We start from the raw sequence: 70,731 nt of genomic DNA on the forward strand, positions 1-70,731 counted from the left end.
GGAGACTAACTGCAGAGAGCAGACTCTGCTTCTGTCTTACAGCCACTCAGGGTGTGTGCTCATCAGACCACATGTCTCTTATTATTAGTCTTTCTTTTTCTCTTCTTTTGTCTTAAGAGCATATTAAATGTTCACAAGTTGTGATTCCTTTGTAATCAAAGTGCCCAAGAGACCCAAAGGGATGAAGAAGTGAAAGCAAGCTCTTGTCTGCCTACAGTGGTCAGGGAAGGCTTCTGGGAGGAGGTGGCACTAGAGACTAAAGGATGAATAGGAGCTGACAGAGTATACAAGGCAAGATGAAATGGGTGAGAAGAGATTGCCTTTGGGGACCATGAAGTCCTTCCAGGTGGTCCTATGAGCTGGGTAGTGTGGGCAATGGATTATCAGAAGCCTATGAGAACTTGACATAAGCACAGCTGTGTGAAATGATTGGCAGGCTGAGTTTGGCGGCCCCAGCTGCAGAAGAGTGCAAAATACAGCACAGTTGCTTTTCCTAAGTTGTTTATGTTCAGAGAAGTAGGAAGGCAGGTTTCTGTTGTTACAGTGTCACCCCGAGAACTGTTGCTCCACCTCCTTGTTTACCACTGGATATAAAAGACTCCCTGAAGCAGGATGTGGTGTTTTCTTTGATGGGGGATGGATTGACTGGTGGGCTGCTTGTGAGAATGATGAGAATGATGCTGCTGATGGGCTGCTTGAGTTATGCTAGATTAGAGGAAACATGGGACCTTGCAAGTCTGAGCACCAAGACTTTAAGAAAGCTAAAGAGAGAACATAGGACAGAGTGAGTCTAGGAAAGAATAGAAAAGAAGCAAGGTTTTAAAGAAAGACTTTAGAAGTAAGGCCTTAAAGAATAGAGAAGAAAAGAAGCAAAGCAAAGAAAAGAATAATAGAGAAAAGAATTAGTGAGGCTCCTGTGCATCTCCATCCGAGCACCCAGTGCACCTGACCCCAGCTTTGTGCACATTTGTTTATTGTTTGTCCTTTCTTCATCTCCAGTCGCCTCCAGTTAGCCCAGTTAGGTTCAGGAGTAACACACAAAAAAAGCTTGCTCCAGGGCTGGAGGTGAGGTGGGCCTTTGAGAGCCTTGCTCAGGAAACTGGGCTCTATCTTGAGTGAATTAGTGTGTTGATTTTGGGACCTCAGAGGACTTCCCAACTCCACGATGCAGCCAGCTGAGGCCCTTTGTGTGTCAGCCTCAGCCTAGCCTGCTTTGTCCTCCAATGTGACCAACCAAGTGCTCACACGATTGCTCTTGCTGTCACATCTGGCTAATGGAATAGGTTTGCCTGTTAGGGGACAGAGACAGGGTTGCCATATGACATGCAGGATACCCAGGCCCCGTTACATTTGAATCCCAGATAACAAGTAATTTTTTTTAGTATGAGTATATCCCAAATATTTAATGAGATATACTTCTACTAAAAAAACAGCATTCATTATTTTGTGAATCACATTTAATTGGGTGCCCTATGTTTTTATATATTAAGTCTATCAAATCCTGGTGGAGGGAAGCAAGACACTTCTGAAATAAAATTCAGCCCCCTGTGCACCTGTCAGGGCCCCAGTGAGAAGCGACCTTCAGGAGCGATCCAAGATAAAGGCTGTGCCAAACAACTGTGACCTTGTACTTGTGGGAGCTGGCAGTCATCCCCAGACTCTTGCCTCCAAGTCTGCTGTGAACCTGGAAGGCAGGACCAGAAGTCAGTTAGGAAGGAATGCTGCTAAGAAGAGGAAGGATAAAGAGGAGCCTGCTTGAGTCTGTCACCACCTCCAGCAGGCTGCCTGGCAGCAGGCTGCATGCACACCTGGCCCAGGACAGAGGAGCTGAGAAAGAGGGCTGGGGTGGCTGCAGGAGCCACAGGTGAGTGCTGACCCCATCATGACAGGAACAACAGGGTGGCAGCAGGAGACTGAGCTTCATCCCAGCATCCAGTGTAAGGATTCTGTTGGTGTCTTCACTAAAACCTGCAGCAAAATGCTGTATGTGACCAGGGTAACCCAGAGCCCTATGGGAAAGAAATTCTGAGGAATGCAGCTCTGGTTTTGCCAGGTAGTGCGGTCCTGGCCTGGGGCTGGCAAAGACCATGATTACAAAGTAAGAGCCCTGGGGATAGGGGGCCTGCACCTCAGTCCTGCCCTTGACCAGCCCAGTAACCTGGGTGAATTGCAGTCAGTAGTTAGCCACCTTGTGCCTCAGTTTCTTTGCCTGTAAAATGTATGCAAAACTCATACCATCTTACATTTATAGATGAAAAGAGACAATGAGCCCTACCTGGCGGCTGACACCACCAAAGCAGTTACTTACTAATAATTGCTATTTGTGTCAGTGAGTTTTCTATCCTACTTTGCCATGGAAAAATGGTCATTTGTCCTAAAAGATAAGATCCAGTAGTCTTTCCCTTATCCATGATTTTGCTTTCACAGTCTCTTACCTAAGGACAACCAAGATCTGAAAATATTACCATTTGTCTTTTGTTGCTGTAACAGGGTCTTTCTTTGTAGCCCACACTGGCCTCAAATTCAAGATCCTCCTGCCTCAGCTTCCTGAGTACCGGGATTACAGGCATGCACCACCACACCCAACTTAGTATTTGTCTTGATTCATTCAAGAGAGAGAGATGGCATTCACATAAATGTTACTACAACATATTGTTATAATTGCTCTATTTTATTATTAGTTGCTGCCACTCTCTTCCCGGGCCTCATTTATAAATTAAACTATATCGCAGAAATGTATGAATGGGGAAAGAGCAGAGTATATGTAGGGTTCAGGACTATTGATTGTTTCAGGCATCACTAGGGTTCTTGGAACTGATATCTGGCAGATAAGGAGGGACTGCTGTATTGCACAATCCTGTCTCGATTAACTAACTCACCAGATCAGTCTTGGAAAGATAACATAAACCATCTTCCCAAGCAGCCCCAAACGCCAACATTAAAAAGAGATGCCATATGCATGCTAGTTATGAAGCTCTGAAGTCTTAGCTACCCTCCCCCTTCCCCGGAATAAACTGAACGAAAAAGCCCTAAGCAGGGGATAAAATAAAACCATGCTTCAACCCCATTGCAGATGCTGGGCTACTGATGAAAAGAAAGCACTTTCTTTAAAAAGTCTCACATGAAAGGGAGCCCTGGCAGCAGAGCTGGTGTGGAATGGAAGCCAGAAGGTCGCTGGCCAGCAGGTGGTGGCTACAGCCCAGGGACACAGATGAGATGGGAGATGGGAAGGCCAGGTGGGACCCAGAGGGGTGCAAGGCCGAGGGTCTAGAGGACATTGGATCCTTGGGTTTCTGGTGCCTAGAACAGTGGGAGAAGAGTTCGCCACAGGCCTTTCAGCATTTGAAACCTCGGTTTTGCTTCCATCTCAGTGCGTGGCCTTGTTTTCTGGCTGAACAGAAAGAAAAGCAAATTCTATGTGGTTGGAAGAATAGGGCAAATTGGCCCACTTGAAGGTGTTGGAGGCCTCTTTCTGGCTCCCTTTGGAAAAAGAGGCCCCTCGGCAGTCTTTCTAGCCATTTAGCCTGGTTCTGAGGTTTGTTTGTTTTTTTCCTGAACAACTGGTAATTCCAGATTGCAACAAGAAATCCAAGTGCATTTGAGACTGGTTGGTTTGTGCCAGGGGTAGAGGGGATGGGCAGGGTGTTCCGGGGGCACAGCAGGTAGACAAAGTCCAGGAATGGAAACCAGAACCTCTGAGAGTTGGGCAGAAGTGGAGTGGAGGCAGAATGACAATCTGGAAATGATTTTTTAAAAAGTTCACGTCTCTGACCCACCATTTCACTTCTGGGAATTTCTGTGCATTGATGTTTATGGCAAAAAAAATTGCTTGCAAGTAGTGAAAAAATAGAAACAACCCAAATCTATATCAATAGGGAATTTGTTAATTAAACGACTATGGTGACATCCGTCGGTAGCAACCTGTTTCTTTTTTCCCCCTTCAACTTCTTTTCCCATCAGCTGGTCTGTGGGCTCCCCCACTGAGGCATGCTTCAAACTGGAGGTGGCCTCCCTGGTCCTTGCCACCATCGTCTCTCCCGTGTGCCTGTGACTCCAGAGGCCCCGTGGTCTTCCTCGTCCCCCGACTTGTGCCCCTCCAGTCCATTCCTACTTGTGGCCAGCGTTCCCAGCGCTTCGCGGTTCTCTCAGGATAAAATCCGAGCTCCTCACGGGGCTCACAGGCCCTGCCTGGTGGGCTCCTGGCCTGGCTCGCCCACATCATTCCTAAAATAGTCATCCTCGCCCTCCTGGAGCTTAGCCCTCTTGCATGGAAGATTCCACTCGGCTTTCCCCGTGCCTTCCCCTTCTCTTCCTCCAGGGGGCAGTATAAGCACCACATGGCTGAACTGTCTCCCTTCCCATCCAGTATATCTCCATCACTTTGCCTATCTTACTTTCTTCATGGCATCCAGCACGAGGCGACATGGTTTCCACTGTTTTTGTTCTTGTTTACTCATAGTTACCAACAGAATGGGGAGAGAGGATTTCACCCCTCTCTGGTCACTGAAATGCCCATTCTACGTGTTTGGCAAATGAGAGAATGGAGGCTCTCAGTTGCTTAAAAGAATAAGGCTAACCTAAATGTCTTAGAGAAAAGTGCCCCAAATATATACAATAGATGTGAGCCATGTGTGAAAAACCAAAGTCCATATACTGGGCACAGCTACCAGCTGCCAGTGTTTGAGTGCTCACAATTGTCTGGGCACAGTTCTAACCACTTTGACAATTATTGACTTACATTATTTGATCTTCACAGTAACTTTCTAGGGTTGATATGGTTTGGGGTACCATTCAAAGAGGAGGAGGAGAGAAGTTCAGAAACTTGACCTCAGAGTCAACAACTGAGAAGTGGGAGAGCCAGGAAGTCAGGGAGTCTGACTCCCCAAAAGTCATTCACCAAATGGAGTAGAGTAGTCATCTTGGGTTGTGGGTGAGGAGAGAACAAAAGGCTGAAGTCAGGAAAGGGGAACAGGTGCCAGTTCTATTCTTACTGAGTGACCTTGGGCAAACCACTTCCCTTTTCTGAGTTCACCTGGGAACCACAGGTGGTGGTCCAGAGTTGCTGAGAGGAACCCCTGGATGACGCACCCAAAGTACCCAGCACGAAGAAGCTACCAGTGAAAAATGGCAGCAAGTGTTTGGGGGAGCAGGCCTGGAAGCCATGTCTTTTGAGCCAGGGCCACACAGGTCTCCACAGGCTTGGTGGCTTGGCTGAAGTTAAGAGTCTGCTATGGAACTCTAGGTGCTCCCAGCTGTCACCTACACATTGGAATGAGATACTGGGTGCCCCCCAGGGAATGCACAGGAGGCAGTTTTGAAATAGCTAGCTCCAGGCTCAAGGTGCTAAGAGCAGGCGGATGACTTCAAAGGGCTTTTGCAGCCACTCCTGACAGATGAACCCTTACAACTCCTGCATCAGCAGAACACATGGCTGGGAAGGGAAGTCAAGTGAAGAGGGTAGTTGGGGAATTCGGTGTGTGCTGGGCAGGCAGCAGTTCATTTCTGTAAAGATGCAGGGCACTTCCCTTTACTTTCCTTTGGGTACTTGTCCAAATTTCTTCCCTCCCTCCTTTTCTTTAAAATAAATTTGGATCCTATTATACTGTCCAGGCTGGCCCTGAACTCCTGGACTCAAGTGATCATTACACCTCAGCCTCCCCAGTGTTGGGACTGCAGACGTGCACTTTTCAGGACTCACTTTTCTGTTTTTTCCTGATTATTTGGGGTCAGCTTTCTACTCGAGGAGGGCTTAGATTTGTCTGTTGCTCACCACGTGTCTGAAATTTGACCTAAAGTAGATGCTGAGTAAATATTTCTGTGGTGAATGAATGGGTTTTCCCCTCCTGCGGGTTTCATCATGTTGGAAAGGCCCTGGAATTTAGTTTCACCTCTAGCACTTGTCAGTTGGGTACTCTTGGACTTTGCTTTTAAGAATTAAGCTTAGGGGTCAGTCTGCCTGTATTTGAACCCAGGCTTTGCCTCTTACTACCTTTCGCCTTGGGAGAGTGTCTTTGCTCAGTTCACTCATCTAGGAAAAGGGTACCATAGTGTCTGCTTCATAGATCGGTGTGAGGGATAGAAATGGCTTAACACAGGAAAGTGCTAGCACACAGGAAGGTCAGATAAATATTAACTCACTGTAAAGCTTTTTTTTGCAATGCTGGGGATTGAACTCAGGGACTCAAACCTGCCACTTGAGTGATGACACCAGCCCTTTTTGTTTTAGTTTTATTTTTCATTTAGGGTCTCTCAATTTTTGCCCAGACTAGCCTTTGGCCCCAGACCAAGATCTTCCTACCTCCACCTCCAGAGTAGCTAGGATTACAAGCCTGTGCCACCACACACAGCATATGTTATTATTTCTTTTTAAATCAATTTTGCTAAGATATGACTTACAAATAAAATGCACTCATTTCAAGGATACAGTTTGATGAGTTCTGGTAGAGTAGAGTGATATCCCCATCGAAACACCAACTCAATCTAGGTAAAGAACATTCCCATCTCCTCCAAAGAATCCTCTGCTGCTTCCAGTCCATTCCCTCTCTCTCCCCACAGCACCTGGCCAATGAGCTTTGCTGGTTTTAGAACTTTACGAAAATGGATCAGTTCCCCTCTTGAGCACTGGCCCCTTTAGTGTTTTTTTTTGTGAGTCACCCCTTACTGTGTGTCTCAGTAGTTTGTTCCCTTGGATTGCTGTAAGTCAGGGTAGTACTGATTATTGTCTGTCTCAGTTTCCTCCTCTATAAAATGAGGTTAATAACGTCCAACCTCACCAAAGGTGGTAAAAAATCAAGCAAGCCCATCAATAACACCACTGGACACTACCACCATTTCACACCCAGGAAATGCTCTCCACTGCTCCAGTCCTTCCCCTTAAAGAGGCCATTCATTGCCCATGAGACAGGGAGTCTGGAGCCCGGAGGGTGAAGGGCATCAGGGAGTTGATGGCGGAGAAAGCTTTCAGAATAGAAGCACAGCTGGGAAAGGATGGCCGTGTTTATAAAGCAGATTGTTATTTTTTAATTCTTTGCTGTGTGTCCTTTCCCCTACTTCCCTTTTTTAAGAGTAATTAAAATGCAAGCTGGCACTCCCTGTGAAGAGACAGCTGAAGATTTAATTGCCCCAAGAAAAAATTTGCAGCAAAAGGTCCTGTAATAATGGCAGCTCCCGGCCTGGCTGCTCAAGCGCCTTGGCGTCCTGCACATAATATCAGCGATAATGCGTTAATCTGCATGTGCACGAGGTCCATTTACTGGCACCAAGGGAGATGTGGCAGAACCCGGCCGACAGCTTCAGCCAGGCTGCAGCCTCCTCACCATTAAACTCTCACCCGGCCTCATTCTGTAGATGGGTCTGTGGCCCCATCCACGCGACCGGCTGCCGCACCAGCTGACCCTGCCCCAAGCAGGGTAGCAGGGGCAGAAGGCCTGGGCGGGTGGGGACGACACCTTTCATCATAAGGGCTTGGCTTGTTGTCCTTGAAGTGGGGCCAGGAGGACATGGTTGCTGAGTGGCAGATCTCTGGCAGCCCTCAAAGTTGAGCCATTCACCAGCCGTGCTGGGTTGTGCAGTCTCGGGATAGAGAAAGCCTGCTGCATCTTTCATCCTGTGTTCTAAGTATAGCCCGTTTCCCTAGAAGAAGCACCAAAGGCTCAAACAAGGGTCATTGGTGCCTTGCCTGTTGGAGAGCCCGCAGCACGTTTAAAAGAGTGATTGCTCTGAAACCAAGATCAAGATGAAAGGTGAAGGAACTCAGTGGGAAAAGCCAGGGGGCTGGGATTTGGATCTAGTTCCAAGCCTGCCAGCCAGACTCTCAGCCCTCCTAAAATGCCAAGCACTCTTCCAGGTTTAAGTCCTTCTTTCCTCCCCTTTGCTCTCTTCTCTCCCTCCCTTCCTGTCCATCCATCTTTCCTCTCATCTGACTTCCCATCCATCTACCCATTCATCCATCTATCCACCCATCCACCCACCCGTTACTCTGCCTATCCATCCATCCATCCATCCATCCATCCATCCATCCATCCATCTAGCTATCCATTTATCTATCCATCTTCCCATTTACCTGTTGATCCATCCACTCATCCTCCGTCCTCCGATCCTTCCAACAAATATTCGTTAGATGCCTCCTAACATCCTCTTTACCCTGAGGCAGCTCCCAGGGCAGTGGAAAGAGAGATGTTTATCATGCCACATGAGGTCAATATATAATTACAAATTGTGACATGGGCTCCAAAGAGGGTTTACTGGACACTGTTACTATGAAATGTCTAACAAAGGAACTAGGCTCAGTCTCTGGATTGGAGGCAAGTAGAAAAGTGAGTGTTCCAAGTAGAGGGAACTTGTGCAAAGGCCCTGTGGCTCATGTTAGAAACTGTCAGGAGACTGATGTCATCAGTGTAGGGGTGATGGAAAGAATAATGTAAGATGGGGCTGCAGGGAACCATCTCTGCCTGGCACTGACTGCTCTGTACTGTCTGGCTCATCCTTGCTCATCCTTTAGATCTCAGCTCAGTGATTTCCACTTCCAGAAGCCTTCTCTGCCTCACCCAGGCTGAGCAAGGCCAATATACTGTTTACTAATAAGACAAAGTATCCCAAACTTGAAATAAGGCAAAAGAAGGTAACATTTCCTTTCATTGCCATACTAGGGCATTGTTTTAAAGAGCCACCGAAGGGTCAGTTAATTCTGTGGAGGGAGATACCCGAGTCTATAGATTTTATAAAGCTGTGGTCCATGCTAGTTTGTAGATTTTGTCTAGGAGGGGTGCAAATGGCCTCTGTCTGGCAGAAAAGATAGCTCGAGGTCTGACTTTATCACCCAAAGTACATTAGCCAGTTGTGTCAACCTACACACTTGTTCTCACGTCCCTTTTCAACATTCTTCTAGCTGGCTGGCTTGCCGACGTGCTCATTCTGTGGGTTGGACATCTGTATCCCAGCATCCCTTGTCTCTGCATTGGGACTGCCAGCTGGCCTGGCTTCCTTGGGCCCCATGAGCTCATATGGGTGTGGGCCATCTTTTGTCACCATTGTATTCTCAGAATTGCACAGGGCCGGGTTCCCAGAAGAAGCCTGAGAATAATTATGAACGGAGTCATACCGAGCTCCTCCCTTCACCCCTCTGAGCCTCAGTTTCCTTATCTGTGAAATAGACAGCATAGCACCCATCTGCAAAGGGTATCAAGGCTCTGTGAGATAAAGCACTCAAGTGACCAGGGTCCTGGCTGGACGGCTGTTGTGGTTTGGATATAAAATGCCCCCAAAAGGCTCAAGGGTTGAAGGCTAGGTCCCCAGGTGGTGGACCTGATTACCTCCTAGTGATTAGGTCACGAGGATTCTGACCTCATCAATAGAGATTGTTCTGAACCCAGGATTAGGATGAAAGCCAAAGGAACTCAGTGGGAAAAGCCAGGAGGCTGGAATTTGAATCTAGTTCCAAGTCTGCCAGCCCTCCTAAAATGCCAAGCACTCTTCCAGGTTTGAGTCCTTCTTTCCTCCCCTCTGCTCTCTTCTCTCCCTCCCTCCCTCCCTGTCCATCCATCTTTCCTCTCATCTGACTTCCCACCCATCTACATGTTCATCTATCTATCCACTCATCCACCCACCCATTCATTCTCCTATCCATCCATCCAACCATTCATTCATCCATAATTTGGTGGCATTAATGGGAGGTGGTGGAAGTAGGTCACTGGGATGACCTTGAAAGGGTATATCTTATGCCCAGCCTCCTCCTGTCTCCTTTGCTCCTGGCTGCCGTGAGGTGAGCAGCGCCCTCCTCCATTTGCTCCCGATGCCACGATGTCCTGCCTCACAAAGATCTAGAGCAATGGAGCTGGCTGACCATGGACTGAAATCTCTGAAACTGTGAGCCAAAATAAGTACTTCCCCACTTCCTTAAGTTGTTTTGTCAGGTATTTTGTCACAGCAATGAAAAGTTAACTGATAAATGGTGGCCTTTACCCTATCTTGTCCTAGGTGCTGGATCCCAAAGGTAGAACATGAGGTTCTGGGGATGGGGAGATCAGGGTCTGGTTGGAAGGTCACCAAGACACACAGAGTAGCTCACTGTGGGAGTCAGGGCAGTCAAAAGCTCCTCTTGGTATTTGGTGGGCCAGGAAGACCAGTCTGGCTAGGGTCCACCTATGGTTGGAGAACAGCAGGAAATATCCTCAAACAGGTCAGGGAGGTGTGTAGGGAAGAGGAGTCTGAAAAACAGGCTGGGTTGCTGGGCTTCTGAAAGCCGGCAAGAGGGAGCCATTTGTGGCTAAAGAGGGAGGGAGGGAGTTGATAAAATTATTTCGGCCTAGAGAGGAGAGCTAGCATTGTAGAGCTCCTCTGATAACCGGGCCTTGGGATATAGTGTATAGGTGTGAATGTGTGTGTGATTGTGAGTGCGCATGTGGGTGTGAGTGAATGAGACAGTGACTGTGATTGTGGATGTGAATGTGTGTAGCTGTGAGTGTAATTGTATGAACGTGTGTGCATGTAAGTGTGTTTGTGATTGTGTGTTGAGCACTGCTAGCACCATACTGCTGCTTTACCTCCACTAGACAGTGGAGGTGCAGATGACGGCAATCTCCACTTCACAGGTGATAATACTGAGGCTCAGAGGTGACAGCATTTGCCCAAGGTTGCAGGGCAAGGACTCCTGGGGCAGGAGAGAAGAGGGGCATAGGACGGGGGGGAGGGTGATCAAGGGAGTCAACTGATGGGGTGACAATAGATAGATGGTTTGTCCTTGTAGCTGCCCTTGGACCTTGTGCCCAGTTTGGCACACTGTTTCATGTGCTACTTTTGGTCACCAGGATGCTATCTTTCAAATTAACTCAACAATACTCCTAGGACCCCTCACCTGGGCCAGACCCTGGGCTGGGTTTGGGTACCAAAGATAAGGCATTGACACTGTTTTTAAGAAACTGTTCAGCCTAGGGTGGGCATCAAAAGTTGGAGGAGGTGGGGTGACAGTTGTTCTAAACACTTAGGTGTGACTTGTGCACAGGGAGCCGCACACAAGGATACAGAAGGCCATGCAGCCCTGAGGAAGGGACAGTACATCTGCTCCCCGGTTCCCTCCTGCTCCTCTCTCCAAGGGTAGCCACTGTCTGACTTGTCACTAAGGTTCTTCACACCTGGGACACGTGTTTTTATAAAAAGCCTTTCAATGTCATAATCTTGTGTTCAGAAAACAAACCAAGACCCTGGCCAAGCACAGTGCTATGGTGAAGGGAGGCCTGTGGAACCAGCAATGGCAGGCTAAACCCTGGTAGGCTCCAGGTAACCTTGGCTGGCAAGTAACCAGGCCCAACGCTATGGTAGTTCCATGGTGAGACCACATGGTGTTGCTTAGCTTCCGAGAGTCCAGGGCACCACAACACTTAAAGTCTGTAGCCCCCATCACCCCATCATCCCCTTCCAGTGCCTGATGAGGCCACACCCATGTCAGCATCACTTCCCAGATGGAGGCCTTTGGGCAAGATGCTTAATTTGTGTTTCAATTTTCTTATGAAATCATGTAATCACGGTATTTACGATATAGGTTGAGATGATGGAGAGAACGGTATTAAGTAAGTTAATATTTGTACGGAGTATAGAAAAGGATTGATATGTAGTATGTGCCACACGCTAGAAGATATGGGCTTTCATAGTCAGTGGAGATTTTCCTGATCATCGTATAATGTAGGCATAGGCCTTGGAAAGTGGAGGGCAACCACTTCTGGGCTAGTCCTTGTGGAGGGAGGGGCTCAGAGTTCTCGAGGCACAGGGAAGAACCCTAAGGAGATGCCTGGTAAATGCCAAATGCGTGGCTGATTTCTTGGAAGGCAGGGAAAGAGCCACTTGGTACCCATCAACTTTCGTCTCACCTGCCAGCCTCCAGCCCTGGAGATTTGGGCAGTGGAGAAATGAGGCCCAGGCACTGCATGAAATATATCCCCCAAGTCTCCTTGCCTGGACTTGTAATCTGTCATTCCCTGCCTTCCCAAGAAGTGGAGGCATTCCTCTGTCTGCTCAGCTCGCAAGCATGCCTTAAACACCTCATCCCTGGAAGCTGTACACGTATTTCACAGACTGGGCCCCAAGGGATGGAAGAGCTGAACTCAGGCAAGGGCCAGAAACCTGCAGTGCTCTCAGTCGTTGCCAAGGTCACGGCCTGTGAGGCAGGTGATAGTAGTCTTTTTGGCTTAGGTGACCCCTGATCACATGGACCAGGTCAAGGGCGCAGGAATGATTCTAGTGAACTTATGGCTCCCACTGAAGTCCCAATCAGACCAAGGATTTGCTGTGAGATTGGTCATACTACATGCACTTCTGGAGCCTCAATGTTTCTTTCTGCAACCTGGACACAACCATGGCTATCCAGTAATGATGAGAACTGGAGGGTGTCAGCACAGTGTGGTGGGGACCAGACTCTGGTTTCCAACCCAGGCTGTGGGAAATAACTTGTCTTCTTTTTCCTTCTGTGTCCTCATCTGAAACACGGAGAGAACTCCTATCTGACTTGGCAGATGGGAGGATTAAATGAGTTGATGGTAGAGCACTTGGCACATTATTTGCCAGTTCTCATTAGGCATTGTTAATTTCGCAGCCAGTGCACAATACATGATGTATCAGTTAACACAGCGGTCAGGCATTGGGCACTAAAGTTAGATAGCTGGAGTCTGAGACCTTGGATAAGTGGCACCACCTCTCTGTGACTTGTTATAAAGTAGGGTAACAATGACCTCAAAGAATTATAAGGAGTCAATCAACATAAAGTGTGGACACATAGTAAGTACTAAATATTAATATTATATCATCTATTATTACATCTGATCATTAAGAATCATTAATATTCTAATGGAGGGAGGGGAAGAAATTAACATTTTTGAGCACTTGCCACGGTCTTCTAGCAAGGATATTATAGGACAGGCATTAGATCCTGCATTTGGTAGAGGAGAGTGAGGCTCCGGAGGAAGGGCAGGAAGAAATGGCCACATGCAACACATGGGGCCCGGTGTCCTGTTCCCTTCATTACTCCCCTCAGAAACCCTAGCAGGGAGGCAGATGAGGGGCCAAGTTTCAAGGAGTGGGTTGTCCAAATTCCCACAGCAGAGAGAATCCAAACTCGGTGGCCTGTATGGATTTTCATCCCTGTCTTGCCTTGACTCCCTCTGAGCCAGGGAAACAGAAGCTTTACATCTATAAAACCACAAGAGAGGATGGAGTACCCTGGGCTATGTCCCCTCCCTGCTGCTCCTGAGGACAGGCAGATGGCAGCCTCCAAGGAGGCCCGGAACACAACCCAAAGATAAGAACACACAACACTCAAAGGCATCACTGTTACCCAGAAATCTTTATTACAAAAATATTTTGCAAGCCAAAAAGTTTAAGTTGCAACTATATACAAAATGGGGCCTGTTTCCTTCCCAACAGTCTGAAAATAAACTCCTGAAACCACGCTCCTTCCGCAGGGCTCTTTCAACCTCTTCCTTTTCCTGGGGTTCCGTACATGAACTGTGGGGACCCTCCAGGCTGCCTGGCTGAAGCTAAAGCTATCATCTTCCCTGGCCTCATTCCCTTATTTCCCCCTCCAAAAATGAAAAGAAAATGAAATTAAAATGGCACCAAGAAAACATTCTTTTAAAATCCTGTATGTTGGGGGGTGTGTGCATGCACGTACGTGCGGTCTCTGGTAGGAGAGACGCAGGTGGAGGTTTACACTTTGGAACTGGGAAACAGCCTGAGCAGGTGGCTGGGCCACCATGGCTCCCAGAGCCACAGAGGAGCTCGGGCTTGTTGTGTCAGCACTGTCCACATGGCCTGCTGGCTCGGCCAATTCCTGGATACCATCATATAAAACCTCAAGCTACCCACCCAGAGAAGCCAGGTCCTTGCTGAGCTACTGATGTTCCCCTTTGCACCTGCAGGAAAGGGCACAATGGCTCAGTCTCAGCCTGAGCCAGAAACCCCTCAGGCATCCCATGCCTGAGGAATGTCAGGGACATTCCTGTCTCAGCACTACAAGTTACATGTGAAGACTGAATAAGCAGGGTTACAACATTTGCCTGCCCTAGGCCCAGTCAGGTCCTTGCCCCCAGTTGGAAGGGTAGGAGTCACAGGGTAACTGGGTTACAGACTCTGCCCAACCTCCTGAGACAGAAGGACAGAAGTGGATGTGTCCTGGCTCACAGCTTGGCTGTCTTGGCTGTGTGACCTGTTTTAATCTCTGTAGGGTCTGGGAGCAAAGATGGAAGGTTCCTCTTGCAAGGGTTGGCTCAGAGAGCTAGAAGGGGGGCAGTTGCTAAAGGAGTGGGACAAATGGCTGGCTCAGTGCCCCTCCCCTCCACATGTCCCTAAGTGCTTATGAAAGACAGTGCAAGGGGTGTCACCATCCCTCTCCCTCTCCCTTCTTTATGGAAGAGCATACCGAGGTTGCCTGGGAAACACTGGGCAGGTTTGCACTTACCACAGCAGGGCCACGGAAGGCAGGACCAGCACGTGGCTTGGCCAAGATCAGGGTCAAGTTAGTCCCAGAGAGAAGGCTGATGCTTCCCTAGAGCAGCCAAATATCCTTCTTCCTGTCCTCAGGGATCTGGGACTTGGAGGAACTGTTTCTGCTGTAAGAAATTCCCTCCAGGACAACAAACCGTTAAACCTCAGACTTCACACAACCCACCATGAACTTCAACACATGACGAAGAGCCAAGAGAACGTTGCTGTTGTTTTAAGAAAAAAACAAAACAAAACAAAACACCACAGATCAAGTTTTCTAACACCTCGGCTTCAAGATTGCACAGTTCACATTTCTCAATAATTTACAGGCGTCCATGGGTGCTGCTGAGTTAGTGCTAGCTGGAGGAAGCAAGCTTGGGTCTAGAAAGGAGAGGTGGGGGGTGGCCCAGTAGGACTGATGGTGTCCTAGGAGTCTTGGCTGGCCCAAGGAAGAGGGTCCCCTCCTCCCCTAGGGCTTGTGGCTTGTCAGTTCAGGGAGTGGGGACATCAGGGATGTTGACAGCAACCTCACCCAGTCTTGGGACGCAGTTCTCAGTTTTTTCCAGCTTCTCCATGGATGGGGCAGTTTGATCTAAAAGGGACATTTCCCCAAAGCCCTAGTTGGGTGGAGGTGGTAGCAGGAGGTGGAATTTCCTCTTCACCCTGGAAGATCAGGTTCTGGAACATCAAGGATGTGGCCCAGGGTCTCCAAGACCATGACCCAGACCTGTGCATGATGGTCAGAGGCACAACAGTTCATAGACTTCAGGAGGCTCTGACCAGTTCCCCAGCTGGTTTGGCAACTCCAGCCTCCAGATGTGGAGCAAGGTGGAATGGCAGGGGCCGGGGCTGGCCTGGAAATGCTGGACAGCCAAGGGGAGGGGGTTGGCAGACAAGAGCCACCCTCACTCCTGGTCCCAGGACCTGCACACCCAGCCCTCCAGAAATTGGGCTGGCTGTCCTCATCACGGCCACTCCATGTGGAACAAGACAACTTGTGGGGACAGGCCCTAGAACCGACGCAATCCCATTCACTTCCTCTGGACTTGGACACTGGCATACTCTGAAAAGGATGGTTCAGGCTTGGGGGCTGGCTGCTTGGGGACCCGGTTGAGGTGGACCATGTCCAGGTCGGCATAGGTGAGGGTATCCTCTGGCTTAGGTGGCGGGCCAGTCTGAATGCTGGCATACTCAGTGTGGTTGTTGGGCTCAGCAGCCCGGGGGACAGACTTCTTCTCCTTGGGCAGATTCAGGTCTGCATATGTGATATCATTGATGTCATTTGTGTCCTGGATCTAAAAGAGATGGAGAGAAGGTTGTTCTGTAGCCTTCAGCCCACTCACTCATCAACTGGGTATCAAGTCTGCATGCTTCTGTCCCTTTCAGCCCCCATGGGCTCAGTCCTAATTCAGATCCCTCTTTTCTTGCCAAGATTACCTGCCTCCTGCTTTACTCCTTCCAATCTACCTTCCTCTTCCCACAGCCTGAAGGGTCTTTCTGGAATGCCCATCCACATGATCACTTCACAGCCCTGCTTCAGGTCCCCTCCCTTCTCCCAGCTGGAACCATCTGTACTCCCGTCTCCTTTCCCCAGGTCCATCCCTCTGCCTGGAGTGTCCACCCGTCCTTCTCCTTGTAATGAATCCCAACCCACGCCACACATTCATCACTAAGATGAATCACTGCTTCATCCTAAGATCCCTGTCCTCCACACCCCTGGCCAGGCCCAGGGCTCCTCCTCTGTGCTTCTCAGCTCACACTGCCCTATCATAGTGCCCACCACTGAGGACTGTATTTGTTTCAGGGTCTGAGTAGATATGGTCTCCCAGTGGTTGGGACATTTATTCATTTCAATGAATATTTGCCAGGCATTTGTTATGATGGAGACATCAAGGCTGGAACAGAAGAAACCTGATCCATGTAGAAGGAATGGGTGGACAGATAGACAGATGGATGGATGGATGAATGGATGGATGGATGGCAGGGTGGGTAGGTGGGTGGGTGGATGAGTGAAAGATGGATAGCAATAATTTCAGCCTCACTCTGGGTGAAGCTGGAGCCTGGAAGACAGAGAACAGGGGCTGTGTGAGAATGAGGCCATCAGTCAGTAAAGTGGTAAAGCTTCTGGAGTCAGAGACCTGGGTTTGAATCCTGGTTCTGCCTTCTCCAGCTGAGGGACTTGGAACAATTCATTTAAGTTTTCTGGGCCTCAATTTTGCCAGTTGTAAAGTGGGGATAATAATAGTATCTGTCATATGGCTGCTGTGAGGGTGGAATAAAGAACAGAGCCCAGCAAGGGTACACAGTGAGCACTTGCCTTCAGTGAATGTTAGCAATCACCGTCAGGCATGTAGCAAACCTGAACACCTTCCCTGTGCTCATCTTACCACCTGTGACAGTGCCTTAAAATTCGCCAGCATAAAGTATAAACTTTGCTCCCCTGCGCTCAGCACCTTTGCTATAGAAGCAGGGTGGGGAGATCACACCCCACAACTCCTAGCTGTGTACAACAGTAGCCGCTGATGGTAGTCTTGGGGCTTGGACCCACTCAATCACACAGATCCCTTCACTTAAGCCTGACTACAACCATGCTCAGAACTTCTGATCTCATTTCCCAGGGGAAGGAACTGAGTCCTAGGGACCCCTGATAATTCAGGCAAAGTCACCCAGCTGGAAAAGAACCAAAGTTGGTTGGACCCTAAAGTGGTGGCCTCCCACCCCACAGCTCTTCTCTCGAGTCTGGAAGGCACTCACTGCTGTCTAGGAAGCCCACATCGGCAACACTGGAGACCCCCTGGCCAGGGCAGGTGCCTGTCAGTAACCCTGCCTGCTCCACAAGAGTGGGCTGTGACTTCCTTGCTCACGCTCGGGGTCTGGCACTTAGTGGGTACCCAATTTATCTTTAAATGTGGATTTCTACAGATGTCACTGACCAATTCTCACCATTATCCTTTCCCCAAAAGGTTCCAGAAGGACATCCAGAGGTGAAATGACTGGAGGGAGGTGGGGGGGGGGGCGGGGGAGGCTTCTCTCTGTCATGATTGGAAATTGTTTTGTACTTGCTAATTACCACCCAAACTCATGCCCAGCGCTGCTGGGGCTGCAGGGGGCTGCAGGGGGCTGCAGGGGGCTGCAGCAGGACAGCAGGCCGAGTGCCTCTCACAGTGTGGCCCCTCCAACAGATTATGTCTAAAATGATGTCAACCGCTCGGGAATTATCAAGGACAGCCGGCATCCTGGGTTCACAGCAGGGCGTCTCATTACAAGGCACTGAGGAGCCTGTGCCTCTGAGGTCTGACAGTGTCAGCTGTTGACAGACAGAGCTCTGAAACAGGCTAAATCACATGGTCTATGAAAACTCAGCAGTGCAAGGGAGAAGCTACTAGGTCAAGGGCCAGTGCCCTCGAGAGGGGTAATTAATAATACAGGGTCTTTCCATCAGCAAAGGCCAAAGATGCGCTGGCGGGCTGCGTTGTGTCCAGGGAAGAGGAGGAGGAGGAAGTGAGCTTTGAGTGATGCTCCTGGAGGAGCTGGCTTGAGCAAATGCCCAGAGGCAGGAAGGCACAATCCACACTAAGGAAGTCTGCAGCCAGACTCCCTGGCACTTACATAGGCCACAGTGTGAGTGACACCCCCTGGAGTTGTGCAAAGGGGTAGCAATGAACCCAGGAGGCTGCACCCGCGTCTCCTGGATGGAACAGAGACAAGAAAGACAGAGGACCTGAGGGAAATTAGGAATGTATACATCCTCCTCCTTTAGGGACAGCCTTAATTTAGAACCGGATCTGCAGCTCTGGCTGATGGAAGGAAATCACACCCTGAGTTTCCCAGGAAGGGTGGCTCACCAAAGACTGTACCTGGGTTATTTCTCTGGCATTCTTCTCTGGCTCATGCAACCTAAAAAGGGAAAGAGACGCACAGATAAAAATACCCGCACTATCTCAAGGGCTCATGCAAATTGATAAGAATAACATTTAGGTTCCACTTCCTATACAGGGAGAGGACATGGATAGATGAGTCACAGCAGAATCACAACTGCTTATCAAATGTTTGGACATGGGGACTGATCTCACTAAGGAGGAATTTTCAACAATGTACTGTCTTTTTCTTTTTTTCTTTACCTTTTTTGGCGGGATCTTTGTGAACATTGCTCAAGAATGTATACTGAAGGAAAGGTGAAACAGATGGGGTCTTTCCACTACTGGTGCAAGAGGCAACCAGGGTAAAGCTTTGGGAAACGGGCCAAAATCAAGAGTTTGGCCAGCATCCTCATCTTTTGACTCACAACTGCATTTTGGGGAGAGAGGAATTCTGTATAGATAAGGCTTTGTGTTCAGAGGCACGTGTCACGGGCAAGATAGGGGAAAGAACTTTGTATCCTGTTGCCAAATGGGACCAGTTTAGGAAATTAGGATATATTTATGGGTTATGATTTAAAAGGCTCAGGAGGCTTCTTTATTTTCACTTTTGTTTTGTTTTGTTTTTGTGGTTGGTGCTGGCAATCAAAGCCAAAGCCCCATGCATGATAGGCAAGCGCTCTACCACTGAGCCACACCTCCAGCCCGAGGAGATGTTTTCTTGTGAGTTATAAATGATGACATTATAATGATCAGTGAAAAAGCACATCTCTGTGGGATAATTTCAATGATGAGAAATGTGTGGATAACTCTGGAAGGAAAATGCTAACAGCAGTGGTCTTTGTGGGGGTATTTTTCTTCATTCTCTATGTCATAAATATCTATGCATTCCTGTTAAGAAAAAAGAAGAAAGAAAGATGTCCTGCTTAATCAAAAAAGCTGTTCATGTGCTTGACTCTGTAGTTGAAGGCCATGACTTGGCTCACTGGAGGGTCACGGTCAAGGAGATGAGCAAGGCAGAGCCACCGGTCTGGCAGGAATCGTGTAAATTCTCAAGCCAGCAACTCTGGGCACTTGAGCTCGGACAATGTCAGAAATGTGCAATGGGGCTTGGTGGCGGGGTTATTAATGGAGCTGGCATGAGTGCTTGGCTCAGAGGCAGTTCTGGGACACGACAGGCCTCACATGGCCACGGAGGCAGCTCTCCAGGATTAGGGACATGTCTGGTAGGGGGGTCATGCACATGTATCTCCACCCTGCTGGCTTGTCACCCTTCTGCAGCTCCCCATTGCCCGTCTGGTTCAGGCTCAACTCATCACCATGCTCAGAAGCCCCTGTGGTCTGCCATACCAAATCCCCCAGGCCCATTCACTCCCAGCCCTCAGCTCCTCAGGACCCACCCACCGACCACCTCCTCAGGGCTTCTTGGTGGTTTGCATTTCATGCTTCAGCAACAGCCCTGAATGACCCCATCACCACTTTCTCTGGTTAACTTTGAGCATCCTTCAAGAGTTAACCACAGTGCTGTCTCCTCAGAAGACTCTGCTGACAGTGCTGGGCTGGCAGGGCGGCCCCTCCGTGACAATCTCCAACCTTCCTGCACACTTCCATCTCTGCCACGGTGTTTCACCACACTCTTGGGTACCCAGCAAGTGACTTGGAAGGAACACTGGTCAGGTGGCTCCACAGCTTTTGCACACACATCCTCCTTGCCTCTTCATCTGCCTCATGCCTCTTCAACAGTTCTTTCTGGGGGAAGCCTACACCCCCAAACTCCATTCTCAGGAGATCCAGTTCCTGTTTTGGATCAGTATTTCAGACTGTCACCAATTATTCCCTTTCTCCCCTGCTCTTTCTACCTCAGTGAACGGCACCACTAGTGTTCATCCCGGGCTGAGGCGCTCAGGAGATTGAAGTAGGAGGATCACTGCATAGTGAAAGCAAGGCTCTGCCCCCACTGACTGCTCTGGACTTCCATCTCCCTCCTTCCCTCCCTCTGCTCTTGCTACACTGGCCTTCTCCATGTTCCATAAACATGTCCAAATGCTCCTGCCTCAGGGCCTTGGCACTGGCTGCTCCCTTTGTTTGGTCTACTCCTGCTCCAGATAGCTCCATGCTTGCACTTCTCATCCTTTAGCTGTCTTCTAAGCATCGCCTCCTTAGAGAAGCCTTCCCTAATGGCCCCACACCTCACCTCCTGCTTTGTTCCACCCCTTATCTGCCTTGGTTTTATTTCCTCAGCCCCTGCACTAGTGTTTATTAATCTCTCAATTTATTTGGAAAGCTGCCTCCCCAAGGGACCATGAGCTCCCCGTGGGGAGGGACACTGAAGCCCCAACACCAAATATGGGGCTGGCATGCAGTTGGCCCTATAAATATTTGAACAAATGAATGAACATCTCTCTCAACGCATGCAAAGTGCCAAGAGACCAGGCTTAGCATCTTTTGCGATTCCCTAGCTCAAACCTGGCACTGTGCTGGGCTCAGTCCAGAGGAATAAAAGAAAAGAATCGGGGAAGCCCTAATATTCTAAGAATAAATGCAGTCAGTATCTGACAGATGAACAAATGGCTGACCAAATAAACTCCAGTGCCCAATTAAGAGCGCCGAGATGCTTTTCTCTTGTCTGCACTGAGGAGAACGGCAGACAATGTTCTGCCTGTGTAGCCCTAACCTAGGGAGTTAGGAGAGCTGTCCCTTCGCAGCCCTGCAACCTGCAAGGCCTTTCAGCTCAAAAGCAATGGCCTCCCCTATGCACCCACCCTGAGGGGCCAGGTTGTCCCCCATACTGGCATCCTCGGCAAAGCTTCTGATCCCAGCAAGCCAGGGCCCGAGCTGTGGCTACACGGAAAGCACCACCACTGCTTGCCAGAATGGCTTTGGTTTAGAGAGATGAAAGGAGCGAGTGATCTCATGGCTCCCTGGGTAGGCTCATGTTGAAAAAATATAAAACAGGCAGAAAACGGTCGGCTTCTCTGGGGAAGCAGACACAGGCAGCAGGAGATACCAGGGTAGTGATGGAGAGCGCCAGTGTTAATGTCAGCAATCGCTGGAGTCGTAGCTCCAGCACTTAGGAGCTGAGCCTGGTCGCCTCCACCCTGTAATCGAAACAATTGTAACCTTCTAGAACAGGGGCTCTCGAAGTACAGCTGGGGAGCAGCAGCCCCGGCACACATGTGGAGCCAGGGGCTCCAGCTGCAGCTTGTGTGTGAACAGCCCCCCACCCATATACCTCTCTGCTACACCCTCAAGTCTGGAGACCAGTGTCCTGTGACACAGGGCCAGTAAAGAATCACAGGGTTGTGTAAAAGTCAAATCACAAATGGATAACCTGAGTAAAGGGACAGATGGGTGCATAGGACACAATAAGCACTCAGTAAACAGGAGCTGTGAGTGATGTTGTCATTATGGCTACTGACACTGTACTTGCCTTCCAAAAGTTCACTGTGTAACTGGAGAGGTAAGACAAGTGAAAAATACAGACAAAAAACCAGAATAGAAGAGCTCCTTCCCACTGTGAGGGGGCATTCCAGGGGCTCCATGGGAAGAGCTCAGGAGCACTGTAGTGCTTAGGAATGTCATTCGGTCATCTGTTTGTTGATTCATTGTTCATTCAACAAACCTTGACTGAGCACCTAACCCATTCCAGGAATGGTGCCAACCTGAGGAACTACCAGCTGTGAACATGAGGGTAATGGTGCTGGTGTTCAAAAGAGCTGGGTTATAAAATGGGACACCTGAGCACACCAGGATGTCAATACTGGGCCATAGGAAGCTTGAAAGAAGCCCCTAAACCTGGAGGAGGTCACACTCCAGCTGAGCTCAGAAGGAAGAGTGGAGGTGAACAGATAAAGGAGGTGCCCAATCTAACTACCATGTCACGTAACTCTGGGGGGTTCAGTTCGCAGAGCCCACTGTGTCCCTGATGCTTGGAGCTGTGGAGACCCTGGGTGGTGCACATGGGGTGACACATCTTAGGACAGCCCAGTGTGCAAGGGCTAGGAGGAGAATGAGGACCCTGAATGTGGCAGGAAGGGAAGGGGTCAGGGTGCAGCTCAGACATCCAATGTGAAGACTAGGGGTGGAAAGCCAGCAGGAGCCAGTCCTTAAAGCCCCTGTGAGAGCATCTAGACTTGAGTTTGAAGGCCACAGGGAGCCACTGAGGCGCTTTGAGCGGAGGATGGAGATGTGTCTTGCCCTCTGAAAACAGTGTACCAGGTAAGGGAATATGACAGGCAAAGACAGAGAAAGGGGTCAGGATTCCCTGGAACACAGTGTTGGGCGAGAGAAAGAGGTCAAGAGGTTGGACCAGCCTCAGTCCAGGAGGTTGCCTGTGACGGTAAAAGCAGGAGGCAAGGCCTTACGCCAAGGGCACTCAGCGCCCTTCCTTGCTGGGAAGGACAGGAGCACACAAAGCTCCCCAGAGCCCTGGAGGCAGATGAGACCCTCCTGCTATGTGCAACTGCAGTGCCCAGTGGTTCCCCCATCACTATACTCATCACCCATGGCCCCCCAACGAGGACACAGCTCCCCATGGTCCCCAACCTTGAGGTGTCCTTGACTCTACACCCAACCCATCAGCAAGTCCTCTTGGCTCTATCTTCAAACTACATCCAGAATCTGACCATTTCTCAGCCCTCTGCCCACCCTGGTCAAGGCCACCCTCTTCTGTTTGGACCATTGCAGTAGCCTCCTCCCTGGCTTCTCTGCCTCTACCCTCCTCTCCTGTACACAGAGAGGATGATGCTTTTAAAACAAGCTAGATCACATCCCTCCTGTGGCTCCAGATCCTAAGTTGCTACTCTGCAATTTTGAAAGCTCCAAAGAAAACCAAAAGATTTACACAAGGTAGCAAAACCTGACCACAACCCACAGGAAGCTATGTGCAGTCCTATCAATCACTTGTCATACGAACGTATGTGTTTCCACACAGCACATTCACAGGGTAGACCGAGGGTGCTGTCTGTACTTGCTGGGATGAGTATCAGACACCTTCCTATAAACTGAAAATGTCTTCTTACTAAAAAGCTTGTGGCACATCTGGCTGCGTGGGTTTCAGCTAAGAGCCCAGTACTGGCAGCTCCCTGACCTCATCTCCTGCTCTCCCCGACAGCCACACTGGCCTCCTCTGCTACGTCCCATCCTGGTCACAGTGCTGGAGCTCCAGGTCCCTGCTCATGACCCCTCTTCAGGGGTAGCCACTTCCTTTGCTTAAGAGAGCCCCCTGCTCCATCCCGTGGACCTCCATCCCCTTGCTGTATCACAGCCATCGCCACTGGATAGAACATTCTGGATTGTTTCTTCCACACTCAGTGCCTGCATCCCTCACCATGTCTGAGCCCCACAATGTCCTGACTCATTCTTGTTCATGACTGTATCACCAGCACATAGTAGGGATTTTACAACAAACCACTGTAAACATGAGTCAATAAATCAACATATCCTCTGTTTCACAGTGTCATTGTCGGAGTCCCTGACCAGGCTGTGAGTTTCAGGAGATCCCAAGTCCACCCCAGCACCACCCCGGGGTCTCCAGGGCCATGCTGTGGCAAGGTACTACATAGTCATTGAAGGAAGGAAAGGGTGAGCATACAACTTGGGCCTGGGAGGATGAGCCCAGCTGTGTGTAGGATATCTGTGAGCACAGCAGGCATGGGTGGTTCTGTCATAGTCCATGTGGGATTAGACAAAGACCTCACTGCAGGCAAGAAATCAGTGTGGCTGTGCACTGAAACCCACTCATTTGTGATAATAATTAAAAACAGATCCCGAGGCCAGGCATAGGTGGCTCACACCTGTAATCTTAGCTACTCAGGAGGCAGAGACAGGGGGATGGCAGTTCAAAGCCAACCCAGGCAAATAGTTCACGAGACCCTATCTTGAAAAATCCTATCACCAAAAATGGCTGGCAGAGTGGCTCAAAGTATAGGCCCTAAATTCAAACCCCAGCACTGCAAAAAACAAACAAACAAACAAACAATCAAAAACCCCAAAACCAGATCCCGAGCAAGTAGGTTATGAAAGAAAAATGAGAATATCGATGGGCAAGTGCATGAGTGAGTGTCAGTGCCAGGCTGCGGCTTTGGGGGCTGCCAAGTAACACCTGACCTCGACCTGGCTCAGTGGTACACTTACCTTGTGGAAGAAGTGGACCCCTTGGCTGAAAGAGAAGAGAAAAGCTAGTTATTTAACTAGAAACACACTTTGCTTATGTAACTTTGGGGAAGGGGGCATAAATATTTGTCTCCATAGCTGCAGGGAGAAATTATTGAAACCATATCCTCTGAATCACCGGGAATCCCAAGCCCAGTGGCTGGTCCATTATCTTCCAGGAGGAAGCCAGACCGTCTGGTTTTCCCCCCTTTGAGGAGATGCCAGTGTTCCCAAAGCAGCCTTCAGCCTGAGAGGGGCAGGTTGTCCTGTCTGTGCCTCATTTCCACTCAAGCACAAACTTTAGTGGAAACCCTCCAGCAAGCCCAAGTCCCATTAGGTCCTTCACAGTTAGACAACAGACTCTGGCAGGCCTTTGAGTTGGAGAGCAGGTGTGAACCCCATGCCTGCCAATTCCTCACCTGTTGTGTGAACCTGGGAGGGTCCCTTCCCCTATCTAAGCTTCTACAACTCATGAGTTTGGCCTGGCATGCACTTATTTACACATCACCACTTTCCAAGAAAGAAAGCATCTGTCTGGCTCAGAGGTTTCCAGCCTGTGATATGGGCATCCCACAGAGCAGCCTCCAAGGCTCCGCAGCCGTCTGACTCTCATTTTGCAGTGAAATTGTAATTAAAAAGCAACACGCGCACTCAAATGTGTTCGGCGCCACCTTTGAACAGGCTGGAGGCAGGAGCTCCCAAGCCCAGGTTAAACAGGCCAGGGCCTGGGCGGCAGGGCCTGGATCTGAAGGTGAGGGGGGCAGTGAGAAGAGGGCAGTGGGAAGGCTGCTGCTCAGGACCTCACATCCAAATAGAGGCACATGGGTGTGAGTTATCTCTGAAGTTGTGACGGGACATTCATTGTCCTCACTTCACACCAGAGTCTAGGAAAGTGGCTAGAGTGAAATGGGAATATTCACCCTGAACACTGAGGTGGAAGAGGGGTATGTAGCTTTTGGGGGACAAAGTGTTGCCTCCCCCTAGGGCCCAGGGGTAAGAGGGGTAACTTTTTAGGGCAGAGTGAGACAGTGTGGTGTGCAAAGGGGAGCCCCAACATGATCCCTGGTTTTGAATCCTGGCTCCACCTACCTGCTGTGAGGCTCTGAGCAAGTCTTATAACATTTCTATGCCTCTGTTTCCTCATGTGTGAAATGGGGTAGTAATCCCTTCTCCAAGGTCCATGGTGAGGAGTGAGGGGGCACTGGGATTAGCTGTACAAGTGCTGCTTGTCACTGTCTCTAGGGCCTGTGTTTGGCCTGGAACCTGGGCTCTGCACACAGACTTGCCACTCAGGGATGGGTGCTCTCCCCTCGTCTGCAGCCCTCCAGGCCCCCATCCTTCCTTTGCAGCACTGGGCACTGATGCCTTACCCTGTGGTAATGAGCTCACACATCCAGGAACCAACCATAGCACCAGGAAGCAGGCCTCAGAAAAGAACACTGGAATTTCACCCACAGCCCCACAAATGCTCCATTACCTTTGCTAGGCAAGGGACCTGCCTCCCTGGAAGAGAGGGGAGAGACAGCCCTGCCTATGTGGGTGCCCTAGGAGCTCTGGGAGCCATGTGCAGATGTGATGGTGTCTCTTGCACATTCTGGAGGCAGAACCTGACTCCAACCTCCTGGACAGGATTGTGAGGCTCAGCTTGGCTGGGGTCTCAGAGCAGAGTCCTTCCAGCCAATCCAAGAGGGACAGAAACACAGTGGAGGCAGAGGTGGAGGGGCACAGAAGGGATGTGTGTCTGATGCACAACACACACTGCATGTGTTCAGCTGGGGCCTGGACAGAGAACGGCAGCTTGGCCCAGTTGCAGACTGTGGCTCATAGGGATCACAACCAGCATTTTTAATAGAAAAGAGAGCAGAATATGACCAAAAAGAAAATACCAGAGTTTCTATTTTATATGAAGGGGTGTGTTCAGTTGAGACGTGAAATGTTATTTCTATCGTTCGCAGTAAAAAAAAAAAGGTTTTGGAAATACCAGCTTAAAATTGCCTCCTCTGAGCATGGTGAAGGAAACGTGCAGTGACTAAGACTCTAGAATGTGTCAGACCCACTATTTCACAGCAGTCTTGTAACTATCCTCCAAGACATGTGATCTAAACTCATCTAACGGATGAGGAAACTGAGTCTCATGGAGACTGAGTTGATTGTTAATAGTATGTAACAAGGGTCTGAAATCCTGATTTGCACTGCCTCAGAATCACAGCCACAGTCACACCCATACACAACACATGGACACAAACAAGGAAGAGGTCCTGGCTGTGTATAGATGCCTCCCACTGTGGAGTCAAAGGTTAGGTACCTCACACTGTGAGGGACTTTCCTGGAAAGGCGTATCATGTATCTGGGTTCACGTAGGATACCGACGACAGGAGCCAGCATTTACTGGCCGTGCATTGTGTGCCAGGCTGGACTCACATTCTACATGCCGCCTCCCTCCAGCCCTCCCACTTGCCCTGCCTTGATAGCAGGTGGGAGCACTCACCTGCTCCCGTCTGGCCTGCTGCCCGGGGCTGGCATGGAATCTGCCATGTAAGAGTAAAGCAGAACTCTGCCAGGCAGCTCCTGGGAAAGACTTTCCTACCTGACACCAGTAAGAAGAGTCCCTGAGGCTCCTCTTGCCACCCTAGCAGCCCCCTGCTTCCTGCCTCAGTAATGGTCCTGTGAGGATGTGAGATGTGGGGCAGTGACAGCCAGTTTGCAGCCATGAAGAGAAGGCTGTGGCACGACCCTCCCAACTCCAACATGATGAAGGTATGCCCAGGCCCCAGAACTGCCTCTGGGCTTCCTGTCCCTGGAAGTCACTGATGTCCAAGATATCTAGTGGCCACGCCCTCTAGGAAGAACAGACCTGGGCAAACTCTTGGCAGGAAAAAGGTACTCCACCTACCTTTCTTCTGTCTGATTCTGAGGAGGTAGAGGACTGCCATCAACAGGACCACCAGTAGGGCACACACCACGCCCACCACAATGAAGACACTGTTATTCCAGCTGTTCTTCTCACCTGAAGACCACACAGAAGAGACGCTTCACATGTGCAGATTAAATACAGAGAAAAAACAAAAGCCCGAAGATCCTTTCTCACTACCCAGGCCGGTATGCTGAGAACACCTGGCTGGGCCTCCTCAGATGTCTGGAGCCACCTGGGCCTCTTGGGTATCTGTACATGCTTGCCCAAGAGGGTCATTCTTTCAGTACAGGCACCGCACTGAGGACCAGGAGGGGAAACACTGCTGTTGGCAGCCCTGGAGGAAGTCCTGCTGTGGGACGAGGGCAGAACTCCTGCTTCTGAGAGCTGAGGAACAGAAACACGTCCTTCCTCATCTGGAGTAAACCCCAGGGCAGCCACAACGCCGGCACAGATCCACCTGAAACTCTGAATCAGCAACCATCAGGCAGGGACTGGGGGGAGATGGTGGGAAGTTGTAGATGTGTGCTGTTGGCTATGAGGCTCTGCAGGCCTCTTGGGGCGAGCCATCCACCTGTGTCCAGGGCCTGGGCAGCAGCCTAGAAGCTGAATCAGATCACCTGGGGCAGAGACAGAGCTCGGGGACCCAGGGCACAGGCAGAAGGTGCTAGACTAGAGTACGGAGAAGTTCTGCACCACAGAAACATGGGTTCAAGACAGCTCCCCTAACAAGATGCGTGATCTTGCACACAAACCATCCTCGCTTCCGGCTAATAGTGATCTCTACCTCACTGGACAGCTCTGAGGGTCATCTAACTAACCAACTGCCCAACAACTCTCAGCCTTGCTGAAAGTACTTATCAAGTGCCTACTGTGTGCCCTGAAGCTCCAGTGCTGAACAAGACAGTCTGGGCCCTACCAGCTGAGACTCAGAGCTGATGGGTGGTGACGGTCATCTCCTCTGACACAGCCATGAGCCAGCAGAAGCTCAGGGAGGGGCACTGACTGGTCCAGGGTCACATGGCAAGTCAGTGACAGAGTTGCAGTGGAAATCCACACATGCTGTCTCCCACTATAGTGCATCCTCCTACAAAAACTAGATGTTGATAAAATCAAGGGACACCTGACATGGCCCTGGGGCTTTCCTGGAGCTTCCATGAAGGAGGCATGAATCCATTCAAAGTTCTGCTATGTATAAAACATTCAGCCATGGTGGTGACTGGTGCCGGGACATTCCAGTGTAGGGCCACCAAGGCACAGGTATTTCCAAGATAAATGAAATCTGGATTGACAACACATGGAAGGGGGCTGAGAAAACACTGCCCTGACATCCTTGAACTGTTGCAGGATAGTGGAAGCATGACCTCTGTCCTAAACCAGTGTGCCTTTGACCTACAAATGCACTTCCAGATACTGCCCCATGGAAACAGGCACACACAAGACAGAGGATGTCCACTACAGCACTGACTGTCCTTCAATCATCTGCTCTACCCCTGAGGCAGGAGGTTAGAAAGAGTAAGGACAGAGGAGGGAGAGGCTATGAAGAATAGGATGTAACAACTGCTAGTAAAGAGCTCAGGGGCACGATGCTAGAACAGGAGGGTGCCCTGCCTCCCCCCTTCTTCTTCCACATCTTTTATGTCAAAGATCCCTTAAGACATGTACCAAATTCCTACCAGTGATGATTCTGGGAGCTGATTTTAAAATTCTGCTTTAGGTTCTATTCTTCTAAATTGTTCCATAATAAGCATTATTAACTACTTTTAACATTGAAAAAAAGATAAAATTAGATAAAGTTTTAAAAGAGCTGGTCAGCAGGAGTGGAGCCTCACCAGGGGTGCTATCGGTGCCCTGCTCCTTTTGCTCAGCAGCGACCTCCAGAGTAAGGTTTCCAGTGGCCGCCGGCTGCCCGTCATGCTCCACCTGGCAGGTGAACACCACGCTCTCCCTATGGGCAGATGAGTTGACCAGGAGCCAGCTGGTCTGGTTGTAAGTCCCATCCTTGTTCTCTGTGAGGGTTGAGGCCGTTTCTGTCCGGGACACGTTTCCGTTCTCTAACCAGGTGAGCTGCAGGATCTGGGGGTAGAACTTCTTCACCTGGCAGGTGAGGTTCACCTGGTTGCCTGTCATCCTGGGCTGTTGGGTGACCTCCAAGGTGGGTGGAACTGAAACAGCACAGGCGGGAGCTCTGACCTTGTGGTACAGATGGATCCCAGAAGGGGAGATGGAGCGCTGAGCCCCCAGCACCATGCCAAGGGCATCACCCAGACAGTGCTGGGCAGGCAGCAGATGCTCAACACGAGGGTGTGCATATGAGTGAAACCACTAAGCACAGCACACAGTAGGGCTGTTAGCTCCTGTTAGGGTAACAATGAGTACAAACAACACGTGCAAACCCTGGCATGCAGTGAGATGCAGTAACAGCAGCAACTAAACAAAAGCACCAGGCACTTGGGGATCAGGCCATGCTAGGTGCCCAATACTTGTAGCTGCTTTTAGTAAAACTAAGTGCAACTACCAGCACAGTGCATGGCACAGGGAAGAGACCTCCTGTGCATGGTAGGGTCAGGCCTGCTGGGCATGAGGTGCCAGGCCATCAGGCCCTCGGGCAAAAGCCCTGGGGAGGAGCAGGCTTAGTGGCCAGGTGTGGAGTTGGGCTGGGAGTCAGGGTCATCTACCTCGGATGGTGTCAGACAAGTTGGCAGTCCCACGAAGAGGAGCCCCCTGTAAAGTGACGTGGGCCACCTCACAGATGACCTGAGAGCGGACGTCTCCAGGGTCCAGTGCCACCTGGGCTGTGCTGGAGATGCGGTAGGAGACGCTCTCTCCTGTGGGATCCACATTGGTCTGGAAGTTGGAGAGCACGTTCCCATTTTTGAACCACTTCAGGGTGATGTTCCGGGGGGAGAAGCCGTGGGACTTGCAGGTGAAGCTCACTGTCTGCCCAGGTGCAGCCCTGGTCCCAGGGCCTGATACCATAGGAGGAGAGGGTCTGGCTACAAAGAGCATTTGACAAGAGACATGATTGTGATGGCCACCCCTGACCACACAGGAGTGATGCTGTGATAGCTTCCTAGACAGTATTATTATTATCACTCATTATTATAATTACTGTGCTAGGACTCGAATTCAGGGCTTTAAGTGTACTGAGCACATGCTTTACCACTGAGCCATAAACAAGACATGATTTGCCAAACCTCCTAATAAAGCTGTGAAGGCAGTGCCCTTAGTCTCCTGTTACAAAGGAAGATGCAAATGCTCCTACAGGTGAGTGAGCCAGACAGTGAGGAAGGGCAGGCCCAGGTGGAATTCCAGCCTGAGGTCAAAGTCCTTCTCTCTGCACCAGGGCATCCACCAATCTGGGCACAGAAAGGAAATTACAACCTGTCTCATGCTTTGTATTATCTGCTCCCTGTTGGCCTTCTCTGGATACTTTGCCAACCTAGGAAAAGTGTCTATAGATGTGAGCACAGTGGACAAATACCCCAAGGACAGCCACAAAGGTGAAACCTGGTTAGCGATGCGATACCCACATCCCAGTGCTGTCCTATGAAATGGGTGGCAGCCTTTCTCCCTCCTGGGTCACAGGGAGGATGAACTGAGGCCCTGGAAGCTTTTCACCTTTGTAACACACAAGAGCTGCTTCTTACACAGGAATACACAGACCTGTCCTCAACCCAAACTTCGTACATCCAGAGCTCTCTCAGCAGGAACTTATAATTCACTCCATTTTTTCCTTCTTTCCACAAACATGCCAGAAGGTCTAACCTATGCTGAGTCCTGAACACGAAAGGGAGAGGATAAAGGATGCTTTCTGAATCTGGGGGCTTCTGAGTCTGTTTGGAGTTGGAAACACAGGTCACAGAGTGCTGAGAAAGCCAGCATGGTTAAGGTCTTGATCTCTAATTAATTACAAGTCACCCTAACACAGGCACTCTGAGAAGGCAGGGGCACTTCCTGGTCCTGGAAGTGCACTCTTGGGTGATCAGAAGGGGGAGGCAGTGTCCCCTGCAGACAGGTGCTACCGGTGTCTCCAAATGCTAATTGTTGCCCAGCACCTTCTATAATACATAACGGTTACCAGGTAGCAAATAATAGAAATATTTCTGTTTGTAAATATTTAACTTGCCCCCTAACATCCATTGAAAGCTTTGAGAATACAATAAGGAAGGTGTCACTTGAGTAAGTCAAGCCATCGAGACAACAGCAGCCCACAAGATTCTGAAGGGATGAGGGGCTGCAGAGCTGGACCTCTATGTCTGAGGCTCCCTGTCCTGCATTCAAACAGCTGCAGATTGAAAATATTTTTAAAACTGCATTTGTCCCGAATATGAACAGATTTTTTTTTTGCTATTATTCCCTAAACAATCCAGTATATCGCCTATTCATACAGCGCTAGGTATTATTACTAATCTAGAGATGACTTAAAGCATTTGAGAGAATGGACGCAGGTTACATGCAAATACTACAGCATTGTCGGGGAGGGGCTCCAGCATCCATGGATCTCAGTATTCTCAGGGATCCTGGGACCGATTCCCACAGTACTCTGGGCCAACTACGATGACCATTGATTGAATTCTCTGGCTGTGCCCTTTGTGCTCACCAGCCCTGCAAGTGGGTCCTAGTGTGAGCCCCCCGTTATGAGACAAGGGTCACACAGGTGTGTGGCTGCCCAAGGGCATAGTGGGCAATGGATGGGCCTCAACTCCTTCAGTGTAGGTTATTAAGTTTAGCATCTTTGTTCTTATCTTTCTGAGCCCCAAATGGGGAAACCACCACCCTGGGAAGATGAGTGAGGATTGGTCAGAACACAGTGCCTGATACATAGTAGGTGTTTAATGAATAAGGCCTATGACTGTTGTCATTACTAGTTGTGAAACTGTACATTTATTCCTTAGGCAGCCAGAAGGCACATGAAAAGCTGCAGAGAAACACCAAGAAAAGTCTCCCTCCTGTTTCTGCAGCTGCCATGAAAAACCTGAATGAGAAAGGGGCAAGAACCATTGCATCAGGCCCCTCTCCTCTAACAGTCTCCTCAGGAACCGAGTTTGAGAAGTGGCTTTCAAAATATAAACAGTGTCACAGTTTCCCCAGAGGAGCTGTTTACAGAAAGCTGGAAGCTCCATGCAGGGAACGGATAGAATCCTCAGTGACAAGTGGGACACTGAGGCAGGGAGGAGTCTATGCACAGAGCAAGCACTTGCTGGGTTCCAGTGCCTGTTCAGATGCAGACATGTGTAAGGCAGAAAGATCCCACCTTAAGGCGGGGGTCTAAATATGACTCTGTCTGGGCGTCCCCAGGAGGCATCCTTGCTCACCACGCTGACCCCAGAGACCTGTGCCCTGCACCTGCTATTCTGTAGCAGCCCCACAGAGACGGGATTCAACTTTCCAAGGGGTAAAAAAGATCACCTTTTCTCCTCTGACCTCAGGACCTCTCTTAGAGGTTCTCAGTGCAGACTGTGTTTTAGAATCTTCTGGAGTAATCAGTCTTCAGATGCCCAGATTCATGTCAGACCAATCGACGCTGAATTTCTAGGGAGGAGCCTGGGTCTGGGATTTATTTCAGGTACTCAGGTGATTCCACCAACCCCACCCCATCCCACTGACACCTGAGGCCTGGAGAGGGCAAGTGGCCCATCCAAGGTCACACAACCTCTGCATGTCACACTCACAGTGATGGGACATTTCCTATAAGCCAGGTGCTACTCTAAGTGCTTGACATGACTTCACTCCTTAGTCACCACCATGCTCTGTGAGGGGGGGGTCATGGATAGGTGAGGATGCCAAGGCCCACTTTGCAGTACCTTGTCCCAGGTCACAGGCCAGAAGGTAGTTGAGATGGGCCCGGGATCTAACCCCTGCTCTGATGACTACTGTGCTCCTGACGCCTAGTAACAACTCTTGACACCTCCCACCACATGCCCTCCATCCTCACAGACCCCTGAATGGGGGCCATGACTATTACCATTTCACAGATGGGGAAAGTGAGGCCTCCAGGGAAGCCAAGCCTCCACCAAGACTGACAACTCCCTGGCTTGCTGAGGGTCTGCTCTTCGACATGCTCCCTGTGTTCTCAGAACTCCCTGGAAAAGTGGGTTCTCAAGGCACTGGTTAAAGGAGAAAATGCTGTAATGCAGATATGGCAAGTGGCTCCCTGCCTCCCTGCCCTCTTCTGCCCACCCCCTCATCCAGGAAGTCCTATAGGCCCCCACAAGGCAAAAAGGAACAAGCGCTACTAGGAGTCAGCAGATTGGGTCATGCCTGAGCGTGCTCTGTGCCTGAGCATGTGATTGCCTTGGCACGGGACACACCACCTGGGAACTTCAGGGTCTTTGTGACCTCTGAAAAATCAGGATGAAGCCACTTTGTCTCGGTCAAGGGGTTTTGAGGGGACTTAATTGCTACCAGAAGAGAAAATTGATATTGTCTACATAAATTAAAATAAACACACTGTTTGTCCATAAGGTCTCTTGCAGTGTGCATCACTGTCCTGAGTAGGGTATGTGTTCAAGGTCAGTTCAAGGTACTTATCTTAATGAGGTTGTGAATAACTTTCCACCACGAACACTGTATAATAAATTAGGATTTTCAGATGCTGGAATATAATGCAGCTGTTCAAACAATCTCTACAACCTGATCTGGAATCCCAACATGGAATGAGGATGTGGCTGACACTGGGGGAGCTTTGCCAATCACCAAGGGCAACAAGGGCTGAATGTGAGGGCCGTCCTGTGCCCTAGGGAATCAATGAAGAGCAGAAACACTGGCTCCTTGCACAGTGATTCAGCTCAAGAAGCTTTTATTTAGCACCTGTTATGCCTGGCTCCTCTGTGGAGACAGTGTCTAACGCTGGGCAGAAATGAGCCCAGCCTTGAATGGGATCTGGATTCTAGTCCTGATCCTGGCACTAACTGGCCATGTGACTGTGGGCAGGGCCCTACCCATGTCTAGGCCTCAGGCCTTCACCTGTGAACAGGGGGTTGGGCTGGGTGGTCTGACAGTCCTATGTGCATTGAGAATCTTGGTCTCATGAGGTAGAAAGAGGACCCTGGGCCTCTGGCCAATGTAAGCGTCTTTGCTTCCTCATCTGGGAACTCCTATGTCACCCACATGGGGGGACAGAGCCTGAGGCATCAGGCCAGGTCTGGCCCTGTGACTGAGCAAGTCAATCAAACTGTCAGTGCCTTCACCTGTGGAGCCAAAGTCTTGGCAGTGGAGCAGGCAGACAAGGGGTGCACACACACCCCCATTTACCATCTGTGGAGCCTTGCACAAATGCAGGTCCTGTGTGGCCTGGGCCTTGATCATAGGTGGGAAATCAGTTCGTGAACGTGAGCACCTCCTATGCACCTGCTCCTTAGCTATCCCTGCAGAACAGAGGGCGTTACTCTTCACCTGTTGTCACACCCTAGGGGACAAAGGAATTCCACACTGTACTCACCACGCACAGACAGCTCAGTGCCTGGTCCAGACTTAAACTCCGTGTCTTCAGAGCCACCGGCTTTCCGGAACTTCACGCAGTAGTAGGTGCCAGCGTCTGCTGGGGTGACATTACTGATGAGAATGGAGAAGTCCATGTTGTCCCTCTGTGTGCCATCTGAAAGTAGTGTGACGCGGGAGAAGTGGCCTCCTTTCTGACGGAAGATCAATTCCCGGCCTGGTCCTTCCCCCCTGAACCACTGGATGGTCCCCACAGGGAGCAGGGAGGTCACAGTGCAGCGCAGAGTGGCCGTCTCTCCAGCAGCGACAGACACTGACTTGTCAGGCTGAATCACCTGCAGCTCCTCCTGTGTGGCTGCTCCTGGAGGGAAACGGAGCAGTTACTGTGTGTCCTGAGGGGACCCGTGGGGTTTCTCAAGTTTATCAATAACTTTCAGTGACCAAGTGCACAGTGTGAGCAGGACTTGAACTCAGCACCCTGCAAGTGTGGTCAGGTTTAATCCTCACATGGGCCTGGAACCTGAGACTGTAACACAAATGAGGAAACTGAGGCACAGAGTGCTAAATCACATGGCCAAGTGCATGCTCAGTGCCTGAGCCCAATGCAGAGTCACAGCTGAACCAGGCCCTTGAATTCAAATCTGAATTTGCCAGGAAGAAAGGAGCCAGGTATTCCTGACAGAGGGAACAGCCTGGGCAAAGTACAGAGGTTGAACGCTACAAGGTAGTAAACTCTGTTTTCAGCCTGCACCAGGACAGAGGCCCTGGGCCGGAAAGCTGTATTCAGCAGTCTGAGTGCTAGTGCAGTGGGAGAACCCATGTGGGCTTGAGTTCTGCCTCTGTGGTGTACAGTCGGTCACCTAGAGTGACCATGGCCAAGTGTCACAGGCATGTGAGTGCTGCCCTCGCTTGGGCAGGGACTTTTATGGCTCTGAAGCCTTGGTCTCATCACCTGTGAAACACTTGCTATGAGCCATCTCCATGCCTGTCTGGTAGGACCAAACAAGCAGAGGCCAGGGACTGTGTCAAAAAGCCACATCTGACCTGGCTTGAAATGTGGCACGCCCCTTGTTTGTGTGTGACCCTAGTTTATCCATTGGTTTTGAGTCTCTGTTTCCTTACCCACAAGATGGGCAGAACTCCCACAACACCCTCTCATCCCCTGCAGCCCTCTGTCTTGTTCTGGAAAAAAATAAGAATCATGCATAGAAATTCTTCAGCACCAGATGGGGCACAGAGAGTGCTGCTGTCATTATGCCAACAGTGAGTACATGGGGAGGGGGCTCTTGCTCAAACTTCACTCCCACCAACCCTGCTGATGCCCCTTCAGTCAGGCCTGAGCTGTATTACTGGGACTTATAGGAGTTGACCAGCTGGGTGACTGGCAGAAGTCCTGGAGGTCAGCTGTGGCCAGCTGAGCCCCTCGGCAGACCACTACGCACATGAGACAGGGACCTAGATAGACAGACTAGGGGCCAGGGGCCAGGAAGATGACTGGGCAGGACCAGGTTGCTGTGAGCTGCGGATGCCCAGGGGCTAAGTGAGGACAGCTCAGAGCAAGGCATAGCCAGGGTCCTGCATTTGGAGCAAAGCAAGGCAGGAAGAGAAGGACAGTTCATAAAGACCCTGGAAAACCACAGCCATCACGGGGGGGAGGGGAGGGCAGGGATTGGTTTCTCTTAGAAACTCAAATTTGGGTGTGTTTAAGCCCCTCTCTAAAATACAGCAGTTGCATATAATCTATGTATGTCCGTTCCCATACTGCACATCACCTCTAGATTACTGGTACACTCACGAGTCACTCGACGACAGGGATGTATCATTAGGTAATTTCATCACTGTGCGAACATCGTAGTGTAATTAACAGACCATTTAGGTCTGGCCTACTGCACACCAGGCTACATGGTCTACACCATCATCATAGTTGTGGCCTGTCACTACCAACACGTCATTATGCAGGGCATGACTATAAAACTTAATACTACGTAAACAGTGGTGACACAATGCTCTTCAGGGAAAGGTGGCCAGAGAACCCTCATGTTCAGTACAGATGCAGCCACCATAGGCCTAACTATGTTTTTTTTATTTGTGGGTGGGAGGGATTGGTTCTGGGGTTTGAACTCAGGGCTTCACACTTGCTAGGCAGGGGCTCCACTGTGTGAGCCACACCTCCAGCCCTTTTTGCTCTGGTTATTTTGGAGATGGGGTCTTGTTTTTTGTCCTGGCCAGCCTGGACTATGATCCTTCTATTTTAAGCTTTTCACTGTCACTGGGGTGACAGGTGTGCACTACACATCTAACTTTTCAGTCAGGATGTGTTCTCACAAACTTTTGTGTGTGTGTGTGTGTTTTTTTTTTTTTCCGCCCCCCAGGTTTGCTTGGACCTGCAATCCTCCTGATCTTAGTCTCCAAGTAGCTAGGATTACAGGCATGAGGCACAAGTGCCAAGTTCTCTCTACGTTTTGATCTATAGTTGGCTGAGGGTGTGGATATGGAAAACAAGGGATGGGACAGCCAACCATATACACAGACAGAGATACAGAAAGGGAGACGAGGTCAAGGAAGGGAGAATGGTGCAGCCTGGCATACAGTGGGTCAGGTGATCCAGGTCCCTAGCTGGGTTCCCCACTAACCCATCAGACAGGGCTACAGCAGACTCCCTGAGCAGTGTCCCCCAACCCCGCATGCTGGCTGGGCATGAGACAGACACTTTGAGTTTACTACCAGCCCATGGCCTGCTGTACCTAGGGAAGAGGGGCCAAGACCTGGTTTTCCCTCACTGTGGGCAAGCCCACCTCCTCGGGGCAAGGTGTTACCATATGCCTGCTGTCCTGCCTCTTTCCCCCTCCCCAGCCAGGGCTTCCTGGAGGCCTGCTTCTCATGGTAGGTGAACACAGGGGAGCCCAGGGAAAGAAATCAGAACGTGGGGCTGAGGGCAAGGGCTCAGCCAACCAGGGAGGGGTAGAGCTGGTGGCTAGATATGTGAGGGGCAGCACATGGAAGAATAGGCCAGCCAAGGCCCATAGGAGCAGGCAGCCACCTGGGGACATCAGCGGCATCACCAGCAGTTACCAACAGCACAGAGGCCGGGACATTCCAGTGTGTCTGTACTTGAGCATGGGAGACGGTCGATCTGGAAACACAGCTTGCAGGAAGCACAGGTGCGGGGCAGAAGGCTCCCCCTAAGCCTGCTCAGCATCCCCTCCCTGGACCCCCAACTCTGCCATCCCTAAAGCTAAGTACCATGATCTGCTCCCAGCAGTCATGAGGACCATGACAGACCTATACATAAGCTGCATGCTTGTTGGTTAAGTTCTGCTTCCTATCCCAATTGTATCACAGAGCTGTATCATTTATATACTTGATTTCTCTTGACTGTTATGTCCCTGCCCAAAGAATGGTGAATCCACAAGGGACTGTCTCCAGCCTCCTGCCTAGAACAGTATCTGGCACACCTTGGGTCCCCAATAAATACACGCTGAGCAAACACGCTGATGGAGGAGGAAGGAGGGGCTTGATTTGCTCCCAGACCACGAGCCTCTTCCTTCATCTGTTCAATGGAGCTAACATTGGCTCCAGGAGATATCCAGGAGACGGCTCCCAGTTATTATTATCCTTATCAATAACAGTGCACAGGGCTGTGAGTCAGCAGTGGGCCAGGAGCACTGCGCTCAGGAGGGGCTCAGAATCCACGCTGCACACGGCAAGTTGGGCCAGGGCTATTCCTGAGGTGCAGCCGGAGGCCTGTCATCACACCCCGGGCGGGCGACAATAAAATGTGGAGCTGGAGAGGGCTGATCCTCCCCCACTCTCTTTTTTTTTTCCTTTTTTTTTTTTTTTTTTAGCTCCTCTCAAGCTCTCCACCAACTGCAGCCAGATTTAGGAAGCTTAATTAATTAGCTAGTGTTTATAAAGTGTTTGAAGAATTTTAAAAGTGCGACGTAAGTGCCAAATATTATTTTAATCTGGGTGTGTGTGTGTTTTTTTCCAACAGAGAGCTTTTTTTTTTTTTTTTTTTTTTTGCTTGCTTGCTGTCTTTTCTTTTTCTGTACACATTCCACTCTGGGATCTGGGCTTGTTAAAAATTGCTCCTGTAGTCCAGCCCAAGGGTCATGGTGCTGATGTTGCTGGGAAAACTATTTCCTACTCTCCCTCGGGCCCCTAGCAGAGTGGGCACAGTTCAGGCGTCTGCACAGGAGCAGAGGGTGGCTGGGCAGGCTTGCCACCTGCTGTTGGTGTTAGGGGAACCTGAACGCCCTCTGGACAAGAAGTTTGGTAGGACAGACCACAGGTGTGAGAACTGCTCACCAGTCCCCAGCTGGGCTGTTCACAAGGACCTGACCTCAGGCACTGGGTAAGTCCCCTCCATAAAGGTCATGAAAAAGGGGGAAAACAACCCAAAGGGCCAGTGATAGGGATGGTTAAGTGAATGACGGCTCATCCCCCACATGGAATTACAGGCAACCATAAAAAGCCATCACCATGAAAACCGTGCTACTACGGACATTTTTCATGGCATAATTTTAAATAACATAGTGGTTATGCAAATAAAACCTGCTCATTGCAAAGCATTTAGAAGAAACAAAAAAGTATGAAAACAAAATAATAATCTCATATAATATCATCAAAGATAACTGCAATCAACACTTTGATGTACCGTAGTTAAAGCACGAGTGAATAAAAACAAGGTAAAATCATACCTTCAGATAACTATGGATATGTGCAAACATTTTGCTTTGTTCATTTAAGCATTCTTCTGAAAATGAAAAATTGAGAACATCTAATATCCAAGGAGAGGAAACTGGCTGACCCTCTTGTGAATCTCCTTCATGGCCAGGTCCACAGTCGTGGAAATGACAGTGTGGAATTGTAATGGAAATCTGCTTCAGATAGGTGTGGGTTACCGAGTGACAGACTTAGTATGATCCCACATTTCCAGTTTTGGGGTAAAGGACCTGAAGGATTATCAGTGATTGCTTTTGAGTGGTAGATCTGCGTGGGATTTTGCTTTTGTTTATGTTGTCTGTTTGCATTATTTGTGCAAGAGATGATGGAAAACCTGCTTTCAATATGATTGTGGTTTTTGCAAAATAAAACTACTTATGAATAACTGCAAGGTAGTATCCAGAGCTATAAAATACAACTCTCTCCAGATTGTGACTCTAAAGCAACTGATGAGTTTGTTCTCCCCCCACTTCTTTTTTTCTATTTTGGGTATTTTTTAGATTTTCTAAACTGAATGAACATTAAATAATTCATATAGTATCATGGCTGAGGGGAGGGAGTGACTCAGTGGTAAGAGTGCTTGCCTAGCATGGGTAAGGTCCAGAGTTTGATCCTCAGCACCAAAAAGCAAAAACAAAATAAAGAATACACACAAGCTCGTGTGTTTAAAGAGTGTAACGTAATGTACACGTCACTCGTGTTGTTTACTGTTTGAATGAACCTCCCCTCCTGCGATCCTGTTTCATTCACTGCCATGACCCTAGCTGCTGATACCTGCTTGGTACAGAGTAGATGCAAAAGAAACACTTGCTGACGGACTAGCGAATTGTGTGTTTGGAGAATGAGGTCTGAAGTGGAAAGGTGGACACCATTATGTGTGGTGTTCCACTTGGGGAATGAAACTGGGATGGAATAGAGGTGGGCATGTCTTTTTGTTACTTTAAGTAAATAATGTATTGAATGTATTAAAAATCTTTTTGCAGTGATCATTCAACATTTTTGGAAAAATGCAAGTAGTGAAGCAGAATGTGTAAGGAATTTTTCTAGGGACAGAAGGAATGTCCTGTGTTTGTTCTAAGAGGAACTTGGGGTCTACAGTACATGGGGCCACAGTACAGGGCTGGTCAGTGATGAATTACGGACCCCTGCCATGTGCCAGACCCTGTGCCTGGGCTGCGATGGCTGTGCCCCTGGCCTTACAGAGCTTGCACACTAGTTGTGAGGACAGATTTTGAAGAAGTCACACAAATGATTGACTGCATTTGGAATGGACCCCAAACCTGCTGGACAAGCTAAACTAATGAGCTAGTGACTCTGACTCCATCTTCTCCCTGTGACCTGCTGACCTCACCCTGCTTCCTTTCCTTCTTCATTGGCCAAGGTGTCAAATGCCAAACCCCTTGAGTCAAATGTCCCCAAAAACTACAGTAAGGTGGAGACTGAGAACTGACCACTAGGTATAGAAATGCATCTCATTTTTTGAAAAAAAAATAAATGCTATGCTCATATGTGGGTTTTGAGATTGAGTAAAGATGAAAATGATCTTCCTAAGAAGAGATGATAAGCAAGACTGGCTTTCTAAGGGAAAACCAAACCAACGTGGAAGTGAAGCTGAGGAGTGGGGGAGGGCGGTGGTGAACCCCGGCTGTGATTCCCAAGGTCCCACCCAGGGAGAGGCCCCAGCTGACTCGTCCACTTCCCCCAAGAGCCAGTTGTGTTCAGGTGGGAACTCATTGCCATTTACATGGGAAATTGTCTGTCCCCTGAATTACTGGGCCACCAGAGCATAGAGCCCCCGTGTTCTGTAGACCCCGAGTTCCTCTTGCAAGGACAGGCTGGAGGTCACCCCTTTGGTTTCTAAAAACTTCAAGAGCCCTGGGGCCTAGAAAGTTACAGTAGAGCTCAGGCAGTAACTGGGACTCAGAGTTCCAACATGCCTTGTCTCCTGACCCCAACAGCAGAGTCAGCTCAGATTTCCAACCCTGACCCTCAGTACCGGCTAGTCTCAGGGCTGCAGTCACCATGATCACACCAGCCTTCTGCTTGTAACCTGACTGTGAGACAGTGTGTAGGGCAGAAGGCTGCAAAAGGACACATGAGCATTCATGTGCCGAGTGTGCAGGAAAGAGTACACATACCAGAGTGAGGGGCAGATATACGCATGCACAGGAGTATGCAGGGCACACACATACACACACAAAGGAAGGCACAAGGGTGCGTGTTAGCACACAAGTGTGCAAAGCGATGTGTGGGTGCAAGAATATGTTGGAGGGCAGCACAAGAATGTGTCAGAATGGGGAGGCTGGTGAACAGGGCATGCGGGGGAGTGACCTGTGGGAGGAGAGGGCCTGGTCATGTGTGGGAATGTGGACAGATGTCTGGGAGGGTGTGAGTGTGTGAGAGCACATGAATGTGTGCGCGAGTAACTGCAGGAGGCATGCACAAAAGTAATGTGTATACAAGGGCATGCATTATGTACTTAGGTGGGCATGCGTGCAAGAGTGGGTGCACGGGTGAGTGTGAATGCAAGGGCATGTGCACAGCATAAGAGCAGGGGGACATGAATGGGGACCACAATTTGTGAGCACCCTGTGTATCTGTGCACACATGTGTGTGTGGTTGGCTGGGAACATGCCTCCAAGGATGAGACTGAGGATATGAGATTCTTTACAAGAAGGATGACAGCTGCCTCCCTCCTGTCTATCACTGGCTCCTGTTGCGTGGGGCCTGAGCAGAATCCCCTCTCAGGTTCCTAGCCTGGAAAGGAGGTGCTACCTTTCTGGAGTACATGCTTACTGGGTGTGGCCACAGGGCATAGGGAAGGGCCCATAACTGCCTGCTGGAGTGTAGGACCTGGCTCAAAGGCAAACGGTACCCAGGTCTGGATTCCCAGAGAGTGTTGCCCCAGTGTGAGGCTGCATAGGCTCCATGATCCCCAAGTGGGAAGCTTGGGGCTCTGACAGTGGCAGCTAGGCCATGATTGTCCTCTGGTGTTGGAATGGTTCGTTCATGTTCCTTTAGCCTTGCTCTACTGCAAGGCCCAGGCCTAGCTGCCATAGGACACAGAGCGAGGAGTGAGCCCTTCCCTTGAGAATAGCTTGGACCCAGGGAATGGCCATCTGCAGGTGATCAGCATCATGAGAGGAGGCCTGGGGATGGGGTCCCGGAAGACCTCCTGGAGTGGTGGCCCCTGAGCCAGGTCTTAGAGACAATAGAGGCTGGGTGAAGGGAAGCAATCCAGGAGGAAGGAGTCACAGATGAGGGCCCTGCACAATCTGGAGACCAGGGCAGAGTTCTTGGGATGCACATCCCAGCAAATGGGGCAGGGCTAGCCTGGGCCTGGTCTAACCCAGCACCCCGATGGCTTCCACTGCCTATCTGAAAGGCAGGGCATCACTGAGCATTCTGTGGGTCCCACTGGCTAAACTCATTGGCGGAGATGCCTGGATGTTGTGGTAGAAAGGACACCTGCCCCAAAGCAGCACAAAGCAGTCTGGTCATTGAGAGGCTCCCTGCTTTACCTACTCCCCAGGCAGCTCAAGGACTGGGCTCTGTGCCATCTTCCCAGTGGCTCCCTGTGGAGCGGGAAACTCTAGATAGCACAAAGCTTGTGCTCTGAGACTAGAGGCCTATACATCTTATCCCTGGAGGGGCGACTTGGTAAAGACACCTCTACTTCCTCACTGTGACCAGGGAATCCAGCCCTCTCCCTCCTCAGGCACTCAGTGGTTCTGAGCTGGACGGGTTATTCCACATCTGCTTGGCTCCTCTCTCTCCCATGTACCAGAATCCACCCAGTAGTAGGTCCTGCTGGCCCAACTTCCAAGATGTGGCTGGCCTCCAGCCTCCTCTTCCCACCTCCACTGCATGCCTTGGTTCAACTAGATCCTTATCACAGTGGCCTTCCTGTCTCCAACTCAACTCTCTATAGCCCATGTTCCTGCTATAGTAAGCCTCTAAGACCTCTAAGACCTAAGTCAGGTGACATCTCTCTTTTGTTTCCTTCCTAAGGTCCCCACTTCACTGAGTGAGACCCAGAATCCTTACCATGACTCAGGGCCCCACACCTGGCTCTTTTGCAATCATGCAAAAGACAGTCACCACAGGACCTTTGAACTTGCTGTTTTGTCTGCCTGGTACTCTCTTCCCCTAGATATCTACATACCTGGCTATCTGAGAGACCTTCCCTGACACCTTGTATGAAATACTACTTACTCCTCCGTACCCCACCCTTGTCTTGATTTTTCTACCTATCACTTACCACTCAACATAGTGTTCAGTTAAATTTTTTAGTGTCTAGTTTCCCTGCCCTAGACTTAGAAGTACTTTTGAAAGCTGGGCCATAGTTTCATTCCTTAGGACCAGAGAAGTGGTGGCATCTGTTGAAGGTGTAGTTTGGTTTGGATTCTCACTCCCTGACCACTCTGGACCTCTGGTTCCTCCTCTATAAAATGGGATGATGACAATGAAAATGATGATGACACTAGGTCTGTGCAGAGGGTAGAATGGGCCAGTGTGAAAGAGCTTAGCCCTGAGCCAGGCATAAAGTAGTGCTCAGTACAGTGTGGCTGGGCATTTAAAGATGAAGGGGATGACAGATAACCATGTCCTTAAGCCTGAGAGGCGAAGGACTCTCTCAGGCAGAACCAGCTCCTCCTCAGCGTTATACACAAGACAACGCTGAGTGCGATCTGTAGGCAGACTGGGCAGGCCAGGCACACTGTCAGCAGAGAGAGTTGGTGGCCCTGATGAGTGGCAGCTGGGTTCAGACAGAGCCTGGAGGTACGGATGTAGTGCTTGGAGCATGACCCTGTTTGCACAGAGGCAGGGAAAGAACTGTAAATGCGTGTGCTCTGTAAGCACTCTTTGTACTGAGATGGGCCTCGGGGGACCAGAAGAGGCAGGGAGAGTGCACAGAGGTTGCCAATGCCACACCCACTTGGCCTGGTGCCTCAACATCCTAAGGACCTTCTTCCTGCCTCCCCATTCTGCAGGGGAAGAAAGTGAGGCCTGAGAAAGAGGCCTGAGAGGCCTTCCAACCTCCGGGCCCCAACTTACTCTGAGCCAGGCCCCCAGCTGCATAGCCATGCCCTCACAGTACAGTCAGTGGCTGGGCAGCCCAGCAAAGTGAGTGCAGCTGTCACCATCCTCTTCTTACAGACAGAGGTGGAGATCTAAGAGGCAGGATTTCAGCATGGGAGGCTAGAACGCCTGCCCACATGTGATCGCTTCTTACTGGACGGGGGTCCCCTCCAGCTCCTGCCTCTGCATCCTTGAGCTGCCAAGAATGTGCACACATTGTCCCGGCTGAGATAAAAGCCCCCTTAAAAGCGACACGCATTTATTAAATGACATTTGCCGAGGTTTGCGCACACACGGCTGCCGGCAGCAGTCTCTGGACAGACGGGATTTTTCCCAAGCTGACACCATTCATGGATTCCATTTATAGGGCTTTTTGCAGCTCGCCAAAGCACTTTCCATGGCTCTTAGTTCCCTTAACCCCCCACAGTACCTGTGTAGGAAGAACAATGGTTGCCAGTCCACTTTGCAGATGGGGAAACCGAGGCCTGGAGCAGGGAAAACGTGCTCTGGCATCAGCTGGGAAGTGGCATGGGTGGGGGTCCCGTGTGCTGACTCTCCTGCCAGAGCAGAATCAGGACGCTCATCAATACAGGTGCTAGAAGTGACCCCAGGATGGGTGTCAGGGTGGGGAGATGCGCAGGAGAGCAACCCGGCCATACCTCCACTTCACTGTAGGGGAAACTGAAGCCAGAATAGGAAAGTGATGGGTTTGCTGTTGCAAACGGATGGACAGATGCTCCACTTGCTCTTTTGAGCCCAAACCATACAAGGATGATAGAATAGTAACAGGAAGGGCAAGCATGGCTAAGCAACAATGCCTTCAAGGCATGGCAGGCCTGAGGAGCCTCTGGAGGGAACCAGCAAGACAGGACTGTCACCAATCCCACTCCACAGAGGACCAGACTGAGGCTTAGGGAGGTACACCACTGGGTCAAGGCCGTGAGGCTGCAGAGGAGTCCGACTTCGCTCTGTCCATCCTCACAGCACTTCCAGACCATCTCATGCAATGACTCTGGGCGGAGGGAGCTGACTCCGTACTGGGCCCACCAGCCCTGGCCCAGGGCGAGCAGTCCTTCCTGCACGAGTTCACGGCTTCAGCCCCGCTCATTCATCATGGTGTGTAAAGTGGGGCAAGCGTTCTGTGTTGCTGGAATTTTAAACACAATTCTGAGGCTTCTCAGCTGCCTCCTCCTGCTCCACCCTGCACTGAGATGTTTTGAGCTTCCTGATATTGTAGCACAATGGGCAGAGGGGCTTGTGGCACAGTCCTGCCATAGAGGTGGCACCGTGTGGAAGTCAGGGAATGGGCTTTGCCTGTGCACCTTGTGGCTCTCTTGGAAAGGGGGTTTTGTTCCTCCAATTTAACTATATGGATGAACTCATCCACAGTGGGCCAGGCCCTGAGCTGAGGTCCTGGGAGGCCCGACACTGAATAAACCAGACAGTTCCTACTCTCATGTAGCTTACATCCTAGTGGGGGAAGATGAGGAAACCATGACACAAATAAGCATAGAAACGGCTAGGAGGCAAACCTAGCACAGCGACAGAGAACCACAAGGAGGACCAACTTAGAACAGGGTGGCTGGAAAAGGCATCCAAGCAAGTGAGATGGCAGCTTAAACCTGTAGGAAGCAAAGGCCAGGAAGGTGTTCCAGCAGGAGAGGTCAGCCAGTGCAAAGGCCCTGGGGCAGAAAAGAAGCTAGTGCAGATGACAGCCAGAATGCTGCCTCGCAGGATGAAGCCCAAGGGGAAAGGTCATAGGGGTAGGAGGTGACACTGGAGACAAAGATGTGCTCCAGAAAATGCTATGTGGTAAGGCCATTACTATTTTTGTAAGAGCAGTGGAACAGGGCCAAAGATAGGCTTACTGCAGCTGCCACTTCTAAAGAGAATGAAGGGGTGAGGGCAGGAGCAGGGAAGCAGCAATGAGGGTGCTGCAGCATTTAGGGGCTTGGATTCAAATCCTAGCTTTGCACTTAAAAGCTGCGTGACCTAAGGCAAGTCACTTTACCTCTCTGAGTGTCCATTTCTTCAACTATCCAACGGGTAAAATAATAGTTCCCATCTCACCCAATCACGGTGAGCATTAAGTGGACAATGCATAATGATGTTGTCACGTGGTCTGACGTGCTCACTACTGGGTATTCAGTGAGACAGATCCTACCTGATCTGGTCCTGACCTCTGCTAACTCTCCCACCCATCTTCTTTCACGCTAACTACACTGGTCTCCTTGCTATTCCTGCACATAGCAAACTCATGCCAGCCCCAGGGCCTTTGCACTTGCCATTCCTCTGCACAGAGGCTCTTCCCCTGATATCCCATGGCTACTCTCCTTCTCAGAAGCCCTCCATCAGTCCCCACTGATCCTCTCTGTTCCCTCCACCTGCTTTAGTTTTCTTCCCAGCACTTGCCTCCACCTGACAGAATTCGTTTACTGGGGTTTGGTTTTGCCTCCTCACTAGAATGTCAGCACCATGACAGCAGGTGCGTTTGTCTGTCTTATTCACAGCTGTCCCTCTGATCACCTGAAGCACATAGCAGATACCCGAATATATTTGTTGAATGAATATTTATAATTGAATGACCCAGCAAAGCAATCAAGAGTGAATTATGGCTTGGATCCTGGCTTTAACTTTCACTGGCTGTGTGGCCTTGAGAGGAGCCCAGCTTAGCTTTGGGGGAGCCTCAATTTCCCCATCTGTAAAACAGGGAAGAAGGGCTCCATGCTTTTTAGTTCAATGTGAGGATGAGGCAACAGTGAACTTGAAGAGATGCAATCAGTGTACAGGTGGGAAATGACACCACATTCTCCATGCCTGCTCCCCAGCAGCGAGGGCCAGGAGAACCAAGAATGGCCCATCAGCATCGCGGCTGGGGCTCATTACATCATTCCTTCTCATTTTGTTATGTCTGAAATTTTCCAAAATGAAAAGCTATGCAAGAGATCACATGTCCAGAGCTCAGCCTGTGCCAAGCACATGTGTGCTGAGTATGTCCCTCCTCTGAGGTCTTCCACTTCTGGAGGACAAGGATGGGTGGCTTGAAAATCAGGGCAGAGGAGCCAGCCCTTGCATGGCCACCCACTCTCTCTGACAGCCCTTGAAACTTCCAATCTCCTCCTGATCCCAGCACCTGAGCTTGGGCTCCTGCGCAGAACACCAGCATCAACACCCTGCACCCCTAAACATACGTGCCAGGAAATCTGGCAGACACAAAGAACTAGAGCTGTGGGGGGGTCCCACTTCCATGACAGCTGGACAGAGGGCCTGGCAAGACACCTGGCAGGGAAGATCCAGCCTGCGAGGGCTCCGTGAGGAGACTGGCCCTAGATCACCGTCATTAACAGGAAAACCACATCAGCTGTCAAAACAGACACTTCCCTCTCCAGCACAGATGGGACAGAAATCCATCTGGGGAGGAGCCCCAAGAGTACAGGATGCCAGCAGCCCTGGGCCTCAGTTTCCCTACCTGCCAAGCAAGGCTAAGAGATGTGACAGATGACAGTGAAGGCTCTGGGGTCAGGCTGATCAGGGTGGTCATCCGTGCCTGACACTGTGTAGCCTTGGGCAAGTCAGTTCCCCTCTCTGGGCCTCCCTTTCCTTGTTGGTCAAATAGGCCGGCTGCTACTGGTGCACTGCACCCGGAGTAGCTGTGAGTACCACCGGGGTCACAGAGTGAGGAGCCCAGGCACCGGTGGAAAATGATGGTGTCTGGTATTATTACTTCAGCATTTTCTCATGGAATTCAGGATCCTGGCAGGTTTCTGGCTTTCACAGTGGAAACGTCCAGTACAGCCCGGCTTTTAAAAGCCTTGGCCTGGACCATAGGAGGTTTGGCGTCTGGACCATAGGAGTTTTGGCGTCCCCCACAGGCCTGGCCTCAAATCTGCAGCGAGCTCAGCCAGGTCCTTTCTCTCCCGGCTGTAGTGAGGCCCTCTCAGGCCCCCTCTGGCTTTCCAGGTCTGGGAGTCCACAGTTGCAAACTGTGGATCCAGACAGAGACACCTAGAGGCAGGCTGTGCCCACGGCACCACACTCAGTCCTGGTAACCGGCAATTAAGTGGTACAGCCTGGTTTTCGCACGGCCTGTCCATCCCCCACCAGCGCTAAAGCTTCAGAGAAAAACACCTGGCTGAGCTGAACAGCACTGACGTTCATTCACTCATCCAGTGATGCTTCCAGAGCGCCCACTATGTGCCAGGCACCTGCTAGATGCTTTACGAAAGTAGTCCTGATTTTACAGACGAGCAAATCAAAACAGAATAAAACAAAATGGCAAGAGAGGCTAGCATGTATTGAGCACTGATGACACACTAGGCACACTTCAAATGTCACACTCACACAAATCGACTTAGTCCCTTGTAATAGGGCTACTAACATCCCTAATTCACAGATCAGAAAACTGAGGCCCAAAGAAGGTGAGTAAGTTGTCCAGGTGGGGGGCGCAGCTGGGACTGACACCAGGGGCCTCAGTACTGTCTCAGCAGCTCACTAAGGCCACAAAAGCAGGTCTGAGTTAAACATACCATGTGTGTGGTCACCGAACAAGAAGGAAGTAATAAGCGTCCTCCTAGAGGAGCAGATAAAATCCTGGAGAGAGTTGAGAGAAGGAAGAAAGCCCCAGATTAGGAGGTGCATAGATGAAGGATGGGTAGGAGATACAGGGAAGGGCATTTCTGATGGCAGGAACAGTATGGCAAAGGTACAGACAAGAGTTCAGCCAAACTGGGTTAGACCACGTGTCAATGACATATGAATCAAACACCTCTAGTTCACACGCTTGGACACAGAGCTCACACGGTCCACCTCGGATTCTCCTATGAGGGTCTCCTGGGACTTTGGGGTGCTGCTGCACAGAGCAGCCAGCAAGACTAGAGTGTGCAAGGAGGGGATCCCCCCACCCTGTGGCATTGCCCTGGATCTGCTGTTGGGAAACATGTGGCCTTGGCCTGTCAGTGAGGAGCTCAAGCCTGGCTGCTGCTTTTTGTTTTTTCAAGGAAAACTTGGATCAAGAGCGCAACAGTTTTGAGCTGGGGAGGGATGCGATGAGAGCCGTGTTGACAGGCCAGAAATCTGAGCACATTTAAGAAGAGTGGTGGGGGGAACCTCTGTCAGTCCAAGACTACAAATAACAAAATAACCTGTCGCACAGAGCCGTTGGAAACAGCGAGCAAGTGCGTGTGGGATCCGAACAACACTTTTAGACTCCCTTCCTCTCGCACACCCCCTCTCCATCTGTCGCAAAGGGCACCGGGAAGATGCAGGGAGGAACATTCCAGCTCTGGGGGCTCCAGAGCTCAGCATCCCAGATCAGGGGGCTCTTGCAGGAGCCACATCATGCCCATGTGTTATCATCTGTGAGGCCAAGGGGCTGCCAGCGTTCCACACTCAGCGAGTTCTCAGAGACACACCTGTGACTCAGTCAAAAACTTCTGTTCAGAGAAGGAACCTGTCCACAATTCTCGGCCTAAGCCAGGCTGGTGTGGGGGCGGGGTCCTCTCCCCCTCCAATGTGGACTAAGTAATCCTGGTTTAGTCATTTATTTCTCTCATCACAAGTCACCCAGCAGGAAGGGCTGCATCCAGAATCCTGGCTCCCTCACCACTTACTCCTGGGATGAGTTACTTTCCCAGCTTGGGACTTGATTTTCCTCATCTGTAAGATGGAGCTCCGAGTCAACTTGTGCATCGTTGATGAGTGAACTGACGTAGACAAAAGGCCAGGGCCTGGACAGCAGCAGGCTATTTAATCAACATTGGTCCCCTCCCTCTCTGAGCACATAGTTCACATGAGGACTTCACATGTGCCGAGTGAGTGCAAGCTAAGGAATGAATCACAAAGCCTCCACAGGGTTGGGATAATTAAGGGCTAGAAAGTACCCAGAGAACACCGCAGCTTTAAAGGACCTCCTGACAGCCTGGGCATGTCCCAGTCAAATCCCCACCCCTTTCTTTTCTTATGAAAAGAGGAAGTGAGAGAAGCTTTACCACTTAGGAAAGTACAGTGTAGGCACCAGCATACCACCCGACACTCAAGGGTCACAGGGTCCCGCTGCCCCTCAAAGCCAGAACCCTAACCTGGCTTGGCCTCCTTCAATCTAGAGAAAGTTTGTCTATGTGGAGGTGACCCTGAGATGCCAAGGCCCCAGGTGGGGCCAGGTGAGAATTCCACAGGGTCAGGCCCTGCAGCCCTGGAATCAGGCTCCCTCAGTGAAGTGACGTCAGGAAACAGACGGCTCCAACACCAGGCAGTGACTTCACCGGAATCTTTTTAGAATTTCCCTTTGGTGGCATTTGTGCCAACTACAATCTTTAGAAACTTCTTTCCCTGCCTCCCCTAACCAAGACAATCCATGTGACCAGTCCCCCCAACAGGGATCACGTAAAACCACAGCAATCACGTCACACCTCCCAGGATGACAGCTCTGCCTGAGACAAGCGTGACACCAGCGGTCTTTCAACCCAAAGTCGCCTTCCTAAGCCTGACATTTGAGTTTCTCACTTGAACAAATCCATTTTCTTAGAAAATTGTACAACTGCCTTCTACGTTCCTGCCCATCTCTCCCATCTCTCTATTGCTTTGTCATAAGTTTCAGGCCCCAACACGAGACAGGCAAGGCCCTGAAGCCCCATCCTCCAGCCAAACCAGGCAGTCTATGCTCAGGGGGCAGTGTGACCAGGACCCCAGAGAACTCAGAGTAAAGGATGGCAGGCTAGAGCTCTAAGGGCCAAACTGACTCCTTCCTTGCCACTGTCACCAAGAAATTCACTCCACCCCCTGAGATTTATTTATTTCAAAGTTAATCTGGGCCCCTCCGCGGTTCCCACTTTTTCAGACTATTGATGCTGAATGGTTGGAACGGAAGTTTTATGGCCCAATCTTTACCATTTTATAGATTGTTTTTATAGGCAAAGGGGGGAAGATGTGCTCACAGGAAAGGTGTTGGCGTTCCCAGCCAGCACCTGGGAAGGGCAGGCTGGCCATCTGAACACTTGTTAATCAGTGCCACCGCTCATTTGCCAGGGACTGAACCACAGGGTCCTGGTCAGATAAGGGTCTGGAATAGACATTTAGAAATTAACATAGGCCCAGTTCCCTGCTTCAGGAAAACGAAGCACTTAGGAGAGATGCTTGTGTGTTTCCAGGCCAGGGAGGGTGGCCGGGCAGGAACTGGGACTTTCACAGGGCACAAATGGCTGGCTCAGACAGATCAGAGCCCCTTGCGGGAAAGATAGGAAATTTATCAGTGCTTCCATCTGCCCAGCAAGGACCCAATTTTATCTGAAAAGCACTGGGAGGTAGGGAGGGGTGGGAGGGCACCTTGTGGGTTCTTGGGGTTCAGGAAACTGCAGGGCTACCTCCCACTTTTCCTTCCACCCACTCAGCTGGGTCTCTCTTCCTCACTGCTATCAGATGGCTACCAGTCTCCAGGCAAAAGCAGGGGTCAGACACAGAGCCCATCTTTACCTCACTGCTGAAATTGGGGGTGCGGGGACCCCTCTGCCAATAACACCTTCAAGAGGCCACCAAAGAAGATCCCCATTCTTCACTCCCTCCCCAGTTCCTTGAACGCTGCCTTTTCTCTGCTCCCCTTTTTTTAAAAGGGGTTTTGCAAACCCCTTTAAGAAAACAGGACTCCTGAATGGTGACCTCACCCCTTGGCGAATCACAGGAGCCTTCAGAGCCCGCCTGCCTGTCTGCCAGAACAGCCAGGTGTTTGATGTAGGCCAACAAAAAGACATGCTCAGAGCCACAGGTAACAGCCCGCAGAACACCTGAACTGCAGGGAGCTCAGAAGCCTGAGAAGGCAGGAGAAAAGCGGGAGCCGGTGAGGGACAGACAGTGAGGAGGAGAACATCCAGGGACAGGCTGTGCCACCACAGGACAATCTGCAGCGTCTTCCCCAAGGATCTGTTGATAGAGCAGCTCACCAGGCCTCCCTCTCTCCCTCTCCCCACACACTAACACAGCTTGTCTCGAAAACCAGAGGAACCGCTGGCTCACTCTTCCCTAATTGCAACAGCCTGTTTCATTCCAGGAAGCACCAGGGACTTCTGCCCCCCACCCCCTCTCTCAGACCCTTGAAGTCAAACCTGTGGAAAACGTAAGTGTAGGGAGAGACAGGGAAGCCAAGATGCCCAGCTCTGAGGTTCTGAAAGCCACCAGCCTGCCTCCCCCACCCCTAGACTGGGCAGGGGTGAGCCAACTCATCTCTATGTCCAGGTGCCCAGCGCAGGGCCACAAAATCACAGTGCACAGAGAAAGACCCTCTTAGGAAGAGTTCTATCCTGGATTCTAGCCTTGGCTGTGTGACCTTGGGCAAGTGACTGGCCCTCTCTGGGCCTCAGTTTCTGCATCTGTAACCCTGGTTACAGGCATCTATTTCCCCCTAGGGCTGCTCGGCATAAGATGAGCGGCTCCCAGTGGCAGTCTGCGAGGCCTGAGCCCACAGTTCGAGAAAGGCAGCGATGGGGAGGAACGGGTCCTTACCTGACCAGGCGCAGGACGAGGCGAGCAGCAGGCAGAGCAGCGGCCCGAGGCGGCCGGGGGCCGGGCCGGGGGGCTCCATGGGCCGCGGCTGCGGAGCGAGGAGGGAGAGCGGCGGTGAGTGCGCGCTCGGGCGGGCGGGCGCGGGCTGGAGCGGGGAAATGACTAAGGCCCCCTCCCCCTCCGGGCCTCCCCCCCTCCCCGCCCTGATCGGCGCCCGGAGCCCGAGCAGCAGCCGCCGCCGCCGCCGCGGGGCTCGGAGACTCCCCCGCCCCCCAGGAGGGATCGAGAGACGGAGACGGGGAGAGCCCCCGAGCGCGCGAGAAACGCAGCCAGGGGCGGCCGGAGAGGCGGCGGGAGAGGGAAACAGACCCAAGGGAGCCAGGCAGAGAGCCAGAGACACAGGGAGGCGAGCGAGGGGAGAGCGAGGGAAAGAGAGAGAGAGAGAGGGAAAGAGGGAGAGAGAGCGCGCGAGCGAGAGAGGGAGAGAGAGAGAGAGAGAGAGAGAGAGAGAGAGAGAGCGAGGGAGAGCGAGCGCGAGAGGAGTGCGCTGGGCGGCGCGCGGAGCGCCAGGCAGCGCGGGAGAGGACCGCGAGGGCAGGGCGAGGGCAGCGCGGCCGGCCGGGCCCGAGCGCCAGCCGCCCCCGCCGCTGCCCACCTGCCCCGCCCGGCTCCGCGTCGTTCGCCCGGCCGCGGTCCCCGCGCTGCGCCCGCCCCCACCCCGGCGCTCGGCCCCCTCCCGTCCGCCCTCCTCCTTCCCGCCTTCCCTCCGCCCGCCCGGGAGGCTGCGGGGCCCCGGCCGCCCGCGCGCCCGCCAGCTGCGCCCCGGGAGGCGGCCCGCGAACCTCCGCCACCAGCGTCGCCCGCCCGGGCTCGGGACCGCGCGAGCCCCGCGCCGACCGCGCCGTCCCCCACCCCGCCCGCCCGCTGGCGGCCAGCGCGGACCTGCGTAGCTGGGAGGCTGCCTGGCACTGGAAGCGCCGCCCGGGCCGCCCCGAGGCCCGGCCCGCTCCACTTTGCGCAAACTTGTTTTTCTAAGGTCAGCGCCGCCAGCTGCCTTACATCGTCCTCTTAAGGTGGACTGGGGAAGTTGCTGCCGACCTGCCCTGGCCTCGGCCTCCCGCCCGGCTGCTGGCTCCAGCTTCCCGGGGCGCTGAGGCTGGAGATGGGCGGACGGCGCGGCACCGGGATGGAGGGGCGGGGACGTTTGCGTTTTGCCCCTCCCAAGTGGCCCTGTCCCTGGGTCCCAAAGCTGGAGGTCCTCCTCGGGGTGGGTGGGTGGGTAGGGGCCCAAGTGGCCAAGTGTTTCAGCGCTGGGCCGAGGTGAAGCAAAATCAGGAAGTGAATGCAGGGGGAAGGGGAGAGGAAGGAGAGAGCGATGGCACAAAAATAGCGTGTGTGTAGGAAGGACTTCAGTGCCGCCTGGAAAAGAGGCACTGGGGGAGAGGAGCAGAGCGGGAAGGGCTGTGCAGGGAAAGAAGAGGGGAAGGGGCGGCTTCCGGGAGGGTGAGGTGTCGCTCTATCACCTGGGCAGATCGGGGTGGGGAAGGCCCAGATAGGGGTGTGGGGGAGAGAGTCGCCAACCTCCCCCAATATGACAGGCAGTGAGGAAGATGAGCGAGAAGAGGAAAGCTGGGGGAAGAGGCCTGGAGTCCCAGAGGATGGAGCCTCCCTGTCTGTCTGTCTCTTTTCCTTGAGGAAACAGAGTGCCCTGGTCATCTGGCAGAAGGCTCCACTAGCAGGAAGGGGAGTTCAAGACCCTCTACTAATTGGAGAGTTTCTGAGTTGAAAGTAAGCTCAGAGATAACCAATCCTGCCATCACAGAATGGCAGTTGCAGTAAGGGACATAATGAAGCAAAATGAGAAAAGCCCCCTCCTGTAAGTGGAGGAGTTGAGGCCAGAGAGGGAGGATGCTTGCTTCAGGCCACACAGCAAGGCCTGGGGTAGACCTTTGTACAGTGACACTCCTTCCTCCTCAAGGCTCCAAGTCAAATGCCTGGTTCTGCTTTTCTGCCAAAACAGAGAGGCAGACAAGGGTGTGGCAGTTGTAAGCAGGGACCAGCCTTTCCAATTCATATCCATCTCCCAAGTCTTCTGAGGTTTGTAGACTTGGAAAAAACACCATGTTGTTTTTGTGTCTCAGCTTCCTTATCCAAAGTGAGCCGATGTGAGTACCAACCTGAAAGGCCAATGTGAGGGTTAGATGGATTAATATTTGCACTGCATTTTATTTATTTATTTGCAGTATTGGGGTTTGAACTCAGTGCCTCATGCTTGCTAGGCAGGCACTCTACCACTTGAGCCACTCCACCAGTCCTTTTTAAGTTGGGTGTTTTCGAGGTAGAGTCTCGAAAACTATTTGTCAGAACTGGCTTTGAACGGCAGTCCTCCTGATCTCTGCCTCCTGAGTAGCTAGGATTACACTTCCCGGCTATACACTGCGTTTCAAAAAGAGCCTAGCATGGACAGGTGCAAAGACAATGTCTGATAACTAAGTATTGGAAGTGCCAGGGAATTTCCTTCTTTAGGGTATGGGAGATCACAACAGGTCACTATCCTAGAGAAAGAAGTGGGCAAGTAGAGAGAATCAATGAACACAGAAGATCAGCTTAGAGAGTGGGAGGAAGGGGTGTGCCCATTTTGATAAGGGCAGCAGGTAGCATGTCCTTCCTAAGAAGCAGGAGACTGGGTCACAACAAGGGAAAGCAAAGCAAAGACCTGGGGGCAAAGGTGAAGATGGCACAGGAAGAGGCAGCAACACAGACAAGGGTCCTGAGGCCAGCTGGGCTGGAGGGTGGTCCAGCTGGATGGCCTTGAAGGGCAGGCAAAGAGCCTGTGTTTATTCTGCAAATGGGAGCCACTGGAGGGGTTCAGGCAGGGAAGCGCCATGTTCTGATTTATGTGTTCAAAAGGCCACTCCACCTCCAGTGAAAGCGGGCTGGGGGAGAGGAGCAGGGAATGGGGGTATCAGGGAGGAAGCACCAATGGTGGAACCATCCTAGTATCTGAGGTGGGCTGCAGCCAGAGTCTCCCACTCTTCAGCCTTCCCACATCTGGCAGGACTATCCAGGTGGCCAGTGAGGCTCCTGGAAAAAATCTGTCTCCAGAGTCCATCTAGGGTCGGGGTGGGGGCCAGGACCTACTACTGAGGTCAGAGGCAGCATCCCGCCCTGGCTTCGGAGGTTCTGCTGCGCCTGGCTTCCCAGGGCACACAGACCTGCCGGGACTAGGAACCTGGGGATTAGAAGGATAATGGTCGAGCCACCTGCTATTTATATACAGCACCTTTGGCAAAGGCGCTCAGCAGCACTTCCACACACGGGCCCTTTTCATCCTCACCTCTGCTCTAGGCTGGGCGACTTGTCCTCACTCCGGATAAAGAAGCTGAGAAGCCTACTGTGGAGACCAATGGGCAGATGGGTAGAGTGAAGGGGCCAGGTACAGCTTGCCTGAGGTCACAGAGACAGATTATGGAGGATAACTGATGTGATCAGCCACTCCTGTAGCAGACAGAAGAGGTTGCCCTGGGTTCAAATCTAACTGACTTCATACATTTATCATTCATTCCTGCACTTACCCATATTCACTAAGCATCAACTATGTACTGGTCACTGTGCTGGGCAGTGGGGATGCAGCAGTTGGGAAAAAAAAAAAAAGACCAAAGTCCCTATCCACAAAAAGCTGACAGCTGACATTCTTGAAGGGAAACAGACAAACCAATAGGCAAAGTATTTAGGCTGTCAGATGGGGCAGGTACTCCAGGGAAGGGGTCAGGGTGCCGATGTTGATGAGAGGGTTGGATGCAGTTTGGGAAAGGCAGCATGGGAAGGTGGGGGGATGGTTTTACTGGGGAGAGTAGGGGTGAAATGAGAAGCCAGAGGAGGCTCCACCCCTGCCCTGGCCCTGACTCTTCTCTTCCTCCTGTTCCTCACTCTGCAGCCCGAGGGATCCTTTCCTATAGGGCAGATCAGATCCCTTCCCCGATGTCCAGGATCTGAAGGAGCGCCAGGAGGGGAGGATCAGGGGCCCCATAGCCAAGACTTGTCCAAGTTCACCTACACAACTTGGGTAAAGCCTCAGTCTTGTGAAGCAGGAATAACAAGGATGACCCTAATCCAAGGGGTCACTAGTGGTCTGGATATGAAAGCAACCATGGTAGAAGTATCTGGGGTTTGGCCTCTGCAGGATGGACAAAGGCGCCCTGGTGGGCACCAGGCCATTCCATCATCTCATTGAAGCCCCAACAACTCCACTGGGTTCCCAGAGGCAAGGAATGAGGGCAGAGGCAGAAAGCGACTTGACTAGGGCCACTCTGCCAGGGCATGCTGGGACCTGGCTCTGCCTGGCACAGCCTTGCCCACGCTTGGCTCCTGGCTGCCTGTAACCCTGGGCCGGTGTCAGCAGGCAAGCCCGCCAGGCTGCCTTTGTGTGGGGCCTGTCAGGAGGCTGGAGCTGCCAACGACCTATTTTTCTGGGCAAGAAGAGCCATTTGGAGTTAGAGGCTTCAGCTGTGGAGCCAGAACAATAAAAATAAAAACATCTCGGACTCCAGGGAAGCCAGGACCAGGGACCGACTGTCCTGGAGGGAAGCTGCTGACCAGGCCAAGGATGGGAAACCAAGGCAGTTAAGAGCCCTGCGTGTTCTGTGACCCTGTGGGGGGTCATCTCCAAGGCTCACAACATACATCAGCCCCTTTCTGGGAGTAACTGCTGTCATTCCCATTTTATAACTGTGGAACCCAAGGCTCAGAGATATGGAGTGACTTGCCTAGGACACACAGCTAATGAACTAGTCAGGATTTGAACTCAGTTCCCCCTAAAATAATAATAGTTTCATCTGGTCAGCATCTGCTATATTTTCCAGGCTCATTCTTGTGACATATTCATACCCCACTTGGGAGGGGTACAGGCCTCTGCCCACAAGTCACCTCCTCAGGGAGGAGCCCCACCCAAGCATCCCTGCTGATAGGTCAGACTGTCCATCGCTCTGGATGTTGTCCTCTCCTGGGGGGAAAGGCCCCAATTCAGAGACTGCAGCCAGCACTCCGCTCCAAGGCTGAGGGGCTGTGACAGATCACAGAGCCAGACCCTGAGGGAGCCATGTGGTAATTAGTGCTTTCCTGGTGACGCTAGTGACTAAGCCACTCACAGGCAGGCAGCTCTAGCCTGCTGGAGCTCATCAGGGGTGGGACAGCGCTGTCAGGCCCTAAACACTGTTCTTGGTCTCTGGGGATCTGCTGTACCCAGAGCTGAGCCCAGCTGCACTGAGAGTCTTCCCCCACAGCTCTGGGGGGAGTTCCCTGCAGAGTGGTAGGTAGTAACTGAGAGCCTATTGTATCTGTGTGCATCAAGAGACCTGGGTTCAAGGGCAGACTCTGCCTAATAAGAGCACTAATCCATGGCTAACCCAAGGAGCCCATGCTAAGCCCCAGCCCTGAAGATTTCAGCAGATTCTCTCATGACTTGTCGGTGCAACTCTCTAATGTGGACACAAGTCTTATCCCCGTTTCACAGATGAGAAAACGGAGGCAGAGGATGTAAGTGGCTTGTCCAAGAGCACACAGCTTGGGAGCTGCAGAGGCAGGCTTTGAATCAGGAGCATCACTCCCACTCCTGCTCCTCACCACTGCACATTCTGACTTCTACTGTGCTGTGAACTTGGGGCACCCACTCTGCCCTCCGCAGGCCTCCATCACCACTGAGGGACTGGCTTGATGACCTTCAGGGCCTCCTCCGGTGTCCAGCACCAGGCCTGCTGGTAGGTCAGGGCACACCAGGATCTGGTGAATGAAACAGCGAATGGGCACTTGACTCTTAACTCCTTCCCATTCAAATGGGACCACACAGCTAAAGGGAGACTGAGAGAGGCACATTATTTCCGTACCAGCTGTGTGACCCTGGTTGGGTCTTTGCCTCAGGTGTCCTCATCTGAAAGAGACAGAGAGAGAGAGAGAATATGAGAGAGACTCTAGCTTCACAACAAACAAGAATTCCACCACCGTGCCACCTGCATCAAGCTCTGGATTCAGCACCTGCAATTTCTCACCTGGCCTGGTTTTCTTTCTTACCTCCTCACTCTCTCTCTCTATATTTCCTCCTTCCATCTCAGCTCTTGAAATAAAACTCACAAGGCCCCACGTGATCTCCCTTGCTCACCCCATTCCAGCCAGCCATACTCATCTCTCAGGATTCCTTGAATATCCCCAGCAGGTGCCCACCTCAGGGCCTTTGCAGTTGCGTTGTTTAAACTTTACTCCAAAGAGGGTTTTTCTGGGCCTCTGCTCAAATATTGCCTCCTCAGCAAAGCTTTCCCTGGCCACCCTATCTAAAAATTTCCCACTGCTTCCTATCCCCTTCCCCTCTATCTTTCTTGAAAGCACTTATATATTTCCTGGTGGCATATAAATATATATTATTGGCTGCTGTGGCTCTGTTCCACTTGAATTTCGGCTCTATCAGACTCCTTGCCTTTATTCCCCAGCACCTGGAGCTGAGTCTACATGGAGTGGAGCCTCAGGAAGTAGCTGCCAACAGAGTGGAAGAAGTTGAGCAGGAAGCAGGAAGCAGGAAGCAGCTCTGTCCACCGGGGCACTGGCAGCCCAGCCAGCCGAGGGGCTGAGGCTCCCCTGTCCTGAGTGCCTGGTTGTCAGTGTTTCCTCGAGGATCAGGTGTCCTCGATGAACTCTGGACCATCTTCCCAGGCAGGGAGGCCAAGCCTCCAGTTGGCCTCATTCCTGTTCCACAGAGGAAGTGTCCATCCCTGGGCAGGAACCACGTGGCTCTCAGGGAAAGTCCAAGCGGCACATACCACTTTCTCTGAGGCAGTTTCCGATGATCTGCCACCATGGCCTCTGGGTAGCAGTGGCCATATCAGCCCCTAGACTGCCACTTCCCTGGAGCAAGGAGCATTGGATAGCCGGGAAATCCCCCCAGAACTCACTTCCAGATCCCTTTGGCTGGTGCATCACCACACTGTATAGAGGCTGAGCTCAGATGCCAGCCTCATCTGGCAAAGTTCATTCCACTCTTCTACCCATTTGCACAGATAAGCAAACAGAGGCTCTGTAGCAGGGAGAGACTGCCTGGACCACGTACTTGGTGAGCAAGAAGCAAGGCAATGAGTCTTAGATCATTTGGTACCAAACCCTTTCTTTCATCCCAAATGCCTGGACCGTGGAGATCCATGCCTGATTCCCAGCTGTGAGTCTCTCTTGCTGAGGTTGACTCTGGAATAGCTAAGAAGGCCCAGGTGCAGAGGGAAATGGTAGCCCAAGTGCTCCCTGCCTGGAGGTGTGACAGAGCACCTTAGAGAATATTCATCTGTGTTAGGCTAATGTTCTCCCAGCAGTAAGCAAATAGTTGGGCTCAGAAAAGAGGTGCTGTAGGGAGTTCAGTCAAAGATGGCCCCAAGTGAGGGGACCAAGTCTCTAGTAAGGTGGACAACAAAGAGAGCGGAGGATGGGGAGGGAGAGCATGCTGGAGGAACTGGGAATGGCAGGCTAGCAGAGTTCCTGTCCTATGCAGAAAGCATGGCCCAGAGACCAGCACTCCACTGCCGGAGGCAAGAGGGGAGTCCGCAGGACTACCATGTGAGAACAACAGCCAACACAGAGCCCTGGAGTTCAAGGACAGTGGGCAGCTGGAGACAAGTTCAAAGTGGGTGATGGGAGCCGGGGAGAGGAAGATGGAGACAGAGCAGGGCCCGTCACAGGCAAGAAAGGGCCTCACAGGCCTGGTAGGCATCACACGCTGGCCCAGGCAAGGCATTCAGCTCTTACTCAGAGCCAGATGGAGCCACTGTGGGTTTAAGAGCCCGGCAGCTGCAGGGGAAGCAGGGTAGGCAGACTCCTGGAAGCACCAGATGCTCAGGGAAGGAGGGAGCCCCAAGAACCACCAAGGCTGGACTTGCTTCCCATCATCCCAATGGGCTAGAATCACAGACCAGAGGAATTTAAGTAGTCAGGGATTCTTGGTCCTATTAAACACACATTTTGATGTGGTGGGTCTGGGTCCAGAGTAAGACCGTAGTTTTGCATTTCCAACAAGCTCCCGGTAAGCCAGAGCTGCTGGTCCTGGACAGCACCCTGAGCAGCAGGGATTTAAAGGAAAAGAACATCCCTGTCCAGCCCAGCCCTGGTGTAGTCACACCTGTTGTTTTGCTTCAAGACAGTCATTCAAGGCTCTTGACACATAGTGCAGCCCCTCCCATCAACCTGAGGTCCCTAACTTTGCAACTGCTGCCTCCAAAAGCCCAAATGAATCTTTGGCTGACTCCATGCAGCAGAGCCTTCAAGGCATGGGAGCATCAGGGTGGCTCCTGATTCAGCCAGTCTGAGGAAGTCCACATTCTAGCCCTGGGGGCTGCAGGTGGCACAACTGTGGGCAAAAAACTTAGCTGTCATTCACTTTCTCATCTGGACAGTGAAAAAAACATAATAGCCTCACAGGGCTGTTAGGAAGATTCAAAGGAACAATGTACATCAAACACCTGGAACACAGGAGGCACTTAATAAATGCTATATCACTTTCCTTGCAGTGCTACCTGCACTTTAAGGTAATGATCTGCATGTTGTTATCTCATTATTTCAAGTTTTTCTATTCTAGCACATGTTCTAGCAAACTCATAACATTGTAGCACAAAAGCCTATAATACATTTATAAATAAACACAGCTGCATACATTGGGTGCATGATTAAAATGCTTTTACTAATAGGGGATGTCATACAAAAATTTTTGTAGACCACTGTTTTGAAGCACAGTGGAGTTGATCGACATTGACAACATCAAGGCTGGAAGGGATTTTAAAGGCCTTCAATCCCCCAGCACCCACTCCCCCATCTGATGCACATCTTTGCTAGGCTAGATTGCCTTCGACGGTGGGGAGCTCACTACCTTTCCAGGCAATCCATTTTTTATAGCTCTATGAAACCCAATACTTGCATGTACTCCAGTTGCCACTGTGCTCCTAGGACCTGAGTTGGCCTGCTTCCCACCTCCCCACCACTGTATCATTACTCTGGGATCTCCCAAGAGCCCCCTGCCAGGCATAGCAGTCTCTAAATAATGTCTTATGAATGAGTGGGTGTGGGCTTTGGGGATGGGAAGGCTGGCTCTGCTGCCATCTCTCACGTATCAGGCATGCTGACAGAGGATGCTGTGGTCCCCAGAGAGTGTGAGGATCTATGTAACTCTGAGTACATGGCTGTGGATTTGGGTTTGTCTGCATGTATTTGTGTATAGGTGCCTGTGTCTGCATGCATGTGGGTGTGTGTGCAGATACAGCAGCAAATATCCCTGTGTGCTATGCATGTCTGTGTTTTTGCATGTCTGTGTATCAGGTGTGTGTCAATGGTGGGGTTATGTGTTTGTCTCTGGTTGTTTGCATGTGTGTGAGTGCTGCACATGTGTGGGGGTGTGATGTCTATGATGTCCATGTGCAGCGTGCATGTCTCTCTGTGTCTTTGTGTGTCTCCACTGTGTGTGTGAGCCCTCCTCCCCTCTCAGCCTTCTGGGGAGTTGGGGTGACTCCCCACAGCCTGGCTGACTTAAGGACTTCTCACTGGCAGGCAGTGGGGGCTCCATGCCCCTCCCCTCCTGCTTGAGGTGCTAATCACTGGGTTATATGCAGATGGCAAATGTGTGGCTGCCAGGCTTGGAGGAGGGACTGCAGAGGGGGTGTGCAGATGAGCACACACCGAGAGAGAGCGAGCGAGAGAGGGATTGAGAGCGAGAGTGAGAAGACGATTTAGAGAAGAAAAGAGGGAAACAAGCCTGCTTGCCTTTGGAGCTATCATGCAGGGTTCTCTCCAGAGGCATGAATCCTTCCCCTAACACTCTGGAATCTTAGCACCACAGGATTCTAGAATCTTTGCATTTTAGGTGTATGTAATTCTAGAGTCTCGGACCAATGCAATTCTGGACTTCTAGAACCATATTCAAAGACTTGAGTGTTCCTGAGATCCTGGCATTTTCAAATGCAGTCTTGTCTTTCTTCTTCTTTGGACTTCTCTGTATAGAGTCCCACCAGGGAATGACCTTGAAAGTTCACCAGGTCCAGCCCCTGCCTGCAGCAGGGGAAGGGAGAGAAGTCCAGCCAGCTGGGACATTCTTGGGGATGATGGAGTGGAACCTCCCTTCCACCCACAAAGACTTGTTGCCTGAGGGGGTCTGTGGTCTCATGTTTCTTCCCTGCCACCTTCCACAGGGACTGTGCTCCTGTTCCCTGCAAACACAAAGGGGCCTGTGTTCCCAGGATGTGTTGTCAGTGGGTCAGCTGCAGGTGTGAGGAGAATAAAGGGGCGGAGCTTGGATCTTCCAAGGTTCTCCATGGTGGAGGCTGAGTAACCCAACCTGGGTTGGGGGAGGATTAAGGTGGGGCTGGCAGCTAGCCAGATAGCCACATTCACCATGATGTACACTGAGGTGTGTCCTTCCTCTTATTGCTTCTCAGGATGGCAGCATAAAAGACAACCAGATTATGTTCTTTCCCAGGGATAATAGAGTCATGGACTATCCCTGAGGGAGGTCATGCCACAGTACTGTGAAATCCTCCAGGACTCCCCCAAACTCTTCAGCATGGCAGCTCTTCAGGCTCAGACTACTAGCCATCCCATCCTCCTCCCTTCCTCCTGCACGTGTCTAGCCACACTGAACTCCCTACTTTGCACAGACTCTTTCTTCTGTCACTTTTCATGGTACCAACCCTTATTCATCCACATAGTGCAAGCTCCCACTCAACTGTAAGTGCCACCAGAGAAAGAGTTTGACTTATTTAATACTTTCCCGGAATCTACAACATTTGGCACACAGGAGGTATTGAATAGACGTTTGCTGAATGACGGATTGAATATATTCTTTAAAGTCAGCTCATTTCCCCCTTTGAAGCCTCAGTTCCTCAATCCCTCCTAGATATGTCCCCAGGCCCACACCACCTCAAGGACCACATGTGGCTGTGAGTCTTTGCTTTATCTGTCTTCCTCAGCAGGTGCAAAACCCCTGGAGGCCAGCACCATGTCTGGTCAATCTTCCTACCTGCAGCACCTTGTTCAAGGCCTGGCACCCAGCAGGGGCCCAGTAAATGCAGGGAAGTTGCCAGCAGCTCGGCTTGGTGACTTGAAATCCCCTGTTGGTCCCAACTGTGAGCGCAGGTCCAAGCTGTTGGCAACATCTGTTTCAGAGTCTCATTTGCAATTATGCGTTCCCAGGCTCTTGCCACTTAATATTTAATAACCGGGCGGCTGGCCTTCTCTGGCAGCCACTTAAGCCCCTGATTGCCTCTTGTCTGAACTTGGCCTTAAGTGAGGCATGGGCTGCTTTGGGGTTAAGCATAAAGCCCATATCCTGAATCTGGGGCCAGACCCTCTGGCACTGAAGGAGGAGTACTTCTTGGCTTGAGGCTCCTGGGTGACGTTACCAGGCAAGAGGCAGGTTGGGCATTGGCTCCAGTGGGCTCCACCTCCCTTCTCCTGCCATGCAGGGCTGTGCCTGCCCGAGCTGGGGAAGAAAGAAAAAGTGCTGATAGGACATTCCCTGACTCATATCCGAGCCGGGTGAGGAGGGAGCCAGGGGGATTCCGCCTGGGCTGTGTCCCCACAGGAAAGGCTCACAGGAACCTGAGCCAGACCACATGGGGCCCTATAATGCCACAAAGTGGGGCTTGGGCAGCAGTGCCAGCCTGGCCTAGCATAAGGCTGAGCATGCTTTCCAAGTTGGCTATGGGAAGACATGAAGCAGTGGTAATGACTGTCCCTTGAGATGGCCCGAGCTCTTGCCTGGCCCTGGGAACCCCTGTAGGTCCTGGGGAGGCTGGAGTCGGCCCTAAAGGCTGAGCCATGCAGAGTGCTAGGGTTGAAGGAGGAAACAGGTCAAGTGACATGCAGCAGTGGTGGGAAGGTCCAGGAAGTGAGAAGGCTCTGGGGTTAGACTCTGCTACCATTGCCTAGGGGGTGTCCAAGAGGGTCAGGAAACGGACTTTGGAGCCCACTTCTCAGTAGATGTGGTGGAAGGTGCTCTGCGGATTCATGCCAGGGAATCACAGACTTCTTGGATCCCAGAGTGAACTTCACAGAGTCAGGATACTTGGTTTCCAGTTTTTGCTCTGCCCGTAGGAAGCCCAGCAACCTTGGGCAACGCCCTGACACGCATGCTGTCACTGTGTACGTGGGAAACATAATGTTCTGACCCCTTCTAACACAGAGTCCTCTTCTCCACTCAGTGGCCAACTGGCCCAACCCAGGAAACTGGACCAAGAATGCTGGTGCTCTGTCAGGCCAGGCCCTTTAGAAGCTGTGCCTGCTGTAGATCACTGTGCTTTTGCAATGGGCAGTATTTATGAAGCACTATGTGCAAGGTGCATTCTTAATAAGCCACTTGCCAACTTTTGTGATCACCCTTGCCCCTGTTTTCTCATCCTATCATCACTTACAGGTCCTGGTGACAGTGCCTTCTAGAGCTCAGCACCTCCACCCTCTACCTCCACCTGCACCACATTCATGGACTGCTGCCTAAGCCTCCTCTCAGCTCTCCTGCACCAGTGCTGGCCCCTGTCATCCACTCCTCACAGCAGCCAGGAGACCATTGAACAACTGAAACTCGATCATGTCCCTCCCTGCTTTGACTGGTAGGGGCTACTGTGATGCCCCGACATGGCCCTTCTCTCCCTCCTCTCCATCTTCTGCTGTCTGCTGCGCTTTGGACTCAACAAGCCTGTTGGACTCAACCCAGGGCTTTCCCATGACTACTGCAGGCCACCTGAGCCTCTGTTCCAATGTCACCTGCTCAGACTGGCCTTCCTTTGTCACTTTCTAAAGTACCCCTCCTTCCTGTGCTGAGTTCCTTATAGTCCTGTTTCCAAATTTTGAAGCTCTTATCACCTGGTATTTTCCTTATTTACTTATTTATGTGCTCCCCACACCCACTGCCCCATACGGGATGCAAACTTTATCAGAGTGGGACTAGTTTGCTTTGCTCCCTGCTGGCTCTCCGGTGCCTAGAAAGTACCTGGCATCTCTTGGGACTCCATGGGATCTGTCAGAGAAATTGATAAGGTGGCCTCAATGTAGGAGATGTGGTATTTCATTTCATTGAAAGCCCTGTAACACCAAGTGCATGTACTACTCACCAGCTTGTGAAAGGTGGAGTCACAATCCAACCCCCATTCTACCTGCTCAGTGCCTAAGCTTTTCTGCACAGTTGTCATCAGGAGCCTGAGTCCTGGGAAGTGGGAGATCCATCAGGAAATAATGGTGGTGTGAGGGATGTGCATCTTGAATTTGCCCCAGTTGAGTTCCTGCCTTGTGCCTGGGGCTGAGGGTCTAGTGTGAGGCACCTCTGCCCAATGACAGCCCCCCCATTGCTGGTCAGGCTGCTGGGCCCCCAGGAAGCCTCCAGGCTGCCCACACTAGGGGGGTTTCCAATACTCCCTCCCTCTGCCACAGTCGCAGTCATTGCTATACAGTTAATGGAATAACAAGACACTTTACCCATTATCTGATGCAAATGTCTCCGTTGCCTGCGCCAGCTCTATGTTTGAATCTCCCCACGATCCAGCCCATGGACCCTCTGCTCCCGTGCACCAGGCACCAGCCCAGGAGGCAGGACCTCAGCCCAGTTCACATCAGCCTGCCCCCAGTCCCTGCCAGGCTGGAGGGGAAGGAGGGGTGAAAGGTGCTCTGCAGCGTGAAGGCAGCTGTGGGGTGGGGTGGCCCCAATCCTTGCAGACAGGAAGAAGTGAAGAGAAACACCAGCCACCTTGGGTGAGGCCCGCTATGTGCAGGCACTTTGAATATTTAATTTGTATATTTAATTGTCATGTGATAGCATCAGTTTGGATCCTCACTGTGTAGAGGTGGAGGGGAAAGGCAGTTGGGGTCCAGCTGGAGTCTGCAGCCATGACCACATCCCATCCTGTTCACACACTGAGGGCTTTATTGGTGTGTCCCATTTAGACCCTGTTTCTGGAATGGTTCCATGTCAGTAGGTCTATTCACAGATGAAGGGAGTGGCAACACAGCCACACTGTTGGCAAATGTGACCTGGGAGTTCAGGAGGGCACCTGTGCATGTGAGGGGTGTGGGGATGGATGGCTCCCAGGATTCCCCCCCCCCCCCGAAGCTTTGTCCCAGGATCCCACAGTGCCAAAACACCCCAGCCATCTCCACTGTCCCCAGATTTGAAGGTATGGCTGGAATATCATCCAGAGGTCCCCAGCTTCTTCCTGGATGCCCCTCCTGAACAAGGCCAGGCTCAGTGTCTATACAAGGACTCACTGTCTCTTCCTGCCTGTTCCTGCCCCTGGTGCCTTGTCTTGTGGTTTCCTGAATTTTCACAAACCTTGCCTCCCTCTGCTCTCACTCCAAAACCCACCCAATTCTGCCTAGGCTACCTCAGCAGTGGCCTCAGTGTTACTGCCCAGCTCTGCCCCAGGAGCCTCTGGAGCCTCAGGTCTTTTTGCTTCCAGTCTCTGCTTCAACCTACCCTGGTCTTGCCCCAGGCTGGCTTTCTCAATGCCAAAATTGTGACTTCTGTGGTCCTTGCAGTGCAGTCCAGTTTTTTAGGCGGGACTTTACCTAGGCCTCTGTGTCACCCAAAGGTCCTGGAAGTCTCCACCTGGATTCAAATTCTGGCTCTGCCACTTTCGAGCTGGGCAACATCCGTGCATGGGAACTTATGCTCCCAGCACCTCAGTGTTCTCATCTGTAAAATGGTGATACAATGTTACTTCCTGCATGGAGTTGTGCTAAGAGTAAAAGGAGCCCAAAGCCCAATATTAGTGTTTATTGCCACTTCCTGATCCCAAACCGGCAGCCCATGTGAGGGGCTATTCACCTGACAAATGAAAAGTTAGTCTGTCTAGGTTGGACTTGTCTCTAAGCTAGTGGTTCTCAAAATCAGGCCTGCTTTGGAATCAACTAGGACCATGTGAAAAAGGCAGACTAGCCAAACCCAGCAGGCCTAGGGTGCGCCTAGGATGAGCTTTCTGGAAAGTTCTCTGCACCCTATTCTGATGCAGGTCCTGTGCTTCTGGACTCAGACCTGTTCTTTGTTGTTATGGCAACATAACCCCTGGGGAGCCTGTAGAGGGAGCCCCTATAGAGGGAAGATTGGGTCATGCAGAGTTAGCTCGGCCCTGTCTCTGGAGCCAGGGAGGCCTGGGTTCAAGTCCTGTTGGCAAATGGTTTCTCTTCTCTATGCTTCATTTCTCTTCCTGAGAAGTGGAAGTCCTGCCCCTTCTGCCTCCCTGTTGTGAGGGGTGGATGAAGCCCCCTCAGAGCAGCCTGAGATATCCTGGGCTCAATAAGCAGCTGAGGCTGTTACCTTTGCCCCGCAGCCGTTCATCTTCTGCGGCTGCTCTCCCTGAACATTTTATTTTCTGTTGATGGATTCCAGCTCATGTTGGGGTCTGCACCTGCATACAAATGCCACGAGTTCTGGCCAGCCCCTGGGATCTGTCTTCGCCTACTTGGAGCCAAGCACCAGGCTGTGAGTTCCCAGCAGGGCTCGGAAGTCCCAGGGCCTCCTGTGAGGTTGGGACCACCATGCTGTGTCTGCCTCCCTGACTGTGACCGGAAACAACTAGGCCGCAGCCTCATTGAGAACCCATGTCCCTGTGAGAGAGTGGCCACTGGGAGGTCTTCAGGGAACTCCGGGAGCCACTGAGACAATTGGTAGCTGTTTGGGGGAGTGACGTTGGCAGGGCCCTGGTCCTAGGCACTGAGCCCCTGCTAGGCCCCTGCCAAGCCTGGGCCTGATTTCCCATTGCCTGTCAGCTCAAGCCCATGGGGAGGAGGCCCAGGGCAATCAATTGTCCCTCTCTGCAGTCTTTGCTGTACAGAAGGAGGCCCATGGTGGTGGGTTGCTCAAAGTCAACTGATTTATATAGTTGTGGCATGTCTGCCTTAGTCTACTACCTGCCCTGCTAGGGGTGGAGGGCTTAGAACCAGCATGGGGTGGAGCACACACATCCTCAGGCTTTAAGACCTGGCTTGAGCCCCTGTGGCCATGATCAAATGCCTTGCTGAGAAGAGGCAGTGAACTAAACCTCTACCCTCTATAGCAGGGCAGTGGGTGTAGAAGCTGGGGATGGCGCAAGGGAGAACAATAGCAGGCTGGGGAGCATCCAGGATAGGGGCACAGGTTTCTGCCAAGATGACCAAGGAGGGTCTCTGAGTGGGCACATGTAGATATTGGAGGAAGAGCTTCTAGACAAAGGGAACAGCATATGCAAAGCTGCTGGTCAAAGCTGATGTGTGAGCAGAGCCTGGAGGTCAGTGCCTTGGTATGGAAGGATAGAGAGGGGGCAGGAAGGCCAGGAGGGTAGAGCGGTGAAACTCCTCACAATCACCACCATTTCCACAGATGGGAACCAGTGATCAGAGAGGTTAGACAATTTGCCTGAGGCCACACAGCTGGTAAACACAGGTACCTGGCTGGACACCCACTCACTGTGATGCTCAGGTTGCTCAAATGCTCTGTCCTCAAGTGAAAGGAGTGTATTGTATTGACAATGCTGGCTGAATTGTAATGCATTGCTTTCCCTGCTAACTGTAACCACTTTTGGCAGAGCTGCAGGCTAGGCACCAAGGTTAACAACCTTCCTGGAGATCTGGAGTCTAGCAGGCCTGGGTTTGAATTCCCACTCTGTACTCAGCAGTCACTGGGCTTGGTTTGCTTACCTGTAAACCAGGTCTAATTCTACTTGCCTCAGAGGCCTGGAGGGGGAGTGAGCCCACCCAAGATGTAGTGATTAGAAAATCTTTCCCCTGCCACTTCCCCGCCCCCCACAGTGCTATTCTGGAGACTGTTTAGGAGGAAACAGCCCTCCCCAGAGATACAGACCTAGGATCTTTAAACTGGGGACTCTGTACAGGGGCTGGAGGACTGACCTGGGGGCTGCAAAACTTGGCACAAGTGGGAAAGACTGGCATCCCCTATGATCCCCTTCTGGGGGCCCTGCTGTTCCTTGGTGGCATCCATCACATTTGTAATTACTTGTTTAGCATCTGTCTGCTTCTCTGGGCTGCTCTTCTTCTCAGCTAGCCTTGTTCATGGCTGGGTCCCCAGCACCAAGCAGCCTGCCTGGGGCGTAATAAATGTTTGTTGGGAAAACGAACAAACAGGCTGGCTGGCGGAATGAATATTCGGATGCTCTTTGGAGCAGCTGGACTCAGTGTCCCCTGGAGGCTCAGGTTCTAACACAGGCTCAGAGGGCACACGCTTTTTGTGTGATCTTGGGCAAGTCACAGAATGCTTTGCAAAATGAAGTGAACTAGTGAGGTGAGAGGGGGTACAGAGGGTCCCCCAGAGAGCTGGAGGAAGCTGTGGAAATGGATTGAGAAGGGGGAAGTGCTCATGCAAAAGCATGGATTGGAAGGTACCCAGTGGGATGGATGCATCCTTTGCATCATGGATACTGCCCATGATGGCATGTGTGTCGTTGGGAGAGTGTGCTGTGTGTGTTATGTGACTGTGTGTCTGAGAGCAGATTCTGTGGCGTGTTACTGTGGTTAGGGAGGTATGAGGTAGGAAGCCAAAGCATAGGGAGGGTGAACGTCTCTTAATACCCCTAGGGAGGGGTGGCAGGCAGATACCATCCTGATTTGTGG

The 70,731-nt window shown here is 51.4% G+C and overlaps 1 protein-coding gene across 6 annotated transcripts; it reads right to left on the reverse strand.

Annotated features, from left to right (window-relative positions):
* Positions 1–13,311: 13,311 nt before the first annotated feature.
* On the reverse strand, positions 13,312–54,117 carry Sirpa (signal regulatory protein alpha). Of its 6 annotated transcripts, none has more exons than XM_074074475.1 (10): positions 54,073–54,117; positions 53,131–53,218; positions 35,956–36,015; positions 34,835–35,194; positions 30,069–30,386; positions 29,223–29,555; positions 27,373–27,486; positions 24,462–24,486; positions 18,327–18,366; positions 13,312–15,764 (listed from the first exon to the last, which is right to left on the reverse strand). In XM_074074475.1, the coding sequence occupies exons 2-10, from the start codon at positions 53,207–53,209 to the stop codon at positions 15,501–15,503; spliced, it is 1,593 nt and encodes a 530-aa protein (XP_073930576.1). In that variant the 5' UTR covers positions 53,210–53,218; positions 54,073–54,117; the 3' UTR covers positions 13,312–15,500. The 6 variants fall into 6 exon arrangements, with proteins under 6 accessions (XP_073930576.1, XP_073930574.1, XP_073930575.1 ...); XM_074074473.1 differs by having other exon boundaries at positions 18,315–18,366; XM_074074474.1 differs by lacking the exon at positions 54,073–54,117 and adding an exon at positions 53,973–53,993 and having other exon boundaries at positions 18,315–18,366.
* Between the last annotated feature and the right edge of the window lie 16,614 nt (positions 54,118–70,731).

The sequence above is a fragment of the Castor canadensis genome, chromosome 5 (assembly GCF_047511655.1).
Source record: "Castor canadensis chromosome 5, mCasCan1.hap1v2, whole genome shotgun sequence".
Taxonomy (NCBI): Eukaryota; Metazoa; Chordata; class Mammalia; order Rodentia; family Castoridae; genus Castor; species Castor canadensis.

Coding starts and splice junctions, on each gene's coding strand:
- Sirpa (XM_074074473.1), bottom strand. CDS start 53,209: ATGGAGCCCCCCGGCCCGGCCCCCGGCCGCCTCGGGCCGCTGCTCTGC. Junction 27,487..29,222: donor GGGCACCGATAGCACCCCTG/GTGAGGCTCCAC, acceptor TGTGGTCTTCAG/GTGAGAAGAACAGCTGGAAT. Junction 15,765..18,314: donor TAACCCAGGTACAGTCTTTG/GTGAGCCACCCT, acceptor CATCTCTTTTAG/ATCCAGGACACAAATGACAT.